The 72089-nt window shown below is 42.1% G+C and overlaps 1 protein-coding gene across 1 annotated transcript; it reads left to right on the forward strand.

The window, feature by feature from the left end:
• The first annotated feature begins 14776 nt into the window (after positions 1-14776).
• On the forward strand, positions 14777-50583 carry nudcd3 (NudC domain containing 3). The gene is made up of 6 exons (XM_063055293.1): positions 14777-15031; positions 23310-23629; positions 26582-26705; positions 29725-29868; positions 44042-44230; positions 50110-50583. Exons 1-6 carry the CDS (start codon positions 14834-14836, stop codon positions 50218-50220), a joined length of 1086 nt encoding a protein of 361 aa, XP_062911363.1. The 5' UTR covers positions 14777-14833; the 3' UTR covers positions 50221-50583.
• Positions 50584-72089: the final 21506 nt, after the last annotated feature.

Consider the following 72089-nt stretch of genomic DNA (forward strand, 5'->3'; position numbering starts at 1 on the left):
ATTGGCTGAGATCATTTGCAGGGAAAGGAGTGTCAGCAAAGTGCAATGCCAAGCATTCAGGACCTGCATGTTCCTGTTAGGGTGAAACAGAAGGCTGGCAGGTTTTAGGACACTTGGTTGATGACAGAGATTGAGGCTCTGGTGAAGAAAAAGAGAGAGTCATACACTGTGCATAACCCATTGGCAACCCGTGAATCTCTTGTTGACTGCAAGAAGTATCGTGACACACTTAAGAGAGAAGTTGAGAGAGCTAAAAGAGGATGTGAGAAGGATTTGGCAGGCAAGGTGAGGTAAAATCCCAAGAGATTCTAGAGAAACATTAAGAGTAAAAGAGTGGCTATGCTGAGAATAGAAATGGTGAGAATTTTAATTAATTAAGGGAATGAGTGGTGTTGTCTTGGAACCTATATGGAGTAGCAGGGAGGTACTGGAGGCCTTCAGGTGAATCAATCCCCAGGGTCTGACCTAGTGCATCCCCTGTGGGAAGCTAGAGGAAAAAAAATATGAAGCACCTTGAAGAGATTCTTGTGGTTTGAACGTGGAGAAGACCAAGGAAGTTATTGTGGATTTCAGGAAGGTGCAGATGAACCATCCCCCTCTGTGAATACATGGCTCCTCCGCAGACAGTTAAGTGCACCAAATCCCTGGGAGTTCACGTCACTGATGACCTCACCTTATCCCTTAATATCATCTCCCCGAACAAGAAGGCACAGCAGCACCTCCACTTCCTCAGATGATTGAGGCAAGCGAGGCTCTCCCTTCCCCATCTTAACTGCGTTTTACAGGAGCACCCCTGAGAATGTCCTAACAAGCTGCATCTCCATCTGATCTGGGAGCAGTCAAGCATTGGACAGAAATTCCTACAAAGGACTGTGGGAATGGCTAAGAGGACCATAAAGGTCACCTTACCATCTATTGGGGACATTTATCAGGAGTGCTGTGAAAGCAGGGCCCTTAGCATTATCAAGGATCCCTCCCATCCACCCACCATCCTCCTCCACTTTCTCCCGTCAGGGAGGAGACTTCAATCCATAAAAACAAGAACGGTCAGGATGGGAAATTGTTTTTCCCCTCAGGCCATTAGGCTTCTGAACTCCCTGCCACATTGCAATCAAAGTGTCACTGGTTAATCTGTTCTATACATTACCATATTTAATTTATGCACTTTATTTATGTGTAATCCATCTAGATTTTATCCTTACTTTCATAAGTTATTGTGTGTTATGTATACTACAGTACTTTACACCCTGGTTTGGAGAAACATTGTCTCATTTGAGGGAATACGTGTATATAGTTAAATGACAATAAGCTTGACTTGACTTATCTCTGACTGACTTATCTCTGACTGACTACATATGAGGTTCTCGATGACTGGAGAGTGACTAATATGATGCACTGTTTACCTTTGTTTGTAATTTAAATAGGTGACTTGGATGTGAAAGTCCAGTACAAATCATCTTCAGTAATTTAGCGGATGATACTAAAACAGGTGGTGGTGTAGAGTAGAAGATTATGAAATTTTACAGGGGGATCTGATCAACAGGGAATGTGGGCTGAGGATTAGGAAACACCTTTCAGTCCAGATAAATGTGGAGATCAAATCAGGGTAGGACCACTGTTAATGGTCATGCTCTGGGGAGTATTGTGGAACAGGGGGACTGAGGAATGCAAGGGCATAGTTCTCTGAAAGTAGCATCACAGGTTGATGAAGGGTTTTGGCACACTGGCCCCCATCAGTTAATGGGCATTGGGAAGTTGATTTGAAGGCACTGGTGAGGCTGCACTGAAATGTTGTGGACAGTCTTGGTCACCTTGTTATAGGGTAGATGAGAAAAGAGTGCAGAGAAGATTTACCAGGATGTTGCCTAGACTCAAGGGCCTAAGTTACGAGGAGAGGTCACATAGACTAGGACTTTATTTCCAGCTACATAGGAGATTGAGGGGTGACCTGACAGAACTATACAAAATCATGAGGGGTATAGATGGGGTGTAACCTTTTTACTTGGGAAGGGGCAAATAAAAATAGAGGTCATGGGTTTATTTCCTTTAATATCCCAGTGAGCAGTCCAACAGATCCTATCAATTTATCTGCCTTAAGCCCCCTGAGTTTCTCCAATAGTAAATCTCCTGCATTTGGGATTTTTGTAATTCTACCATGTTATTTGAAATTAGCCTGAATTAAGAATATTGGCAATGTCTTTCACAGTGAAATCTGATGCAAAAAAAAGTATTCAAAGGTTCATTTTATTATCAAAGATGTATGTAGAATACAACTCTGAAACTTGTCTTCTCCAGATAGCCATAGAATACAGAAAACCATAGAAGTATTTAAAAGAATGACATCAATTCCCCCCCGCATGAAAAGAAAAAGAAACAAAAACTTGCAAACTCCAAACACCACCTGCCCCCCCGAACAAAAACTAACAGATCACCCAAAGCCCCCAGCCCGCCAATTGGCAACAAGAAAGAATGGGCGAGAACATTAAAAAGAACACAGAGCTGAAAGAGGCCAATGTGAACTACAGTCTATTTTGTTGTTTGCTGTGATTATTTTACCAGTCTTGTTTTTTAGTGGCCCCACCTTTACTTCAGCTACCCCCTTCATCCTTCAGCATTCTTCGAAACCTTTATTGTCTGTTTTTATACCACGTGCAAGTTTTCCCACTATTCATTTTTCTTCCTTTTTAATGTGCCCTTTAGTTGTCTCCTGTCACAATCCCCTGGCCTGCCAACAACTCTAGCCATTTTGCATGTACAATTTTTCACTATTACATGTACAATTTTTCACATTTACATTATCCTTTATCTCCTTTAATAAGCACGGATTTTGCTTTTCTCACGGATTCCCACTTTTTAATTGGGATAAACTTTTGCTGTGCATTATAGACTAACTGTTTCAATACTTAATTATTTAGAGATGCAGTGCAGAAAAGGCCTTTATTCCCACTCTTTAACTCCTGCCAGTCAGCCAATCTTCTATCCAGGCTGGTATCCTTCCTGTAATGCCATGGGCTCTTATCTTGTTTAGTAGCTTCATACTATGCAGCACCTTGTCAGAGGTCTTATGAAAATCCAAGTAAATGACATTCGCTGACTCTCCTTTGTCTACCTTGCCTGTTATTTCCTCAAAGAATTCCAACACATTTGTCAAGCAAGATTTCACCTTAAGGAAACCAAACTGACTTTTATTTTATCATGTGTCTCCAAGTATCCCAGAACCTCATCCTTAGTAATGGACTCCAACATCTTCCCAACCACTGAAATCAGGCTAACCTCCCAATAATTTCCTTTCTTTTGCCTCCCTTCTTAAACAGTGGAGTGACATTTGCAATTTTCCAGTCCTCCAGAACGATTCCAGAATTTAGTGATTCTTGAAACATCATTAGTAATGCCTCTACAATCTCTTCAGCTATCTCCTTCAGAACCCTGGGGTGTAGTCTATCTGGTCCAGGTGACTTATCTACCTTCAGACATTTTAGCTCCCCAGGCACCATCTCCTTAGTAATAGCAACTACTCTCACTTTTGCCCCCTGACACTCTGATTATTGGCATACTGCTAGTGCCTTCTATGGTGAAGACTGCTGCAAAATACTTATTAGGTTTGTCCACTATTTCTTTGTCTTCCATTACTACGTCTCCAGCATCATTTTCCAGGGGTCCAATATCCACTCTCACCTCTCTTTTACTCGTCGTCTATCTGGAAAAAAATTGGTAGCTTCTTTTATGTTATTAGCTAGCTTACCTTCATATTTAATCTTTTCTCTCCTTATTGCCTTCTGGTGGTTTTTAGAAGCTTCTCAATCTTCTAACTTCCCACTAATTTTTGTGAATTTAAATGACCTCTCTTGTGCTTTTATGCTAACTTTTACTTCCCTTGTCAGCCTCAGTTGCCTCATCCTCCCTTTAGAATGCTTCTTCATCTTTGGGTTAGGTCTATCCCATGCCTTCTGAGTTGCCCCCAAAAACTCCAGCCATAGCTGTTCTGTTATCATCCCTGTTAGTGTCCCCTTAAAAAACAACTTTGGCCAGCTCCTCTGTCATAAGACCATAAGACAGGAGCAGAATTAGGCCATATGGCCCGTCTAGTCTGCTCCGCCATTCAATCATGGCTGATCCTTTTTTTTCTCCTTCTCAACCCCAGTTCCCAGCCTTCTCCCGGTAACCTTTGATGCCATGTCCAATCAAAAACCTATCAATCTCTGCCTTAAATACACCCAATGACCTGGCCTCCACAGCTGCATGTAGCAACAAATTCCACAAATTCACCACCCTTTGGCTAAAAAAATTTCTCCACATCTCTGTTTGGAAAGAGCGCCCCACTGTACTGAGGCCCCTCTTGTCCTAGACTCTCCCACCATGGGAAACATGGTTTCCACATCTCCTCTGTCCAGGCCTTTCAACATTCAAAAGGTTTCAATTAGATTCCCCCCTCATTCTTCTGAATTCCAGCAAGTACAGACCCAGAGCCATCAAACATTCCTCATATGATAACCCTTTCGTTCCTGGAATCACCCTTGTGAACTGCCTCTGGACCCTCTCCAATGTCAGCACATATCTTCTAAGATGAGGGGCCCAGACTGTTTATAATACTAATGGTGAGGCCTCACCAGTACCCTAAAAAGCCTCAGCATCACATCCTTGCTCTTGTATTCTAAATCTCTTGAAATTAATGCTAACATGGCATTTGCCTTGCTCACCACTGACTCAACCTGTAAGTTAATCTTTAGGTGTTCTGCACAAGGACTCCCAAGTCCTTTTGCATCTCAGCTTTTTGGATTTTCTCCACATTTAGAAAATAGTCCACACATTTACTTCTACTTCCGAAGTGCATAACCATGCATTTTCCAACATTGTATTTCATTTGCCACTTTCTTGCCCATTCTCCTCTCTGTCTAAGTCCTTGTGCATCCTACCTGTTTCCTCAAAACTACCTACCCCTCCACCAATCTTCATATCACCTGTAAACTTGGCAACAAAGCCATCTATTCCATCATTTAAATCATTGATATGCAGCATAAAAAGAAGCAGTCCCAACTCCGATCCCTGTGGAACACCACTAGTCACTGGCAGCCAACCAGAAAAGGATCCTTTTATTCCCACTCACTGCCTCCTACCAATCAGCCAATGCTCTAGCCATGTTAGTAACTCTCCTGTAATACCATGGGCTCTTAACTTGGTAAGCAGCCTCATGTGTGGCACCTTGTCAAAGGCCTTCTGAGAGTCCAAATATACAACATCCACTACATCCCCTTTATCTATCCTACTTGCAATCTCCTCAAAGAATTCCAACAGGTTCGTCAGGCAGGTTTTTCCCTGAAGGAAAATATGCTGACTTTGTCCTATCTTGTCCTGTGTCACCAAGTATTCCATCACCTCATCCTTAACAATTGACTCTAACATCTTCCCAACTACTCAGGTCAGGCTAACTGGTCTATAATTTCCTTTCTGCTGCCTTCCTCCTTTCTTAAAGAGTGCAGTGAGATTTGCAATTTTTCAGTCCACTGGCACCATGCTAGAGTCCAATGATTTTTGAAAGATCATTTCTAATGCCACCACAATCTCTAATGCTACCTGTTTCAGAACCCTAAAGTGCGGTTCTTCTGGTCTGAGTGTCTTATATACCTCTAGGTCTTTTAGCTTTTTGAGCACCTTCTGTCTTGTAATAGTAACTGCATCCACTTCTCTTCCTTCGCACACTAGAACATTAGGCATACTGCTCATGTCTTCCACGGTGAAGACTGATGCAAAATACTTTATTGTCGCCAAACAATTGATACTAGAGCGTACAATCATCACAGCGATATTTGATTCTGCGCTTCACACTCCCTGGAGTACAAATCGATAGTAAATAGTAAAAATTTAAATCATAGATCATAAATAGAAAATAGAAAAAGAAAAGTAAGGTAGTGCAAAAAAATCGAGAGGCAGGTCCCGCCCAGATCTGGGTCAGGGTCCATTCAGCGGTCTTATCACAGTTGGAAAGAAGCTGTTCCCAAATCTGGCCGTACGAGTCTTCAAGCTCCTGAACCTTCTCCTGGAGGGAAGAGGGACGAAAAGTGTGTTGGCTGGGTGGATCGTGTCCTTGATTATCCTGGGCAGCACTGCTCCGACAGCGTGCGGTATAAAGTGAGTCCAAGGACAGAAAATTGGCTGGTGTGATGTGCTGGGCTGTGTTCATGATCTTCTGCAGCTTCTTCCGGTCTTGGACAGGACAACTTCCATACCAGGTTGTGATGCACCCTAGAAGAATGCTTTCTACAGTGCATCTATAAAAATTAGTGAGGGTTTTAGGGGACAGGCCAAACTTCTTTAGCCTTCTCAGGAAGTAAAGGTGCTGGTGGGCCTTCTTGGCAGTGGACTCTGCTGGTTGGACCAAGTCAGGCCATTTGTGATATTAACCCTGAGGAACTTAAAGCTTTTGACCTGTTCCACTTGCGCACCACCGATGTAAATGGAGTCGTGCGGTCCGCTACTCCCTCTGAAGTCAACAACCAATTCCTTCGTCTTGCTGACGTTGAGGGATAGGTTATTGCTTTTGCACCACGCCACCAGGTTCTTAATTACCTCTCTTTCTTAAATACTCATTTAGTTCACCAGCCATCTCCTTGTCCCCCATTATTATTTCTGCAACCTAATTGTCTCATGGTCCTATATCCATTCTCATCCCTTTTTCATTTTGAACATACTTGAAAAAACTTTTACTATCCACTTTGATATTCTTTGCTAGCTTGCTTTCATATTTCACCTTTTCCCTTCTAATGATTTTTTAGTCGCTCTCTGTATTTTTTTTTAAATTTCCCAATCCCCTATCTTGCCACTAATTTTTGCTCTGTTGTATGCCCTTTCTTTTGCTTTTACAATAGCTTTGACTTCCCTTGTCAGCCATTTGTCTCTGTAATTTCCTTTACTCCACTGAAATGCTGATACACCTGCCTTGAGTTTCTCCCTCTCAAACTGCAGGGTGAATTATATCATATTATGATCACTGTTTTCCAAGAGTTTCATGATTTCAACCCACATTGACCCCATGTCATTATCAACTGCCTTTACATCGCTGCTCTATTACCTTCCCTGATTCATAACACCAACTTCCCCCTTTTGCCTATTCAAAGGGTACAGTGTACCACCTGAAATATTGAGCTCTTGGCCCTGGTTACCCTACAACCACGTTTCTCTCACAGCTACAGCAGGTTGGCGAGGCTGTATTACGTACAGTTTTAGTCACCTTGTAATAGGAAAGATATTGTCAAGAGGAAGAGGGTGCAGAAGGGATTGACCAGACTGAGTTATAGGGAGAGATTGGTCACATTGGATCTTTATTCCTTGGCATGTAAGAGAAAGAGGGATGACCTCATAGAAGTTTATAAAATCACGAGGGATATGGATAAGGCAGATAGTTTTTGGAGTCCAAAGTTAGAGGCCACAGGTGCAAGATAAAAGTGGAGGGATTTAATAAGAGAACTGAGAGGTAACTTCTTTGAGGTTAGTGAGTCCCCTGCCAGAGGAAGTGGTCGAGGGAGTTACTCTTGGAACAGTTAAGCAGCCTTTGGTTTGGTACAAGGAGGAGAGGGGCTCGGTCCAAACGCGGTAACTGGGACTAGTAGGGAGGAAGCTGTGGTTGACATGGACCAGTTGACCCAAGCAGCCTGTTTTCATGCTGTATTACTCTGTAATTGAACTGCATCATACTTATCAACTCCTTTGTCTTGTGGCAAATACTTTAGCCTCCTGAGGAAGCAGAGGCGATGATGAGTTTTCTCAGCCTGGATATCAACATGGTTGATCCAGGACAGATTATCAATGAAGTTCAAATAAAGACCATCATGCTTTGATTTTTACAGCTCTGTTATGCAAATTTTCATTTCATCTCTTGTCTTCTCCCATTATACAGTGATGTTGAGTTTCCCTTCACTATCCTATGCCACTGCTCTCTCAATTCCTAAACACAAAATACTCTGCAGATGCTGGGGTCAAAGCAACACTCACAACATGCTGGAGGAACTCAGCAGGTCGGGCAGCGTCCGTGGAAACGTCAACTCATCGTTTCCATGGATGCTGCCTGACCTGCTGAGTTTCTCCAGCGTGTTGCGAGTGTTGCTCTCTCAATTCCTGCTGACTAATTAAATCTTTCATTCTTGGAGGCTTCTCTTCTCCCAGTTAGTTTATGACCTTGTCTAAACTTCCAGTTATGATTCACCAAGACACTGGTCCCAGCATGGACCATGTGAAGCCCCTGCCAATGGAACAACTTTCCTTCCTTGGTACTGCTGAATACTTTCAACCAGTCAATTTACCTTCCTCATCTTCTCTAGCTATTGGCTATTTGATCATGATTCAGATAATAATCTGGAGTTACAGAGGAGATGTCAGGGGTAAGTTTTTTACGCAGAGAGTGGTGAGTGCATGAAATGGTCTGCTGGCGACGGTAGTGGAGGTGGAAACGCTAGGGTCTTTTAAGAGACTCCTGGATGGGTACATGGACCTTAGAAAAATAGAGGACTATGGGTAAGCCTAGGTAGTTCTAAGGTAAGGACATGTTCGGCACAGCTTTGTGGGCCGAATAGCCTGTATTGTGCTGTAGGTTTTCTATATTTCTACGTTTCTATCACCGTTTTGATTTTTCTAAGTTTTGTCCTTATCCTTCAGTAGAGTATATTGCCGTTCATAGTTCAAAGCATTCCATTTGTCTGCTGGGTGTGAACTTCGTCCATAGCCTGACCTGGTCCAATCATGGCCAAGGAAGCTCACCAACACCTCTACTTCCTCTGGAGGCCTAAAGAAATTCAGCACGTCCCCTCTGACTTTCACCACATTTTATTCATGCACCCGAGAAAGCGTCCTATCTGGATGCTTTCTCTCTTCTCCCCCTCTCCCATCAGCCAGAAGATACAAAAGCCTGAAAGCACATACCACCAGGCTCTGGTACAGCTTCTATCCCACTCTTATCAGACTCCAGAAGAGACTTCCTGTGCAATAAGATGAACTCTTGACCTCACAGTCTAATCGTTATGATCTTACACTTTATTATTAACTTGCACTGTACTTTTGGTAACTTTTACACTTTATTCTGCACTCTTACAACTTGATCTTATTCTCACTGTCCATTGTGTAATGATCTGATCTGTACGAACAGTATATAAGACAAGCTTTTCACTGTATCTCAGTACATGGGACAATAATAAACCAACACCAATACTAATTTCATGTACCAGAACATCCATATCTGGGCAATTCAAACATCAGCCCAGATAGTCTGGGGGCTCCTCTCTCCACGACGCCGAGGCTGTCAGACCGCCTCTGGCTGCTGTGCTTCGTGTCTGCAAACTTAGCGGTGATTTGCCCCGCTAATATGATGGATTGAATACCAAGGTTTTGGGCCTACTCTAGGCTGCTATGGGGATCTGGATCTAAGAACCCGATTTGGTTCGGAATGCTCTTTTTGACCGCTTCTATTGGTTATATGATTCGTTTTGGGGTTTTTTTCTCTCTTTCTCTGTGGGCAATTGGGGAGGGGAGGTTGGTCTTATTTTTTTTAAGTTGGGTTATTTCGGGTTCCTTGAGAATTTCAACATCTCAAATGGCGTGAAGCAAGGGTGCATTCTCGCACCAGTGCTCTTCAACCTCTTCTTCACCCAAGTGCTGAAGCATGCTGTTAAGGACCTAGACCTGGGTATTTACATAAGATATCGCTGAGATAGATCGATGTTTGACCTGAGACGCCTTGCTGCAAAGAGCAAAACGTCGAGGAGGCTCATCACTGAAGCTCTGTTTGCAGATGACTGTGCCCTCGTGGCCCACCAGGAGAACCACCTGCAGATGGTTGTCGACAAGTTCTCCGCAGCTTCAAAGCTGTTCGGCCTGACAATCAGCCTCGGTAAGGCAGAAGTTCTCCTACAACCTGCACCAAACAGTCACCCTCCTCAGCCATGCATCACCATTGACGGCCCTGGCATGAAGAATGTGGAGAGCTTCAAGTATCTCAGAGGCACCATCTCCAGTGATAGATCCCTTGACAAAGAGATCATAACAAGGATCCAAAAAGCCAGCCAGGCACTCGGGAAACTCTGTGTCAAAGTTCTGGAGCACAAGGACATTCAGCTTTGAACCAAGCTCAAGGTGTACAAGGCTGTGGTCCTCACCTCTCTCCTGAACGGCTGCGAAACCTGGACCCTGTACCGCAGGCACATCAAACAGCTGGAGCAGTTTCACATGCGCTGTCTGCGGTCGATCATGAGGATTCAATGGCAGGACCGAATCACCAACCAGGAAGTCCTTGACAGAGCCAACAGGTCGTTGGACTGGCCATGTATTCCGCATGGGTGAAACAAGAGTCCCCAGGCAGCTGCTCTACAGTGAGCTGAGCATGGCAGTCGCAATCAGGGCTGCCCCAAAAAAAGATTCAAAGACAATCTGAAATCATACATCAAAATGGGCAGACCTCCAGCCTTGACAACTTGAGGAGTCCACAGCCGACAGGGCTGTGTGGCGCGCCCTGACCGGAAGAGCTGCATCTGACTTTGAGGATGACCGAAATCAGCGCCTTGCAGCAGCACAAGGCCAACGCCCCAAAGCCGTGTATGCACCCGTTCTAACAACCGCCATTCCATGTCCAACCTGCAACCGCACGTGTGTTTCGGCCTTCGGCCCCCGAAGCCACGGGCGTATCCACAGATGACTGCACAATATTTAGTCTTCCTCGGACCCCGAGAGACAACCACCACGCTTTGTGACTGCCTGTAAACAAACTAATCTCAAGGCTGTATAATTCAGGGGTCCCCAACCTTTTTTGCACCACGGACCAGTTTAATATTGACAATATTCTTGCAGATGGCCCACCAGGGGTGGGGGTGTTCAAGTAGGGTTAAACTCACCTCAACATGTCTTTTACAGTTAGGGTTGCCAGCTTTCTCACTCCCAAATAAGGGACAAAAGTAGCAGTCAAATCCCGGGACACTTGTGTTTACCCCAGGAAAGACTACCATGACCATGAAACCTTGCACGGGCACCTGTGTGCGCATGTGTGACGTGCGCATGTGTGATTCCACAAATCGGTTTTGGTTTAATCTTCCCGACTACACTGTACATACATTATTTCTACTTTATATAGGCTGTGTATTATATCATATAATTCCTGCTTTTACTATATGTTATGTTATTTTCAGTTTTATGTGTTATTTGGTATGATTTGATAGGTTATTTTTTGGGTCTGGGCACGCTCAAAAATGTTTCCCATATAAATTAATAGTAATTGCTTCTTCGCTTTACGCCATTTCGGCACGAAAGGTTTCATAGGAACGCTCTCCCTTAGCGGGGGGAATACGGGACAAGGGTGGTCCTGTATGGGACAAACCAATTTAGCCCAATATAGGGGATGTCCCGGCAAATACGAGACAGTTGGCAACCCTATGTCAAAGTTCAACAGTGCATGACAGGGAATGAGGAAAGGTGCAGCTGACTCTTATCGTTTCCTTGCGGCCCGGTAGCACATGCTTTATGGCCCGGTGGTTGGGGACCGCTGGTATAATTTATACATTCTTTGATAATAGATGCACTTTGAAACTTTGAACTTAAATGAGTGTTACTTCACATGGATCTTACATGGTGTTCACAGCCTCCTCCAGTTAGTGATGGTGGGACAGCCTTAAACTGAACCCTTTACCCTCCCGAGCCTTTGCTTCGGTGTGCCCTCAGTGCATTGGAATGTATCGATCTGCAGCTTCAGGGTTGGGGGGAGGGTTACCAGCAGATTTTTGGCAGACCAAGATGTGATTCTTCACCAGGTTAATCTTCCAGTAGTGTCTGAGTCTCTGTTGTTGGTCCCAGTGTGGGTTCCCGGAAGCATCTGACAAGGTGCAAAATGGTGGGTCAGGCAGGGCTCCCTTCTGCATAAACCTTTCTGTGAGAGACAGGTACCACTGGATAGAGTGCAGCAACATGTCCACGTCCATTGCTTACAATGTTGGGGACAGATACATGGTGACATGGTGTGTGCATATCTGGGATCTTTTGATTTGTTATTGCCCCATCTGCTTAAATACAGTGAACAGCTTGTCTTGCACACTGTTCATACAGATCAGAGCATTACACAGTGCATTGAGCTAGAATGATAGGCTGCATCACTGTCTGGTATGGGGGGAAGGGGGCCACTGCACAGGACCGAAAGAAGCTGCAGAGGGCTGTAAATTTAGTCAGCTCCATCTTAGGCACTAGCCTACAAAGTACCCAGGGCATTCTCAGGGAGTGGTGTCTCAGAAAGGCAGCGTCCATTATTAAGGACCTCCAGTACCCAGGGCATGCCCTTTTCTCACTGTTACCATCAGGTAGGAGATACAGAAGCCTGAAGGCACACACTCAGCGATTCAGGAACAGCTTCTTCCCCTCTGCCATCCGATTGCTAAATGGACATTGAATCTTTGGACTTTTTTAATATATAGTATTTCTGTTTTGCACATTTTTAAAAAATCTATTCAATATACATAATTGATTTACTTGTTTATTTATTATTACTATTATTTTTATTTTATTTGTTTTTTTCTCTGCTAGATTATGTATTGCATTGACTGCTGCTGCTAAGTTCACAAATTTCACGTCACATGCTGGTGATAATAAACTTGATTCTGATTCTGATAGAGTAAACCAGTAACAATGCAGAATAAAATGCAACAACTACACAGAGAGTGCAGTGCAGGGCAACGATAAAGTGCACAAGACCATAGCAAGGTAGATTATAAGGGATAAGATTTCATCTTATTGTACAAGAGATTGATTCAAACATTTGATAACAGGATTAATGCTGAGTCTGGTGGTACGTTATTTCAGGCTTTTTCTAATCCTCTGTCTAATGGGAGAGGGGAGAATAGATAGCCACCGGGGTGGGTGAGGTTCTTTAATTATGCTAGCCGCACTCCCAAGGCAGTGAGAAGTATAGGCAGAGTCCATAGAGGGGAGGCTGGTTCCGGGCTGTGCCCACCACTCTCTACATTTCTTGCAGTTGCCATGCCGATCCTGCCCTTGTGTGCAGACCCTCATGAGGTAGCCATCAGGATAAAGCACAACAGGCCTCCCACTTTCTTCTGAGTGCTCCTGCCAGCCTTGTCCCTGTGTGATCACCAGGCTGTGGCTTGGTGGAAGGCCCCAGAGGGAGGTACTTGTGGGCGGGGGGGGGTGCTGGTCGTCAGATTGCAGGTCCAACACCAGTGGTCCTCCCCAGGATAGTCGCTGGGTCTGTCACACAGCATTAATAATTTGGGTGACAATGTAGCTAGCATGATCAGTATGTTTACAGATGATCAGTGAAGAAGGTTGTCTGAGCTTACAACAAGATCTAGATCAACTGGGAAAGTGGGCCAAGGAATGGCTGACGCCAGTTAACTTGAGACAAGTGCAAAATGTTGCATTTTTGTTTGGTTAAACCAGGGCAAGACATACACAGTAAATGGCAGGACCTTGGCAAAAGCTGTTGAAGAAAGAGCCAAAGGATTATGAAGAAATTAGTCCCTTTAAAGGGGAGGCAGAGACTAGACAGGGCAGTGGAGGAAGTGTCGGCAGGCTTTGCCTCCGTTGGTCAAGGCATTCACTACAGGAGCTGCAATGTTAAGTTGCGGATTTACAAGACATTGGCAAACTCACATTTATGAGCATCGTGTGCAGTTTTGATCAGCAAGCTACAGGAAGGATGTATTAATACGGAAAGGATTCAGAGAAGATTCATAAGGATGTTATCAAGGATGGTTTGAGTTTCTAAGGTGAGGCTGGATCGGCCAGAGATGTTCTTCTTTTTCTCGAGGATAAGAGGCTGAGGGGTATAAAATCAAGATGGGCAGAATATTACTGTACAGTAAGTCAGGGTCTTTATATATGCAGGTACAGCACTAAGGAGAAAGATGCAGTGTTGTCTCTAATTGCAAAATGAAGTTATATTACTACTGTACATTAATGAGACCACACTGAAGTACTGTATATAGCTTTGATCCTACTTAAGAAAAATTATACTTGCATTGGAACTTATTCAGATAACTTTTACTTATTAATTAGAATGATTTCTGAGATAAAGACATTGAACAATGAAAGAAGTTGAGCTTGTTGGCCTTTCACATACTATGTATTTCAGCTCTCCTTTCCCACTGTCAGAGGAAGTAAACGTATACTAGATCTCAGATGCACTGCCGAACCTCTCACTGGGGGTTAGGTTACTTCCCGTACAGTATAAGGTCCAGGTGATGAGAGGGATCTCATTGTTACACATGACACTTTGAGTAGACTTGAGTAAGTCTCCTTTCATGGGAAAATCTAAAACAACGTGTGATATTTTCAAATAAGATGGAGATGGGGATCTTCTCCTCTGAGTACCAAACCTATAGGATTCATTGAATATATTCAAAATTGTGAGACATTACTGGGCTTTGGCGGGGGTCAAACGTTCTGAAAAAGAGGCAGGAAAGTGGAGCCATGGTCAAAATCAGTTGGTCAGCATGGTGAACGTGGTCTTGAGGTTTTATGGTCTTTTATACTCCTGTTTCTTAAGTTCATTTTTTATAAAACAGACCGATATTAGATTTCCCTTGGTGATTTCTTATTGACAAGCACAATCACTTTTATCTTACCCCCTGTATTCATCTCTTCTCATCAGTCTCAGTACTCAGAACGGGGATGGGGTGAGTCATCTGGGAGCCGGCATGGACAGGACGGGCTGAATGGCCTACCCTTGCAGTAAACATTCCCGTCGGCGTGTGATCCAGGAACGTTTGTTGGGGCCGTGGCAGCCGGGGGAAGCGGCTGCGGCGGAGTGTTGGTGCCGGAAGTGTACGTGAGGTTGCGGACGGCTCGGGCAGCGATGGACGGGGCTCCGGAGATGACTGAGATGTACGACCAGGCGCTGCTCGGTATCCTGCAGCACGTCGGCAAGATCGAGAACTTTCTGGAAGTCTTCTTCGGGTTCCTGTACAGGAAAACCGACTTCTTCCGCCTGATGGTGCTGAAGGAAGATCGGCTGGGCTTCCCGCCCGGGGTGGCCGAGCGGCTGGCGCTGAGGGTGAGGGGTGAGGGGTGAGGGGGAGGGTGGCGGGCTAGCGGTTAATAGGAGAGGTGAGGAGATAGGGAGGTGGGGCAGGGAAGGGTGAGGGGGAAGTGGTAAAGTTGGAGTGCTGGAGGGGGCAAGACGGTGAGAGAGTGAGGGAGGGGGTGGCAAAAACCGGGGGGGGTGGAAATGGGGAAGAGAGTGAGGGGTAGTGGTAGGGGAAGTGGGACAGAATGAGTTGGGAGCTAGGAGGGGAGCGGAGATGAGACAGGAGGAGGGCTGAGGAAAGGTAGGGAGGGGTAGGTGGTGAAGTGTGATCCGGTGGAGGGAAGGGGGTTGGGGGGGAGGGGAGAGTATTGAGGTGGGAAGAGGTGTATTGTTTGTGACAGGATGGGGAGGGGAGCAGAGGGAGGGAAAGGGGAGGATAAAGGAGGTGGGTAGTGAGTAGTGGTGAGATGGAAGGAGTGGGCAAAGGGGTGCAAGGGAGATGGTGACGTGGTCAGGGGGGGTTGAGGGTTAAGAAAAAGGAATGTAGGGAAATGGAGTCACAAGAGAATGGGGCAGGGTGGGAGTGGGAGGGAGGGGCTCAGTTGCTCTGGTCAAACCTGAACCAGTGTCTGCTCCCAAAATCCAAATACACATCTTACCCCCAATACCTGAACAGCTCCATCAGTCCGAATCCTTCCTTCACAAGAATGTTTGGCAGGATCAAGCGGCCAGTTATAGGGAGAGGTTGGCTAGACTCAGTCTATTTCCGTGGAATATGGGGAAATGAAGGGTGACATTATAGAAATATTTAAAATTATGGAGGGGGGAGACAGAAGGTAAACAGTAACACAGTCTTTTCCCCAGGGTAGGGGAGTTCTAAACTAGGAGACTTTGGTTTTGGTTGGGAGGGGAAAGTTCTAAAACTCTTTCACACAGCGGGTGGGGAGTATATGAAATAAGCTGCTAGAAGAAGTGGTTGAGACAGATACAATGGTATCAGTTAAGAAGCATTTGGATGGGGTGGGCTTAGAGCATGTGGACCAAATGGATGGGATGGGCTTAGAGCATGTGGACCAATTGCAGGAAATTGGGTGGACACAGTGGTCAGCATGGACTTGTTTCGCTAAAGGGCCTGTACCCATGTGAAGTTGCTCTACGAATCTCCCGACCAAATCTACCACCCCACCTCTCTTGGGCCTGTGGATTGGAGGACAACCTTTTACACTTGCATTATGTGTAAAACTAGCGTTAACCAAATTTCAGGTAGCCTCTTTTTTTTCCACATAGTATGCACCAATACACAGTTTGAATAGTTTTCTCCAACATCCCCCCCTTCCCCCCCACTCAATCTCTGTCCTTGTATCCCTCATATTGTAGACCACATTCCCAGTTCTGGATTGCTGATCCATTTGCTTCATCAGAGGGACTTTCACAAACAAAGATCTGTTGCATTCTGTTGGAAACATTGCTGTCTCCCTGTGACTCCAGAATAGAATCGCACACCATTTTAGAGGACGTGGTAATACTAGCAGTATATATGAAAGTGCACTGTAATGAGGTTCCATTGCAATTACAGCAGCATGGAAATACCCCTCTGCCCCAATATCTAAATTTTTAAACACTCCACCATTAAAGAATGGCCTGGTGCAGCTCTCGCAAATTGCATTCTGATTTGCCCTTTATGTGTTCTGATTCCTAGGATCGAGGAAGGTCCAGAGGAGATTTATATAGAATAATCCCAGTCATGATACGTTTAACCTATGAGGAGTGTTTGATGTCTCTGGGTCTATACTTGCTGGAATTTAGAAGAATGAGAGGGATCTCATTGAAACTGACCAAATATTGAAAGGCCTAGATAGACTGAATGTGGAGAGGATGTTTACGATAGTGGGAGAATCTAGGACCAGATGGCACAGCCTCAGAATAGAAGGAAATCCATATAGAACAGAGTTGAGGGTAAATTTCCTTAGCCAGGGGGTAGTGAATCTGTGGAGTTAATAGTCGCAGATGGTTGTGGAGGCCAAGTTGTTGGGTATATTTAAAGCAGAGGTTCTTGATTAGTAAGGGCATCACAGGTTACAGGGAGAATGGAGTTGAGGGAAAACAAATCAGCCATGATCGAATGGCGGAGCAATTTCAATGGACCGAATTGCCTAATTCTGGTCCTATGTCTTACTGACTTATTCTGCAATCCAAAGGTTTGCATGAGGGTAGATGAACTAGGCACTGCAAATTATGCATAAGGTATGTGGATGGTGGGCGAGTGGGGGAGTATTTGACAGGCATATGAGAGAGAGAAGTTCAAAGTAAATTTATCAATACCTATATCTGTCACCATACACAACCCTGAGATTCATTTTCTTGCGGGCATACACAGTAAATCGAAGAAACACAATAGAATCAATGAAAGACCACACCCAACAGGATGGGCAAATAACCAATGTGCAAAAGACAACAAACTGCAAATACAAAAAAAAATAATAATAAATAAATGAGCAATAAATATCAAGAGCATGAGATGAAGAGTCCTTGAAAGTGAGCCCATAGGTTGTGGGAACAATTCAGTGATGGGGTGAAATTATCCCTTCTGGTTCAAGAACCTGATGGTTGAGGGGTAATAACTGTCCCTGAACCTGGTGGTTTGTGTTCTGAAGCTCCTGTCCCACCTTCCTGATGGCAGCAGCGAGAAGAGAGCATGGTCCAGATGATGGGGTTCCTGGTTGGTGGATGCTGCTTTCCTGCAATAGTGCTCTGTGTAGATGTGCTCAACAGTGGGGAGGGCTTTACCTGTGATGGACTGGGCCATATTGATTATTTTTGTAGGATTTTCAGTTCGGGAGATAGGCAGAAAATGGGATTGATGAATTTGTGAGCTTGCATTGGCTCAGTGGGCTGAATGGCCTCCTGTGTCATAAGGAATATGGAATATATGATCCAGAGGCAATTGCTGTTAGTGGAAGAGAGTTCTGTAGCCATGCATCTTGAAATTTAAACTTAATTCATGAAAGATTTCTTGATGTTTTTTCAAACTCTGCCTTTTTTTAATTTCCCAACTGTAGAAGTACTTTTACTGTCTCTTCTCAGTTCATCTTAGTTGCTTGAACTTTAAACCAAACCTTCCTAAACTTGTTGACTCTGTAAGAACAAAATCCCAGTTTGAGTAATCGTCCTGTGTAATTTAACCCGTGTATCATTCTGGTGAGGATATTCTGCACTCCCTTTTACCTATCCTTCCTAAAGTGTGGTGTTCAGAGCTGCTCGCAGCACTTCAGATGTGATGTTGCCGAGGTTTTGAGAAGCTGTACACCTTGTACTGCAAATCCTTGACATTTGAAAGGCCACCAGTCTATTAGTGTTTATGATTATGTTTTTGAACATGACTGTGACATTTCATTCATCTTGGATGCACCTCCTGGTGGTATCAAGAAACATGGAGAACTAGTCACAGCTAGTTCTTGGTCGTCATAAATAATTGCATCTCTACCCAAGCTGTTCTAGTGCAGTACTGTACTATATATGTCATCATATACAACCTGATGAAGGGTCTTGGGCTGAAATGTCAGCTGTTCACCCTTTTCCATAGGTGCTGCTGGCCTGCTGAGTTCCTCCAGCATTTTGTGTGTATTACTTTGATTTCCAGCATCTGCAGATCTTTTTTAGTACAATACTGGCCTCTACCAGGCAACGTGAAAAATAATTTTGGTATGTCTCGTTCACAAAGCCTGAACCAATTCAATCTAGCAAGTTACTGTCCAATCAGTATACTCTCAATCATCAGCAAAGTGATGGAAGCTGTCATCAAAAGAATCCTTACTGATCAATAACCTTCTTGCCTGTGCACAGTGTATCTTTCACTCGCACCACACTGAAATGGGCCAAGAGCTGAATTCTAGAAGTAAGGTGAGAATGACCGGCCATTATGTCAGATTAGAATTTGACCCAGAGTAGAATTGGGATATCATGGTAAAGATCAATGGGAGTGAAAGGAAAAACAGCCCAGTGGCTGGAGTCATACTAAAAGGAAGGTGGTCATGTTTGTTGGGGATAAGCATTTTAGTTCCAGGACATCACCAGAATTCCTTGGGGGCAGTCTTCTTTGCTCAACCATCTTCAGCTGCTTCATCAATGACCTCCTTCCAACATAAGGTCAAATGGAGGTGTTTGCTGATGATTTCTCAATTCAGTTTAATTTGTACCCACTGCTGAATGCAGCAAGACCAAGAAAATTCTCAGGTATGGGTTGATAACTGGCAAGTAAAACTTGTGGCTTTCAAGGGTCAGGCCATTTCTGACAAAGGAAAATCTAACTCTCTGCCCCGATTCAGTGACTTTACTATTGTTGAGTAGCTCCATCGTCAGCATCCCAAGGGTCACTGTTGACCAGTGATATGAATACCAGGGCTGTAAGAACGGGGTCAGAGCCTGGGTATCCTGCAGTAAGGACTCACCCCCGATACCCCAAAGGCAAAAGTCAGAGCAGAGCAGAAGAATAATACTAGCCTTTATTGTGAGGGTAGGGATGTTTTGTTAATTGGTATATAAAGAAGAGGCCATTAGAGGCTGTGCAGAGAACCTTCACTAGATTGATTTCTTGAAGATAGCTACAGATGGATATAGAAATGTTATGATGTGGAAGAAGATGTGATGATTTTATTGAAACAGGATTTGGTGGCGGATTGAGGAGTCATTGAGTAATATACAGCGTGGAAACAGACCTTTTGGCCCAGGGTCGGCAACCTTTTCGCCTCTGTGGGCCGGATCACGTATTAATGAGCGGACGGTGAGCCAGAATAATGCCATAAAAAACTTGAAATACAGTATGGGAATTATCCATTTAAATACATCTAGTTATGTTTTGCCTCAAGTTAATGAATAACGCATGCTAGAAAATCATTTGTGCTTAAGGTTGCCTACCCCTGCTGTGGCCCAACTTGTCTATGCTGATTAAGGGGCCTTTCTAAGCTCATACCTTTTGACTCATTATCTGCCTAAGCATCTCCCATACACATTTATCCAATTGTCTCTTAGATGTCTTTGTTGTTCTTGCCTCTCTGTCATCCGTGGTCATTGCTAACTTATTCTTGCCGTAGGACTCTTGTCTTTACAGAGTGTAAACTGATAAATGCTTCAAGCACCTCCCCCCATACCCCTGATTTCCATTTGATATTACATTCACATTATTAAACTGTTGACTAACTCATTAAATCCAGCACAACTTTCTCCCTTAATGCTTCTCGGGCATTGTTGCTGAAAACTATCTTGTGCATGTTCCAGAAATGTAAAATCTTGCAGTGAAGAATAAAGGCATTGTTTGTGGGATTTTCTCAAGTTTATTTGGAAGCCATCAGCTTCATCCCTCTGCTTGGCATCCGTTGAAATCAGGTTGTTCACGGTCTTGGAGCTGTAGTTCTCCTTACGAGCTTGCAACTACATATCTGTGCCACCACTTAAAATCTCTTATTTTCACCTCAATAATTTTAACCAAATCTGTTCCATTTTTGGCTCATGATCTGTTGAATGCCTTTGTTACCTCTAGATGTGGTAATTGTAACACTCTGTAGGCCAGGCCCTCATCTTTCACCCTTTCATGACTTGGAAGTCATTCAAAACTCTGCTGGTATCAAGACTCACAGAGTCCCTTTGATCTACTACTGTTCTGCTTTCTGACCCATCTTGGCCAGTCCAGTGTCATTTCTTTCCTTCAATTCTCATTCTTTATAAATCCTTTTGTTGTTTTGTCCCAATTCTGCTGTTTTGTGACTGTCCAAAATCTCAGTGCTGGTTTAATTCTTGCTCTGCACATCCCTGATTTTAAACACGCTGTTTCAGTTGAACTGGAATCTGAATCCTTGACTGATTTTATGCTTCTCCTCATTTCTCGTCTACAAGATTCTTGAAGCCTTCCTACCTCTCCATCATGCTTGCTTATGCTGGAAAGGTGAAATGAGAACAGAAAATTCTGGCAACAATCAGAGGTCAGACAGCACCAGTGGAAAGAGGAGCAGATTGAGCATGGCAGGGCAAAGACATTTGGTATTGAACTGAATTGACTTTATTTCTTACATCCTTCACGTATGTGAGGAGTAAAAATCTTTACGTTACATCTCCATCGTCACCATTAGAACTAGCAAAGAAAAAATTAAGTTAGTATTAATTTTCAGTTCTAATCGGTGGCCTTTTTCCTGAAATATTAACTCTTGCTTCTCTTTCTACAGACCTGCTGACTTTTTCCAGCATTTTGTTATTTTTATTTAAATACATGCTTGTATGGCTAAATCTCAGTTATTGTCCACGGCAGTACGAGATCCTTAAAGCATTTTGAGTTAGAACATAAATTCAGGTTGCTGTGACCTTGATGCCGAATATATTACCTATGTTCTGCAACTAACTAGCTCAGCTAAGACTAGGAATCCAGTGGTCTTGGTGAGTGTGGTGCGGCTTGGTAACAAAATGTATTTCAACAAATTAAATGATCATCTCGTAGATTTCTCTGAAATGCTCATGCAGAATATAGTTTGAGTAGATTATTGACAACATATCCAAAGGCTGCAGAATTTACTTGTCAGACATTATAAGTGGAGACTATGATTTTAAAAAAATCCTACTCGGTCCATGGTAACTACATGGACCTCAAACAGCATCCCAGGCAAATCACTTACTGCCAGGATTCCTACTGTGTGTCATGGGTGCCAAAGATCTCTCAGGTATCCTCAGAATAGAGAGTGCCCAGAGGGCTATTGAGGTGGGCGACTGGAGCCTTGCATCTGTTCATTGAGCCATGACATGGATACAATATCCGCAAATATTTCCCCTTTTCAAAAAAACGTTTTGTCATCATTTTTCTGAGCTTCCATTCTACACAATTCTTAAAATTTGTCTTTGTAACGGCCCTGGCATGTGCTGCTTCCTGACGTTTCATTACCAGGCAGCCAGTTGAATGATGCACATTACTTGGTACTGAACCATCAGCAGCTCCTCAAGACAAACCCTGAAAGCTTGGCATTTTAGTTTATCATTATTAATGAAGTTGACCATTTTAGATCTCGTCATTGATATGAGGATCAGGCCCTCACCTTTCTTTAAAAAAAAAGTGAATGCAATTCACATCCCCTCCATCACCCTTTGAAAATTTAGGGGAAAAAATTAGAAATTGATATATTTAATTTGGTCTGCTATTATTGTTCTGTGTTTCATTGTAACATTTTATGATTTAGTTCAAATCCTTCTTGATGATTCTTTCCAGTTCCTATATAATCAGGAAATTTTGGTTTGGATATTGCCAATTTAACTCAGTTGAAAGTCATTAAGCTGAATGCAGACCATCTAGAATTTAGGTTGCAGCTGTTCCCACACACAGCCTCAAACAAGAGCAACTCAAATCATGTTTGAGGGTAGCTAGCACAATTTAACTAAGTAGTACATTCAGTTCTCATTCAGGCAGCCAGTATATAGTGGGTAAAATCAGCCTGGGATTGTTTTTTTTTGCACTTCTGGAAGTGACTGAAACTAAAATTGATTTCAATTTCCTCAGCACTCAGTCCCTGTGGTATTAGTCAGTGTTTCCTGATCTGACAATGCTTCAGTTGTAAAGTTCTTAGATTTGTTTTTAAATCCCTGCATGACTTCCCTTACCCACTTCTATAATCTTGATGACCATGGTCCCCTAGAATCTCCATGCCCCCAGTTTTGAGCAGTTGTACCTTCTGTGCTCTACTGCTGTGGGACATGCCTTGAGCTGCTTGGGTTTGAAGCTTTGCAGTTCCTGCCCTGAATTTCCATCTCACTGTTTTCTTGTAGGATAAGTTTTTGATCACCTATACTAATTTTTCCTTATCTGACTTGGTATCAAGTTATTTGGATAATTGCCCTAATGAAGCTCCATAGGCTATTAACTATGCCAAAGGTTCTCTATAATTGCAGTTTATTGTTGATTGTAATGGAAGGCAGTGTAATTATGTGGCTGACAGCACCTGAATGTAGGTTTTCTAAGCTCATTCTGTATTAGGGTTCAGCAATTTTCTTTCAGATGTTGACATTTTAGTAATCTCTGCAACACACAGAGTCCATGCTTATTAATTTGGATGGTATACCACAACAACAAGGAATAATTTGTGTTTAGTGGATGTTTTAAGGAAGGAACAGGAGAAGGCCATTCAACCCAATAGTTCAATGTGATCATGTACCTCATCTTCCTTTTCCTGGTTTTGCCCAGCAATCCATCACATCCTTGCCTAATGAAAATATCTTGTGGTCACAGCCTTTGCAATCAAAGTGCAACTAATGTTACAACTCTTTTTTTTTAAAGGCTTTTAAGAAGTTTGAACACTACTCTATTCAAGACAATGAGAGACGGGTGAAAGAGATAGAAGAAAAACTTAAGAATAGGAAAATGGAGGAAGAGCAGTCCTGCGTTCCACCTCCTAGTCAGGAGGTGGAGGTTGATTCAACACCTGAGGAGCAGCCTCAAGCAGTGGAGATGGCTGATCAGAGCACAGAGAAGACTGATCAGGAGATTGCAGCAGATGCAGATGCACAGCACCCGGCCAATGTTGCTGCAGCTTCTGGACCCTTAGAGGGCGCCACCGCTGCACCAGATTCGAAAGAGGAGCCCAACCAGCCTTCCAAGTATGTGTGCACCACTTAAAACACAATAAGAAATAAGGTTCAATGTACAGATCTCGTGTATTCTGAGGAGATAGTTGGTGTATCCCCTTCTGCAGGCCCAAGGCAGGAGGTCTCAGCTTCTCTTTTGGGCATTTGGGCTCCATTTCACAATATAAGATAATGCAGATAGTCTGCTGCATTGCAGCTGTGTACCTGCAGACACACTGGGTTTTTTCTTTCTCTCGGTTTGATTGCTCCCTGATTAACATCATACCTGACTGAACCTTGCTCTTGCAGCTTGAAAGACACCGACTGAGATGGATAAAAAGGTTTAAAATGTCAAGTGCATGCATGTTGGAAGAACAAAGTGGAATGATGTAAGCTAACTAAAACAAAACGATGAGAAGCAACAAAGAAGCCTGAAGATTCTATACATAAATCTTTCAAGATGACAACCTAGATGATGAGATTGTTTCCTTTATAAGAATATTTATAATGAGAAGAATAAGAACACAAGAGAAATGAAGTCAAACTAAGTCTCCCTAAGTAACACTTGAAGCTTCAAATGGAGTGCTCTGACTATATCTAGGAACTACACTTTGAGAAAAATGTCAAGGCTTTAAGAGGGTAAGAGATTCACTGGAACGATAGCTCAGAGAAACTAAAATTGTTCCCTTTCAAGAGTATGGCTATGAAAAGCATTCCAGTCATAGTTTTGGTAGAGTAAATAAGGGAAAGTACTATGGCAGTGCTGATGTCCAGAATGTGTTTATTTAAAATAATTAAGAAAAGGTCTGAGGTGGTGATTTTTCTTAATGCAGCTGTGATCCAAACTGCACTGCCCTAAAATGGTGATGGAAGTAGATTCAGTTGTACTTTCCAAGAGAATTGTAAATATACTAACCACTGGCAGGTTAAAAGCAAGAGCAGGGTTGTAGAATTAAATGGGCACTATAATTAAGAGCTTACAAAGGGGTGATAGTCCTTTTGTATTTTTTTTATGTATAGAGTGGAGAGATAATATCAATATAATGATGTAATTTGCTCCAGTTTTTTCATCATAATTGGCTTCCTGTTCCTTCGTGCTGGCTGTATGTTTGAATCTGGTAAGGTTTTGCTCTAGTTAGGCTTGTTTTAACACTGGGCTGTTGTGGGGTGCTCCCTATGATGGAGCTGGTGAAGAAACTTTCACTACGGATGATGTAGCTTTATGGAGTAGCTCTCCACAGACTGCTTGCCTTTCTCCTCTCCTGCCAGCCTCTGTCCCACCCTCTAAAACACTGCTATACATTAGCGATCTTTCTTATTCCCTCCCAGTCCTGATGCAGGGTCTTGACCCGAAATGATGGCTTACCTTCCCTCTTTTTTCTACACAGATACTGCCTGACCTGCTGTTCTTCCAGCATCCTGCATTTTGTTTCAGCACAGTTCGTTTTTTTAAAAGAAATTGATCTGTACTTTGTCCACTTTGTTTCTTGTGGGTGTTTCAAATTTCATCCAGTGAGATCAAGTGGAAGTGTCTTAAAGTGCAAGAAGCCATTTATTCCCGTTGAGTATGAGTCGGACTGAGTGTACATAGATGTCGTGTATGGAGAATACAGAAGAACAATGGAAATCAGAATCAGGGTTACTATCACTGGCATGTGACATGAAATTTGTTAACTTAGCAGCAGCAGTTCAATGTAATACATAATCTAGCAGAGAAAAAAATAAATAAAATTAAAAAAAAATAAATAAGTTAATTACATATATTGAATAGATTTTTTAAAAATGTGCAAAAACAGCAATACTGTATATTTTTTTAAAAAGTAAGGTAGTGTCCAAAGATTCAATGTCCATTTAGGAATCAGATGGCAGAGGGGAAGAAGCTGTTCCTGAATCACTGAGTGTGTGCCTTCAGGCTTCTGTACCTCCTACCTGATGGTAACAGTGAGAAAAGGGCATGCCCTGGGTGCTGGAGGTCCTTAATTATGGACGCTGCCTTTCTGAGACACCCCAGAAGGAAGTAGCAGAAATCAGAAAATTCTTAAACGCCTAACAGTTTTCAAAGTCTATGTTGAAAATTTAATGATTAATAGTGTGTCAGATATTTGACTATTCACAGCTAAAGACACCAAAATACAGAATTAGAACAGAACTTGACCTTTTAATCTCTTTAGAAGCCAACAGCGACTCTTTTATGGGCGCTCATGGGTTAACAAAGACGTAAGTTCAGTCCCATACATAACTGCAACTGAACATCACATCTGCTGGATTAAGTAGGTTTCTCTGTGTAACAACGGACATATCCATTGTCCTTCTTTTTCCCCATCCATGATAACCCTTCCAGGCTGTACCAGTATCACATTGAAGCTCTTCAGGTAGGCATGCTTGTGAATGGGGTGAGGGGGAAGGATGGTCTATATGCTTTTCCTTTTAGAGTGATGTTACTTGGATTTTTCTGTAAATAAGTATACCAGTTTGGTCCTAATGAGTCTACATTTCCTTTATTTGCTAGCTATTGGAACGACCTAGTTTGGGCAACACCAATAGAATTCTAATATGCTGTGTGTGCACAATACAAAATCAGCTCTTTTTTTAGCATCATTTAAGAATCATACTTTAAAGGTTCAAATGAGATATCACACTAGTGTAGTGTTTCTCTTCAGTGTGCTGCTATTGATGGCGTTGTTAACCTAAGAATACTCACTGACAAAGGGCTTGAAACAGGAAAAACAAAATATACTGTACTATTAATATCTTGTCAGTGTTGTGGATGTGTTACATAAGTTCCACGCACTTACCAGTCTGTGTTTTTTTTAAAAAAAAAGCTGCATCTGACATTCTCTGTATACTTTCCTCCAATCATCTAATAAAATTATGCTCTCTCATGTTAGCCTTTTCCGTCCTGGGAACAAGGTGCTGACTGTCCACTTATGTATGCCTCTTATCATCTTATACACTTCATGATTTTATCTGTTGGTTTGCCTACAGAAAATGTGAAGAAAATTTTGACAGCTATAATGGGGCAGTGAGAGACAACTACGTTTGGTCCCAGGATTACTCAGACCTGGAAGTGAAAGTGCCAGTTTCCAAGCAGATTGTTAAAGGAAAACAGGTAATAGCTAATCACCAGAATCCACCCATCTCAAATTTTAATTTTGGGCTGGTATAATGTTCATTGCTGATGACTTCCACACCCCTGGGCCAGGAAGGACAAATCATCACCCAGGCTTTCTGTTCCTGTTGCCGTCTGTTGGAAAGCGTGCTTGTGTGTGTGGATAGATCTGTTGGATATAATTGGAATTGTGCTTGGCTGTGATGTTTTCACTGGTCCAGTATCTTGCTGTTAGTCAATATATGGACTACAGAGGAATTATTTCTTGAGTGGGGAGCTACCAGTTGGCCGAAGTCTATGAAACCAAACCCAAGAGAAGTAGATGCTTTGCAGAATAATAAGACTAGAGCAAATTGGTGCTAAAAACTGATTAAATTAGAATTGGATGAATCTCAACACTAGAGGGCATAGGGCATAGAACACTACAGAACAGCACAGTACACCACTACGTTGTGCCAACCTTTTAGCATACTCCCTAATGAATCTCCGCTCTCCTTGGAGGGGCCACTGGGTCTTAGTGCTCTCGGAGATGTTATCAAAACTCTTAAGATTTATGGAATGGCCTGTAATTCATATTGGCCTCTTTCAGTTGTGTTTTTTTTCTTGTTCTAGCCGGTTCTTTCTTTTTGCAGATTGGTGGTTTGGAGGTTTGGGTGATCTGGTAGTTTTTGCATGAGGGGAGCATCAGGGATATTTGGGTTTGTGAGTTTTTGTTTCATTTTCTTTTTGTGCAGGGAGCGTTTGTTGTCTTCCTTTCAATTTTCTGTATTCCATGGCTATCTGGAGAAGATAAGTTTCAGAATTGTATTCTGTATACATATTTTGATAATAAAATGAACCTTTGCCTTTACCACTATCTCCGTTTAAAAAATCCTACATCTGACATTCTTCCTATACTTTCCTCCAATTATTGAATAAGATTATGCTCTCTTGTATTAGCCTTATCTGTCTTGGGATAAGGTGCTGGCTGTCCACTCTATGCCTCTTATCATCTTATACACCTCAGTCTCCTTTGCACCAAAGAGAAAAGCCCTAGATTGCCCAAACTTCCCTCATAGGACATGCTCTTCAATCCAAGCAGCATCCCAGTAAATCTCTGCACCTAGGTATAAGGTGAGAATGGGAAGTTGAAAGGAACTGTGCGAGGCAAGTTGTTTTTTTGTTAACACTGTAGTACTTATCCAGAACGTGGCGCCAGGGCAGTGCTAACAGATACAGCAGCAAGGTTTCAGCGGTATTTAGATGATACATGAGCTGTCTGGGAGTAGAGGGATACGGGTCCTGTGCAGGAAGATTGCATTAGTTAGATTGGCATCATGGTCAGCACAGACGTGGAGGGCTGAAGGGCTTGTTCTTGTACTATACTTCTGAAGAAGGAATTGATTAAGTTGAGGTGCAGCAGTGTGTTGATGGTGCAATAGTTTGTTAGTCACACACTAACCTGCAGAGTGCATCAGTGTTTGAAACCCCTCCTTCATCCTCATAAATATTTTATATCAGTGGTGTTTTTCACTCAGTCGCAGTATATGTCACTGAAGCCTTGATTCAGTCTGTACCTGCGCAGTACAATATAGATTCTGGCAAACTGACTTGTCAGGATTCGACCACAATTTGTCACCTCAGTAGGGTTCTTTCAATTGGACATTTCTGATTTTTATTTACTTATTTATTTTATTTTAGAGATACAATGCAGAACAGGCCCTTCTATCCCAAGGAGCCATGCTGCCCAGCAGCCCATCTACTTAACCCTAAGGCTAATCACAGAACAATTTACAATCATCAATTAACCTACTAACCGGTACCTCTTTGGACTGTGGGAGGAAACCGGAGCACCGGGAAGAAACGCACACAATCACAGGGAGAACATACAAACTCCTCACAGGCGGCGCCGGAATTCAACTCCAAACTCTGATGCCCTGAGCTGTAATGGGGTTGCGCTAACCATTATACTACCATGGCACCTGTATTTTGTGGCTCAGTACATGGATATCTGGATCACTGTGGGATTAGACTGCATGCAAACAGCCCATAAATTGCTGCAACTCAGGAAGCTGAATGTTCACTGTCGTGCAATGTTTCCCAAGTTAATCCTGCATTTTTGAATTAATGCTGAGTTGAAGGAGGCGGTTTGTATATTTAAAAGAAAATGTGTAAACCCCAAAGCCATGGTGCTCCCAGTGTTATTGCCTGAGTGACCCACAAAGATGATGAGAAGCTTTTAGTAATGTGTCAAAATTTCACAAAATACTGGCTGGTGTTTTAAACTGAGTTTGGCAGCTGGAACTCTGGCATATAAATTATAAGTCAGAGTGTGATGTAAAATTTTGCTATTAATCCGGGTTGATGCTACACTTCTGTTCTTGGGACACATCGCACTGTTGAAGGTGCTGCCATTTGGTCACCATGTCTACTCAGATACAGTATCCAATCTCTCTTTGGGTTTGAAACTCTGTTGGCTTTCTCATTCTGATCAAGTGTCAGCTCTGAATGGTGACCTCAAAATTACGCTCCTGCTCTCTCAAGACCATTGATTCCCAGGAGGAAGGCTGGGTTGCAGACTACCTGTGACACAATAGCAGTAAAAAAAATTGGAGATTCTTTGGCCCATCAAGACTACCTGAGCTCTTTTGAAGAGCAGTCTAGTGATTACACCCTCTTTCCTCACATCAGTAGAATTTTTGTTTCTGTTAATTATTTATCCAGTTTTCTTTTTAATTTTGCTGTTGAATTCGTTCCCGTCATCCAGTTAAGCATAACATTGCAAAACTAATCACTCATTGACTGATGTCTTTTGGACACTAAATCTTCCATTTCAATTGAATGAAGAAATGCTTCACGGTATCACCCAAAAGTATGGATTAGTTTGTCAATTATCAGGTCTCAGAAAACTGAAGATTAGCACCAGATTGCAGCACTGCATGTAAAATGATTTGAATCTTTTCAGACAGATGTAAAATGTACTTCGAATATACCAGTAATGTGTTAAAAGTATGAAAGATAATTCGAATTTATCTTGTAGGTGTCGGTCGACATACAAAGCAACTGGCTGCGTGTGGCTGTGTTTGAAGGAGGGAATGAGAGAGTCATTGTGGATGGAAAGCTGACACACAAAATCAACACTGAAAACTCCATGTGGAGCTTAGAGCCAGGGCACTGTATTTTGGTAAGTCTGCTAGCACATGATATACTGTAGATGTCCTCAGAAGCGTGCCATTTGGCCCAGTCGCTCCAAGTTGGTGTTTATATCCCATGCAAGCTGCCTGCTGGACATCTTACTTTGTATGCCTTTCTGTGTCCCCAGCTTCCTCTTAAATCCACCATGAAATCAAACGCGGAAAGTAATCGGCACACAATTTAAAAATGCAAATTCTCAACCTAAATCATGGTAGAAGTTGTGTTAAATTTGTTTTGTGCTATATGAACGTGCATCATCCTTTTTTGTTTTACCTTCACCGCCTTTATGTCAAAGCCAAAACACAGGGCTTTAGCCTGAAGGCTATGGAGGAATAGCATAACTAAGTCAATTATTCCCATCAGTCACTGGCTACTGATTTGGCAACGGCAACATAGGCTGACACTGCTCTGTTCCTATCTTAGGCCGGCAGTTAAGTTGTAGCATCAGTATTGAAGCTAAATTAGCACAAACCAGGAATCAAGCCAATATCTTTCCATCTGAACCTAGGGTATTTATTCACTGGAGCAGCAAAACAGATTTTACCTTATTGAAGTTAAAAGTCCAAGTTGAATTTATTGTCAAATGCACAAGTACACATATTGCACAAATGAAATGTAAAGACTCTTCATTTATTATGTATGTATGCAGAATACAACTCTGAGATTACTTGCAGCCACATCACAGGCTCATGACGTCATTTAATTAAGTTACTTAAACAACACCATTCAAAAATTTTCAACTATGCAAGTCTGGTTTTGTTTGAATCAATGAACATTAGGCAAAATTGAGGGGACTGGCACAAAAGAAGGATTGAGGCCAGCATAGACAAGCCATGATCATATTGGGTGGCAGGTTAGGTTTGAGGGGTGTGTGTGCCTACTCCTCCTCATTATTGTGTAATGTATTCTTTATTCACAAGTGGATGCTGGAATGAATTGGGCCTGTGTTTTGCAATGAGTTCTCTTTTCAGCAAGTAGTTTTCTGTACCAGAACAATTAAACTTCACTTGTTGGGGAGAGTCTGGGGATGTGCTGGAGATTGTGGACTAGAAATTTATCCTCTGTGTGCATGGAAGCCCAATATTGTAACAGGTGCATGTAAACTCTGTGTATGATACTCATTTCTATTGAGGTTCACTGAAGTGGAATTAAGCAAGCAACTGCCCACGTAATTCAGAAACAAGTTTCCACCCATGTAATTCTGAAAGTAATTATTGGGTTTCAGGTTTCAGCCATGATAGGCTTTTCTTAATGAGTATGTGCTTGGTTCACATACTTTCTGTTATTAGACTGTCCCAGAGAGCCTACTTTAACTAAACTTGGGCTTTCTGTGGGCCTCCATCTTTATGCTGGAATCCTTGCTGGAAAGTGCATACGTACTTAATGATAGGTATTGATGATCCATTTTTGCATATTGGTTCATTTCAGTTTGGTCAAAATACACTTTGTCAGATATACTGTACCTTGATCTGTGAAATGGCCATTGAGACTATGATGCTCAAACCTCTAAATAGTAAAGTAGCACACAGAAAATGCTGGAGGAACTCACTCCTCTGGCATTTTGTGTGTGTTGCTTAGATTTCTAGCATCCGCACGTTTTCTGTTGTGTGAAATAGTGAAGTATTTGGTTCTGTTGGAATTTAATTTCAAGTCAACTTACACCAAGGTGTCTACAAAAGTAATATTTGCATATTGTGAAGTGGTTTTTGTGTTTCTGTTTTTGTAGTTATTTTGCCTCCTGTTTCCTGACTCTTTCTGGAATTTACAGCTCACTGGCGCTTTTTAACGACTTGAATCTTCTAATCACTGGGGAAAAACTCACTTGCAGAATCAAAAAAAAAATGCACAGTGGTAGTTTAGTATTGATCCTTTGATAGCTCGGAGGTCCCAAAACAGTTAGGCTGCCCATTGTATTTGCTGGATATATTTTAACACTGCACTTGCGCACATCTTCGTGGCAGCTCCCACTCTACTTGATTAGTTTGAATCTATTGACTCATCAGGTTCTGCTACTGTTGGTGAAATGTGCAAATGTATCTTGGGGGGTGGGGGGATTGTTTAAAGGGAACCTAGGTGAGGCCATGTTTTGTTGCTCTTTTCATTTCAAACATGAATCTAGATCTATGTTTGGATATGTGCAATCCTTTGCTAATTTGTCACAGTTACATAAGAATGCTTCACATATTTCCGAAATAGAATTATCTCATCAGAGTAACAATATTAATCATGTCTTGTGTCATTGCTTTAAAGCCATAAGAATTGGCAGCAGTGGATGTATATTTGACTATGTTGTGGGCCCGAATTTACCTCCATATTGACTGTCTTCCATTAGGCATAGAGAAAACAAAGGCACCTTGACAAAATGTATTACAAAGGAATTTTCAAGTTTTGTCCCTATATTCTGGTTTCCCTGTGCATCAAATCAAGTTGAGTTTATTGTATAGTGAGGTTCAGGTACTTGTATGCATCAGCATCACAGGCATGTAGGAATGCACTTTTTGTGTGGCAGAACACAGTAAATGTTTTCATTATCAGAACATTCAGGTTAAGCACCTCATTTATAATGGAAGCCTGCAAAAACACAATATTGAGGCAAACAGGCCAAGTAGTTATCTCCACCAAGGCAGCAATAGTGAGCTGAATTTAATCTTCAGTTCCCAAATCCTTTGAAGGAAAGGAAGATATTTGCTTAATTTTCTTGCCTAATAATTGTTTTAGTCTTAAAAGAGTCAACTGAGCACAGGTTGTTAATGGATCCTTGATCTTTTTGCTGTCAAATAATCATGAAAAAGCTTAGATGTCGTTACACTATTTGAAAGATTTATGAAATTGGTAGTGGTTCCTGTCAACCCCTAAGTAGGTACTTGTCTTGAGGGAAAATTAAATAAGCATTTATCCCAATAAGAAAGAGGAATTCCTTGGGAAATGCACAGCATTTATGGTTAAGGGTAATGTTAAATCAAAAAGTAGGGCACTCAAACTACTGACAGGTTAATGGTAGACAGAAGGACTAGAAATTTTTCAGGAATCAACAGCAAAAAATCAATCAGGTTTACGATCCCCTTGCATTTTCTGAGTGTTACTTTGGATCTCCAGCATCTGCAGAATCTCTTGTGTTGTGAATTTTGTTGTTTTGTGGCATTACAATACAAAATAGTAAAAACTATAAACAACAATAAGTGTATAAAAAAAAAAGAAACAAGTAGTGTAAAAAGAGAGAGAAAATGTAGTAAGGTAGTGTTCATGGGTTCATTGTCCACTCCGAAGATAGAGGGAAAGAAGCTGTTCTTGAAATGTTGAGTGTGCCTCTTCAGGCTCCTGTCTCCCTCCTTGATGGTAACAATGAGCAGAGGGCATATCCTGAGTGATGGGGATCCTTAGTGATGGATGCTGCCTGTTTGAGGCATCGCCTTTTAAAGATATCTCGATGCTGGGGAGGCTAGTGCCCACGATGACGCTGGCTGAGCTTACAACTTCCTGCAGCTTTTTCCGATCTTGTATAATGGCCCCAACCATACCAGACAGTGATGCAACCAACTAGAACACTCTCCACAGTCTGTCTGAGGAACTTTGTATTTTTGGTGGCATACCAAGGCTCCTCAAACTCCTAATGAAATATAGCCGTTGTTGTGCCGCCTTTATAATTGATCTTCAGTGATGTTGACATCCAGCACCTTTCCACTGCTGATCTCTCGATGATTAACCTCGACTTCCCCTTCCTGAAGTCCACAGTCAATTCCTTTGCCTTACTGACGTTGAGTGCAAGGTTATTGTTGTGAAACCACTCAACCAGCTAATCTATCTTGCTCCTGTACACCTTCTCGTCACCATCTTAAATTCTGCCAACAATAGTTGTGTCATCAGCAAACTTACAGATGGCATTTGAGCTGTGCCTAGCCACACAGTCATGGGTGTAGAGAGTGGCGCATTAGGCCAAGGACGTATCCTTGAGGTGCACCAGTGTTGATTGTCTGCAGGGAGGAAATGTTATTTCCATTCCACACAGACTGTGGCCTCAGTGAGGAAGTCAAGGATTCAGTTGCAGAGGGAGGGAGGAGCTTGATGGTCAGAACTGAGAGTATGATTGTGTTGAATGCTGAGCTGTAAACAGCAGCTTGACGTAGGTACTACTATTGCCCCGGTGATCCATTGCTGAGCAGAGAGCAGGTGAGATTGCATCTGCTGTAGACCTATTGTGGTGATAGGCGGGTTCAGGTCCTTGCGTGGGCAGGAGTCGATTCTAGCCATGACCAACCTCTCAAAGCATTTCATCACTGTAGATGTGAGTGCCACTGGGTGATAGTCATTGAGGCTGCTTTTTTTTGGGTACTAGTATGATTGTTGCCCTTTTGAATCAGGAGAAAATTTCTGATTGCAGTAGTGAGAGATAGAAGATGTCCTTGAACAGTTGGCTAGCAAGGGGTTTCATTGCCCTACCAGGTACACCATCAGTGCCTGATGTCTTACAAGGATTCACTCTTGAGCGATGTTCTGACGTCAGCATCCAAGACAGAGATCACAGGGTCACCAGATGCTGCAGGGATTTGTACAGGTATATTTTAAAATCTTACAGGAAAGAAGAACTTTGATTTTGAGAACAAATTGATTATAATATAGAACAGTCAAGGTTTCTATAGATGTGTAAATGGAAGAGGGTCGGAGTTTTGTGTGGGACTTACAGTGAATGAGACTAAGGAATTAATATAAGGAAACAAGGAAATGGCAGATACCTTAAACTGATTTTTAGCATCAGTCTTCACTGTATAAGTAACTGATGGTAATGGTAACAGATGGACTACTTCAAAGACTAATCACAAAGGATGAAGTCTTAAGAGAAATTCACAGGAATAAATGTGGCTACAAAGATAGGAAACCTATAGGTTACGGTTTTTCAAAATTCACCAGGAAACAGCAAATGTCGCCCTGTTCAGGAACAGAGAAAGATAAAGGTGGGAAGCTGTAGGCCTGTTAGTTTAACATCTGTTGTTGGCAAAATGCTACAGCTAATAATCAATAAAGAAATGACAGTTGGATATAATAAAACCAAGTTGTGAAGCTTTCATCAAAAACAAATCAAGTTTGAAAAATTTGTTTACGTTCTTTCGGATGTACCAAGCAAAATAATAGTGAGAGATCTATAGATGTAGTGTATATGGACTTCCAAAAGGCGTTTGACAAGATACCACGTAAGAATTCATGGACTAGATGAAGGATTGAAAACCTGGTTATCTGATGGAAAACAGAATTCATATGAATTGGATCTTTTTCAGAATGGTAGCTCTAATAACCCAAGTACCCCAATCATTTTAGCCATCAATCATTTTCCATTTATATTAGTATGCCAGAGGAGACAATAAGACATAATAAGTCCATACGACGTAGGAGCGGAATTAGGCCATTTGGCCCTTTGGGTCTGCTCCACCATTCAATCATTGCTGATCCTTTTGTCTCCTCCTCAGCTCACTCCCTGGCCTTCTCCCGTAACTTTTGATGCCATGTCCAATCAGGAACCTATCAATTTCTGTCTTAAATACACCCAACAACCTGGCCTCCACAGCTGCCTGTGGTAACAAATTCCACAAATTTACCACTCTGGCTAAAGAAATGTCTCCGCATTTTTGTTTTCAATGGGCACCCCTCTATCCTGAGTATGCTGTCTTGTCCTAGACTCCCCCCACCAAGGAAAACATCCTTTCCACATCTACCCTGTCTAGGCCTTTCAATGTTATAAAGATTTCAATGAGATCCCTCCTCATACTTCTAAATTCCCACGAGTACAGACCCAGAGCCATCAAACATTCCTCGTATGTAGCCCTTTCATTTCCAGAATTATCCTTGTGAACTTCCTCTGAACCCTCTCCAATGCCAGCACACCTTTTCTTTAAATAAGGAGCCCAAAACTGTTCACATTACTCAAAGTGAGGCCTCACCAGTGCTTTATAAAGCCTCAGTGTCACATCCCTGCTCTTATATTCAAGACCTCTAGAAATGAATGCTAACATTGCATTTGCCTTCCTCAACACTGACTCAACTTGCAGGTTAACCTTTGGGGTGTTCTGCACAAGGTTTCTCAAGTCCCTTTGCATCGCAGATTTTTGGATTTTCTCCCCATTTAGAAAATAGTCTGCACATTTATTTCTACTACCAAAGTGGATGACCGTGCATTTTCCAACATTCATTTGCCACTTTCTTGCCCATTCTCCTTCTGCAGCCTTCCTGTTTCCTCAACAGTACTTGACCCTCCACCATAGGGTGACATTGGAGCAGAATTAAGCTATTTGTGCCACCTAGCCTGTTGTACATTCGAACATGGCTGATTTATTTTTCCTTTCAACCTTATCCTCCTGTCTTCTCCCCATACCATTTCACACCCTTACTAATTAAGAACCTTTCAACCTTTGCTTTAAATATACCCAATAAGGGGAGGGCGGGATGTCATTGAAACCTATCGAATGTTGAAAGGGCTAAATAGAGTGAATGTGGAGAGGATGTTCCCTCTAGTGGGAGAGTCTAGGACTAGAGGACACAGCCTCAAAATAGAATGGAGATGAGGAATTTCTTTAGCCAGAAGATGGTGAATCTGGAAGTTGTTACCACAGGCGGCAGTGTATTTAAGGTGGAGGTTGATAGATTCTTGATTAGGGCATGAAAGGTTTTACATTAATCACAACAAACTGCACATGCAGGCAAGTGCAGTATGTAGTTAAGAAGCTCAACAGCATATTGGTTTTTAGTATAGGAAGGTTGGAAATTAAAAATGGGAAAGTTTTGCTTTACTTAAGGTAAGGTGCCGCATAAAAGACTGCATAAGGATGCACAGAGTTAGGGGTGATCTATTAGCATGGATAGAGGATTGTTTAACCAACAGAAAGCAGTGAGTTGGATATATGGGTGTTACTCTGGTTGCCAATCAGTTGAGTAGAACTAGGGGACGAGTGGATTTAGGACAGAGATGAGGAGGAACTGCTTTTCCCAGAGAGTAGTACATCTGAGGAATTCTCTGCCTAGTGAATCAGTGGAGGCTACCTCAGTAAATATGTTTAAGACAAGGTTGGATAGATTTTTGCATAGTAGGGGAATTAAGGGTTATGGTGAAAAGGCAGGTAGGTGGAGATGAGTCCATGGTCAGATCAGCCATGATCTTATTGAATGGCGGAGCAGGCTCAACGGGCCAGATGGCCGACTCCTGCTCCTATTTCTTATGTTCTTAATTTTATAGCGTGTTTGTGGTCACAACTGGCTTACTGTGGGGATTTTCGGTCCCCTTGCCCAAGGCAAGACATTGTACCATTGGAGATAGTCCAAAGAAGATTCACCAGGCTAATTCCTGGGATGAAGGGATTGTCCTATCAAGGGAGGCTGGAAATTTCAAGGGTACATAGTTTCAAGAAAAGAGGCCAGTCATTTAAAACTGAAGTACTTAGGAATGTCATCTCACAGGTATAACGAATCTCTGGAATTCTCTACACTTGAGTTATGGAGACTACGTCATTAAGTAGTTAAAGTGGAGATAGTTATCTTTTTGAAAGTTTGGGGAATCGAAGCTATGTGGATCTAGCATAGAGAAGGAACTGAGGACTGGCATAGATCAACCATGTTCGTATTGAATGGTAGCAGGCTTGAGGGAATGAATGACTTACTGCTCATATTTGTTCATATCCTTGTATATCTTGGGCTTTTTGCTGATAATCAAGACTTAGAAGACCTTACTTGCGAGCTTAACTGATCCAAGTAATCTGCTTCATCTGTTTCATCTAATTCTAGATAAAATGAGATAGAGATATATGAGAGCATGGTTGACCTTTTTTCTAAATATTATCTTCTTCCAGGTAAGTAGTAGTGTCCTTTGCCAGTTTTGTTGAAATTTAGAATGTTAGTCTGGTATAAAGGGCTTGTAGTAATAGGATAAGCAATAATGCACTAATAATAGATAATGCAGGCAACCCCACCCCACCCACCACCATCTTATGGAGGAATTGTGTTTCTAGAAAACTGGGTTGTGGTTTTCTGTAAGGCACACCACCTTTTCCAATTGAATCTTCTGTTAAAATCGGAGATGTGTTCTAGCTGGATGTTTTTTTCTCATGTTAAGCCATTTCATGGCAAAGTGATAGAGTGCCATTATTTAACAGCCAAAGCAAATATTAGACTTAGATGGACAAAGCTTGTGGATTAGGAATAGGCTCAGGAAGTGGAATATCAGGGGAAAAGGGTGGAAGTCATGGAATAGGGATCATGGGAGTAAGGTGGTGGAGTTGGAATTCAGGGTTGAAGCACGGTGATTTAGTGGAAGTGGACTAATTCTGGGGATTAGTTTAAGGAGCTGATTACGGCCGCTGTGGCTCCCCTCAGTGCAGCACAAACAGGAAGTACTTAGCAGATGAAGAATGCGGCAGTGTTGCTATCTGAGATGTCCATTCAGGTATCCTCAGACTGGAGAGGTTGTGGCAAAGGAGGGACTCAGCTGTGACTGCCAACCCAATCGATGTGATGATAACACATCCAAATGCTATTGCCCTACAGTACTGAGTGATTACAAATAAAAATGAGACAAGTTATCTCTCTCACTTTATATTTAATTCCCACACATCATGGCTGATCTGGGGTGGCAGTGTAGCGTAGTGGTTAGCACAGTGCTTTACAGTACCAGCAAATGTCTGTAAGGAGATTGTACGTTCTCCTCATGACTGCATGGGTTTCCTCTGGGTGCTCTGGTTTCCTCACCACAGTCCAAAGGCGTACCATTTGGTAGGTTAATTGGTGATTGTAAATTGAGCTGTGAATAGACTAGGGTTAAATCGAGGGTTGCTGGGCGTTATGTCTCGAAGGCCATAAGGGCCTGTATCTGTATCTCAGTAAATGAATCAATCATTTTCAGTCCTCAATTCCTCCTCTGCTAGATCCACATAGCTTCATTGCCCCATCTTTCAAAAAGATAGCCATCTTCTCTTTAATTACTTAATAAGCTAGTCTCCATAGCTATCTGTAGAGAATTCCAGATATTTGTTACACCTAGCAAGATAATATTTATAAGTGCTTCAGTTTTAAATGTGCATATTGTTCCATATCTCAAATTTTTGAGTAGTGATTTGTGAATTTTATTACCCAGACAGCCTTAACGCAAGAGCCTCTCATACTGAATGTTGCACTTCTCAGTTTGCAATTTATACTTCACCTGACAGGATGGTGATGATTGATAATTAAACATGTCAGGCTTCTTTCAAATAGAATGGATTTGGTTTCATTTACCTTGACTTGAAAGAATTTACTAATAGAATTCTAAGCAAAATGTATTTGAAATGCATGAAACTTTTGAAGATACCAAATGGAGGTAGAACCAGCCAGATGCAGCAGGGAGTTTGTTAGCTTTACAGTTCCTTGGTCTCAGCAGATAATGACACATTCTTGTATGCTTAGCAGCAGCTGGAAGTTTGTAACACTAGCTCAAAGGCATCTGAATGGGAAAATAGTGTCACTAGCTATCACTTTTCTGGTTACTTTTTTCCCTATGTGCTTTAATGTCTTTAATAATTATTTTTATTATATAGTATTGTTCATGTCATGTTCCACTATATACACTGCCCAGTGAAAAAATAATATTTGTAGCTTGCCATGAGATACTTTTATTACAAACAGCAGTGTATTCTATAAGCCACCTGCATGGAAAATGTATTAATCTTCTTTCAAAAGCCACAAAACCTCAAGCATAACAGATTTCCCACTTACTGATATTTTGCAATATTTAGACATATCTGGCAGACACATAATCAGTTTCATGAATTTGTTGAAATTGTATTAGTTCTTTTAAGTTTAGAGAGAATGATCAGTAATTACATCTTTTCCCTTTCCTGTCTTATTTTCTGTTGATGAGACCGAGTTCTGAGGCCATCCTCATTGAATAAAACCATATTAAGCAACATGCCCATTCCATTTTGATGTTCAGTTAATTAGCTCGTTGTTCCCATCATTTCCCAAAACATTGATGTCAACGTGCATGTAAGATTGATTACTTCTTAATTCTGTCTAATTTTTGCCCAGAGGTGGTAAAAAAAAAAGTGAAAACCCTCTTGCTGTCACTTTTACACAGATCCTCATCCAGCTATAAAGCCCTACCCATGATCCTATAGTTCATGGCTAGCCTCAGGATGCAATCCTTAAAATCACCCATCCTGTGATGAGCTTCACGGATTGTTCCCAGCGTGTGAAGAAAATTCTCCACAGTCACTTGATAAAAACCACCAACCCAAGTTTGTGCAAGTGAAATTTGGAGCGCCATTTCCATTTTATCAAAACAAACTAACAGTAAATTTACACTGCAATTCCAGAATTAGGTTAGCATTTTGAAACTGCAAGTGGTATTTTTGTAAATATGAGGCAGCTCATTATTGGGGTCAACTACCTGCAGTTTTAAATAGCAAAGTAGCCTGGGCTGTACATGAACAATTGGTTTACCTTGTTTGGAATAAGTAGGCAGTGCAATATAAAGGCTCTCTAGACTTGCAGTATGAATGTGCCAGAAGGTGCATTGGGATAAGGACTTGCTCTCGAACCATATACGATCAAAGTACGAGTTTGGAGCAATCTTCTCTAGCAACATCATTTGAAATTTCCATCTCATATCCCAATCTGAATTCGGCCACTTAGTCTACTTGAAGTAAGCTTGATGGCTTACGCTCAGTGCTTTTGTGAATGCCTTGAATTCTGGAGATGATTTTTTGGGTTGTTTTCACTCTCAACATGCCCAAACCTTCTAAAATGTATTACATTAATGTTGGTTATGGCAAAGCTGTAAAATTGGAAGATCTGATTGAACATTGCACCCAAACATTGTCAGTCACACCAAGAAATGTAGCACGATTTTGTACAAACCCCTTGACAGAAGTTATCTATGGAAGAAATGCACAGAGATGAGAAATAACTTATAGATAGTCTTGCAACACACATCAAAGTTGCCGGTGAACGCAGCAGGCCAGGCAGCATCTCCAGGAAGAGGTACAGTCGACATTTCAGGCCGAGACCCTTCGTCAGGACTAACTGAAGGAAGAGTTAGTAAGAGGTTTGAAAGTGGGAGGGGAAGGGGGAGATCCAAAATGATAGGAAAAGACAGGAGGGGGAGGGATGGAGCCAAGAGCTGGACAGGTGATTGGCAAAGGGGATATGAGAGGATCATGGGACAGGAGGCCCAGGGAGAAAGACGGGGGGGGGGGGGTGCCAGAGGATGGGCAAGGGGTATATTCAGAGGGACAGAGGGAGAAAAAGGAGAGTGAGAGAAAGAATGTGTGTGTAAAAATAAATAACGGATGGGGTATGAGGGGGAGGTGGGGCATTAGCGGAAGTTAGAGAAGTCAGTGTTCATGCCATCAGGTTGGAGGCTACCCAGACGGAATATAAGGTGTTGTTCCTCCATCCTGAGTGTGGCTTCATCTTTACAGTAGAGGAGGCCGTGGATAGACATGTCAGAATGGGAATAGGATGTGGAATTAAAATGTGTGGCCACTGGGAGATCCTGCTTTCTCTGGCGGACAGAGCGTAGGTGTTCAGCAAAACAGTCTCCCAGTCTGCGTCGGGTCTCGCCAATATATAAAAGGCCACATCGGGAGCACCGGACACAGTATATCACCCCAGCCGACTCACAGGTGAAGTGTCTGTTGTTTGCGTTTATAGATAGTATTTTTCACTTGCACTAGAAAAAAACTTGGTCAATTGTGGATTCATTGCTTATGGTCTTATCTCTTTGAGTCAAAAGGTTTTGTAGTCAAATTCCATTGCAAAGACTGGAACACAAAAATCTAGACTAACATTTCAGTGCTGCAATGTTTAAAAAAAACCCTTGGCACTATTCTAACTAGAGATTTATTTCTCCCTCGGCTAACAATACAAAATATTAAGCAAATTGGCTAGCCTCACGTTACCACAGACCTTGGGTCATCTATGTGTGGTGTTTTCCTGTGGCCACGTGGAGAACTGCAGCTTACTCCCACATCCCAAGTACCTGCGGGTTTCCCCTAGTGCGTAGGTGCATGGTAGAACTGGGTTGGAGTTCATAAGAATGTGGAGAGAATAAAACAAAAGCAATTAATGTAGAATTAGTGTAATGGGTGGCTGAAGGTTAGCATAGACTTGATGGGCTGAAGGACCATTTCCCACACTGAATGTACCACGGCTCTGCTTGTTAATTTTCCCACATTACAACAGTGGCAATGCTTCAAAAGTAACTTGAAGTACCTGTTTAGAAAAAATAACTGTTCTGAAAGGAATTTGAAAGATACATAAAAGCAGAGCTTTTATTCCATTTACCTTCAGTACTTTAGAGTCGCAATTATTGAGATATGTTATTAATGAGAACTTATATTTTTGCTTGTAACAGTAACAGAACTGCAAATACGGCAATCTGTACAACAGTCAACAAGATTAATTTTTAAGGAAATGTTAGAGAATCCATACACTGCTCAGTGTTCAGCCTGGGCATGTTGATAATGTATTTGTTAATGGCATTATTCTTACAATGCCTAGTGTATGGAGCTAGTAAATGCATTTAAACCTCTGGATTGTGAATTGCTGTTGCTTCTGTCCAACAAAGAAGATTTATTCATTGGAGTAACAGTCAGCATGGCTTTGTCAAAGGCAGGTCGTACCTTATGAGGCTGATTGAATTTTTTGAGGATGTGACTAAACACGTTGATGAAGGTAGAGCAGTAGATGTAGTGTATATGGATTTCAGCAAGAGAAGGCATTTGGTAAGGTACCCTATGCAAGGCTTAATTGAGAAAGTAAGGAGGTATGGGATCCAAGGGGACCTTGCTTTGTGGATCCAGAACTGGCTTGCCCACAGATGGCAAAGAGTGGTTGTAGACAGGTCATATTCTGCATTGAGGTTAGTGACCAGTGGTGTGCCTCAGGGATCTTTTATGGGACCCTTTCTCTTCATGATTTTTGTAAATGACCCGGATGAGGAAGTGGAGGGATGGGTTAGTAAATTTGCTGATGACACAAAGATTGGGAGTGTTGTGGATAGTGTGGAGAGCTGTCAGAGGTTACAGTGGGGCAGCAATAGAATGCAAAACTGGGTAAGAAGTGGCAGGTAGAGTTCAACCCAGGTAAGTGTGAGGTGGTTTGTTTTGGTAAGTCAAATATGATGGCAGAATATAGTATTAATGGTAAGACTCTTGGCAGTGTGGAGGATCAGAGGGATCTTGGGGTCCGAGTCCATAGGACACTCAAAGCTGCTGTGCAGATTGAGTGTGTGGTTAAGAAGGCATACAACGTTTTGGCCTTCATCAACAATGGGATTGTGTTCAAGAGCCGAGAGGTAATGTTACAGCGATATAGGACCCTGGTCAAACCAGACTCCACTTGGAGTACTGTGCTCAGTTCTGGTCACCTCACTACAGGAAGCATGTGGAAACTATAGAAAGGGTGCAGAGGAGATTTACAAGGATGTTGCCTGGATTGGGGAGTATGCCTTATGAGAATAGCTTGAGGGAACTTGGCCTTCTCTCCTTGGAGCGACGGAGGATGAGAGCTGACCTGATAGAGATGATGAGAGGCATTCATCATGTGGATAATCAGAGACTTTTTCCCAGTACTGAAATAGTTAACACAAGAGGGCACAGTTTTAAGGTGCTTAGAAGCAGGTACACAGGAGATGTCAGGGGTAAGCTTTTTACGCAGAGTGACAAGTGCATGCAATGGGCTGCCGGTGACGGTGGTGGAGGCAGATACAGTAGGGTCTTTTAAGAGACTCTTGGATAGGTAGATGGAGCATAGAAAAATAGAGGACTATGGGTAACCCTACGTAATTTCTAAAGTAAATGTATGTTTGGCATTGTGGGCCGAAGGGCCTGTATTGTGCTGTAGGTTTTCTAAAGGACTCTAAAATGATTTCAGTTGTCTTTTTTTTACCCATCGCTGTATTTAATTGAAGGTGAAATTCAAAAGAGATACAGTGATGTTTATTAGATGGCTTCAAATAAATATGCTCCCAAGTGGAGGAAATCTGAAACTATCCATTGCTACATTGCACGAAACACTGCTTTGCAAGTTTGTTTGCCGACTTGAGTCCATCATTGTTGGCCACACACACCAAGTACTCTGTGATGCATTTGCAAGTGTTGAGTTTTGCAAAGGAAATAATTTCTTTTTACTGCTTATTCTGCTCACAGATTAACCTGAATAAAAATGGAGAATATTGGTGGAATGCTATTCTGGAAGGTGAGGAAACTATTGATATCGACCAGATAAACAAAGAACGGTCGATGGCAACAGTGGATGAGGAGGAGCATGCAGTTCTAGACAGACTGACCTTTGACTATCATCAGAAAATGCAGGGCAAGCCACAGAGTCATGAAAAGGTAAGTAAGTGGCTAATCACAGAACAGGCAACTATGTCGATAATTTTCAGAAATATCTCTGTTCCTTTCCATTACTTAGAATTCATGTTGGAATCAGAAAGGTACTGCAGGCCTACCATTAACCGCCCACTTCCATATCCAACAAGAATCTCATCTTTTCCCCACAGTCTCATCCGCTCCCAGCAAATTCTACCATGCACTCATGCACTAGGGGCAATTCACAGCCAGCTAACCTGCCTGCTCCCTGATCAGACCATGATTCTCTAAATGCCCATAGATCCTATCTCTAAGAATCCTTTCCAACAGCTTTCCCACCACAGATGTAAGGTTCACTGGTCTATAATTACCCGGACTATCCCTACTACCTGTTTTGAACAAGGGGACAACATTCGCCTCCCTCCAATCCTTCAGTACCATTCCCGTAGACAACTAGGACATAAAGATTCTAGCCAGAGGCTCAACAATCTCTTCCCTTGCCTCGTGGAGCAGCCTGGGGAATATTCCATCAGGCCCCGGGGACTTATCCATCCTAATGTATTTTAATAACTCCAACACCTCCTCTCCCTCAATATCAACATGCTCCAGAACATCAGCCTCACTCATATTGTCCTCGTCATCAAGTTCCCTCTCATTGGTGAATACTGAAGAGAAGTATTCATTGAGGACCTCACTCACTTCCACAGCGTCCAGGCACATCTTCCCACCTTTATCTCTAATCGGTCCTACCTTCACTCTTGTCATCCTTTTGTTCTTCACATAATTGAAGAATGCCTTGGGGTTTTCCTTTACCCTGCTCGCTAAGGCCTTCTCATGCCCCCTTCTTGCTCTTCTCAGCCCCTTCTTAAGGTCCTTTCTTGCTACCCTATATTCTTCAATAGACCCATCTGATCCTTGCTTCCTAAACCTCATGTATGCTGCCTTCTTCCACCTGACTGGATTTTCCACCTCACTTGTCACCCTCGGTTCCTTCACCCTACCATTATTTATCTTCCTCACCGGGACAAATTTATCCCTAACATCCTACAAGAGATCCCTAAACATCGACCACATGTCCATAGTACATTTCCCTGCAAAAACATCATCCCAATTCACGCCCGCAAGTTCTAGGCTTATAGCCTCATAATTTGCCCTTCCCCAATTAAGAATTTTCCTGTCCTCTCTGATTCTGTCCTTTTCCATGATAATGCTAAAGGCCAGAGAGCAGTGGTCACTGTCCCCCAGATGCTCACCCACTGAGAGATCTGTGACCTGACCCGGTTCGTTACCCAATACTAGATCTAGTATGGCATTCCCCCAGTCGGCCTGTCAACATACAGGCCTTATCCCAAACATATTTTTTACTTGGCGTTCTGTATGCATATGCTGTTATTCCCTTTCTCAATTCATGGATTAATTATCTATCTAGATAAATTGAGTCCTGTACTGTGCCTTTAATATGGCTAAGCTCATCCATTTGATAAAGGGAATCCTGAAACGTTGCCAGACTCCAGAATTCCATTGGAGTTGTCAGACAATCCTATAGCACCCCTGCTGATTTGTAGGAAGACAGTATCAGAGTGATCATTTTGCTGTGTGAAACAAGAATGGGCAAGTACAAGGCATATGGAGCATAAATATAGGAATGTTTTCAAAACCAAGCCCCGGAAAGCCTTGATGTAGTTTTCCAAGGTGCAGATAAAACTGCGCTTGGGACAAAGTACACGGTTTTAGTGTCCATGTTTCAGGATTGGTACATTTGCATTGGAGACAGTGCAGAGAAAGTTCACTGGATTGATTACTGGGATGAAGGGGAGAATGTATGAGGAAAGACTGAGTAAGTTTGACCTATACTAATTAGAATTTAGAAGATTTAATTGAAACCAATATGATTCTGAGGATGAAGATTATTCCCTTCGAGAGGTTATCTGATACTGAGAGGCGTTACTTCAGAATAAAAGCGTCCCTGTTTCAGACAGAAGAGGAGGAATTTCTTCTCATAGGGCGTTGTGATTTTTTTGGGATTGTGTTGCTGTGGAGGTTGAGTCATTGAATATGTTCAGTGCAGAGACTGACAGCCAGTTGAACAAAGTGGTGTTGAGACAGGTCTGGATTAACCACGAGCTTACTGAATGGTGGGCCGGACTCAATGGCCTCCTGCTTCTGGTTCTTATGTTCTCACCTGAACATGCCTTCTTCACACACTCACCGAGAACATTTCCTTCATGTCTGTAGTACACAAGGTCAAACCACTGAAAATGGAATGGGGCAGAATGAAAAGGTGAAAGCTAATCCATAATTGAGCACCTTTGAGGTATATTTAAAAACTGACAATAAGTTATAATGAAGGTTCAATTAAACATTTGTTTCTGAATTTTTCATAAACTTGAGTTGGAGGTATAAAGTGCATTATATTACAGTACTGTGCAAATCTAATATATAACTTCATTGTTTTTGTACCATTGCACACAAAACAAGCTAGCTTTAATTTTACAATCTCCCAGTCTTGAGGTGCAGCTCACAAGAACTGAAATTGTGTGTAATTTTAAAATGGGTGATAGAGGAATCACTGTAGCGATGTGCTGCAGAAGTTGGATGATCCACTGGAGAAATGTCTCAGGCATGATTGTAACTTGAGCTTCACATTACGATAACCTTGGCAGGAACTTATGAAAATACAGTTTTTAAATGTTTTTATTTACTTAAGTGAGTACTTGTATTATGACATCCTGTTCCTCAGGGGCTGCCTCATATCATGTATCAGCATCTGTTTGGGAAAGTAACCAGTGTTTCGGCTTGTTCGAGGGTCACATTTCAGTCTATATGAGTAGTTCTATTTCCTATAACGTTATATCATTCATTTCATTTCATTTTCCCAATGTCTTGGGCTTGGTGCCAGCCTTTGTCAGTTAATGCCTTTGAGCATCTTACCACATTAAAAGTGGTAAATGAATCCAGGCTGTTGATAACTTCTGCGCTAAATTACAACATTTGTTCATGCCCTTGTTTCTTCGTCAAGGGATTGTGGATGCAAGCGTGGCTGCAATCTAAGCATTAAGCTGACATTCCAGTGCAGTAACAAGGGAGTGCTGCACAGTCAGCAACATTGCAAAAGGCCCATTTCCTTTTTCCTGTGACTCATTTATGCGCTGGATATTTTATAGCATCATTTCAATTACTGTTGGACTTTCTCACCAACATCAGCAGCAGATAATGCTGTTGTACAAAAGGATTGCTGCATATACTTGTGGAACAAAACATACTATAACGAATTTTGAAACTTTAAAATTAATTTTGTCTGAATCAATTGTACGATATTTGAGAGATCTGACTTCTTTTGTAATCAAGCAATGATTTCAGATTTTTCTCGTTTCTCTGTTGTGCTCTTGCCGTTGTGTTAATTCATTTTAATTCCTCAGCAGCTGTGGAAGGAGTCTGGTGGGGAGCATTCAAAGATCGTTCGGGTACTTTTTGTGCTATAGATTCTACCTGTCCCAGGCTGATCTCTCCAGACAATTTGCTAGTTCTACTTCCTTCTTTCAGTTGTTAATAATTGTCTCACTATTGTTGCATTTTGTTGCACAGCGAGTGGCAAGGCTCCTGAAGTAGAATATTGTTACTCCTATATAACTATGATACTATTGGCAAAGTATTTGACTGTAGGTAAATGTTCAGTGAGGAGCAATATCTTAATTACATCTAAATATAGATTTGTGCTGATGACTGAATGGAATGGCAGCCAAACCGGTTGGATCATTAGAATCTGTTTTAAGGAATGCTTAACTTGCACTTTCATCTGCTGAATGCTCCAGGCAAAAGTAGATAACTTTGCCGCCTTTGCCTTCCATTTCTAAAAACTGCCTTGAAGACACTAAGATTTTGCTTTGGTTTCACTTATTGTTTAAGTCCAGTGGCTAGATGTTGCTCACCTCAATTCACATTCTTAATTAAAAATGTTTTAAAATAAATAAATAAATCTGGAAATGCATGGCATGCCAAGCAGCGTCATTGGAGAGAGGAAAGAGTCAGCAATTCAGTCCCATGAACTTTCATTAGAACTAGGAAAGTTGTGGGGGGAAAATGTTTTGCACGGTGCCTCAAAATAAAAGGAATTCCCTTTAAAATTGAGATGAGCTAGACGGTGGTGAATCTGTGGAATTTGGCTGGAGAGGCCAAGTCATTGGGTGTATTTAAGGCAGAGATTGATAACAGGATTAAGGGTTATAGACAGCAAGTGGGAGAATGAAGTTGAAAAATCCAGCCATGCTGGAATGGCAGAACAGACTTGATGGGCTGAATGGAAGGGAACGGTGTGGAAAGAGGAAATGAGATTTCTGTGATGGGTGGAGATCAAGAGAGACGACAGGGGTCAGGAAAATCTATGGAGGCAAATGAACAGTCAATGTTTTGGGCTAAAGTCCTTCATCAGGCGGTCTCGGCTCAAAGTATCGACTTCATTTCCCTCCATAGATGCCAACTGACCTGCTGAATTCCTCCAGCACATTGTGCGTGTTGCTCAAAATTTCCAGCTTCTGCAGAACCTTGTGTGTGATACAAGGGATGAAGGAAATTTGCTAAATGCAGCTGTTGCAGGTGTCAATAGAAGGAATGAAAATGACATGCTAGAACCTTGATTTTATAGAGTATTTGCAGTGGCTGGAAAGCCTGAAACAGGAAAGAATTCTGGAAACGTGGAGAGAGCAGCAGGGTTAATGACCTTTTATCAAATATGGCAAATGGAAGATCTGATGTTAATACGCAAACGTTGGGTTTAGTTGGAACATTGTAATTCAGAGCATTCATCTGAACTGCTGTGAGGTTTAGAGTTGTCACTTGCACATTAGAAACTCAACAAAAGGCAGATTATGATGGAAGGAAATGGTAGCCTGGGGAACTCATTCTAAAATGAGAACCCGACTTGACCCACCTCTATTTCTCCTGGAACATTGCAATTCACCAGGAAGCGTGCTAGTGAGTGAATTTGTTGTGTAGGTGTTAATAACGTGGTCGTTAATATGCTATGTTGATCAGTATGTACACTGACCTTAGTATATGATATAAGCTCTGGTAGTTTCATAGAGTCCTTTGATGTTTGACAGCTAGTGCAATGTAAGATACAGCACGAGATTAATGTTTTGCTGCAATAATATGATTTTAGTTCACGCAGCTCCACCCAGCAAGGTTTCTTTTTCCTAAACCACCTGATCTTAAAACCTCTACAAATTTAGCAGCAAGAAATATGGGTGGTTTCATATCATCCATGTGCTGAAAATGAGCTGGATCATTCATTCTCAAACCAAACGTACCATCATTATAAGAGTAATGTTATCTTAGTTTTTCCAGCAGGCTGCACTGGAACCGAGGTGCGGTGGTCTCTTTCAATCTACTTCTCTATCTTATCACAGCCCTTTCTACTCCCTTTTACTCGTTCATTGAGTTGTTCCAGTTCCCTGTTTTAAATTGTGGTTATGAATACAAATCCAAGCAAGAACAAACAGAAAAGTGCAAGAGGTGGCTACTCGGTCTTTCAGGGGTATCCCATACTTCAATATGGTCATGGCTGATCTCTTCTCTGCCAGATCCCATGACCCTCACTTCCTCTATCTGTCAAATATTTATCTGTCTTCATGTTAAGTATATCAAATGATCTGGTCTTCACCACCCTATGGGACACTGCCCTCTGAGAGAACAACATTTTCACATATCTCCGTTTTAAATGGTTGACCCCATGCTTTGCAGCTATGTCTGCTTGTTCCTGACCCTTCCCCCCCCCCAGTGGAAAGCAGGGACTTGTGTGTGGTTTATTCTATCACAACCTGAAAAAAGGGGTAGGTTCTATCTTTTATTTCCTCCCACCCCTTACCTAGACATCTTCCTGATGTGTTGATTTTTTTTTTCTCTAGAAAGTGCACGAAATGTTGAAGAAAGGCTGGGATGCTGAAGGCTCGCCATTTAAAGGACAGGAGTTTGATCCGTCTATGTTTAATATATCTCCTGGAGCAGTGCAGTTCTAATTCCTCCTGCCAGTGCCTCTAGAGTGCAGAAGACACAGACCTGACCCCATCAGCACAAACCGTGGATTGCAGTCTGCTCTTCAGCAACATGAGACTTTCTCTGTGCTTTGAGTAAGGTCGTTGCAAACCATCAGTTGCCAAGTCTTTGTCGCGGACAAATGTATTTATTTCTGTTAATTTTGCATATTTTATGGTTTTCCTGAGACTTCATTTGCTGTCTCATTAATTGGGAGAGATGTTCAAATTTCCGGTTTAGGTTGCTTCCCTGTGAATAGTGAAAATAGTGTTTGATATTCTTCATTTTCTTGACCTGATATTTATATCCTCACAGTTTTGAAAATAAACAATAAAGCATTTATGAGTGAACATTATAATAATGTGGTCTAACTTAATTTAAGCTTAATGTAAATTTAAAATGTGTTTATCTGAAAGGAAGTTGAGATAAGAAGGACTTCTGTCCAGTTTTAGCTTACTGGAAGTTAACTTAATCCAATCACATTATAGAAGTCCAGATGCATGAAAACCACATCCCCAAACTACTCTGATCTAAATGGTATCAACTTGTTCTGTTATCTCTGGGCAAAGTTACTTGAACATAGAATAGTACAGCACAGTACAGGCCTTTCGGCCCACAATGTTGCGCCAACCCTCAAACCCTGCCTCCCATATAAGCCCCCACCTTAAATTCCTCCATATACCTGTCTAGTAATCTCTGAAACTTCACTAGTGTATCACTAGTGTAATGAGGGAGGGGTCAGGCAACAAAATTTCACAAATAAACTAAATCACACAATTATGTATTTAAAATGCAAGCTAACTCATAAAATTGTTAATACATATAACTATGAAGTTCTTTTCTCTTGTTGGTTTAATTGCTGTTAATAACAGTGTTACAACAACCAGTCATAGTGGAGATGATTGGGTTATTTCCATGACAGTCAAACTTGGGGATCTGGAATCACTGTTATTGATTGAGATGAGATGAATCTTCTTAGCTGCAACCGGTAACTCCAAAGGGGTACTTCAGTACTTAGGAAGCATTAAATACCGGACTTTTGTGAAGCCATTGTAGGTTCAGGATTTGTTAAATATCAGATGCCCCAGCGTCTGTCTCTCTGTTGTCTCAATGGATTCACTGTGGCTCTATCAGCAAAGCCAGCCTTGAGCTTTGGAATCGCCTGTCAGATCCATAGCATTAGACCTGCTGAAAGGTGAAGGCAATTTTTTTTAAAGTATATATCAGTGTTTTTTTAATGTTTTCAGTGATTTGTGTTTTGAAGAACATTTTTAAGATTTTTAAAAAAATTCTTGACATGTATTTTAATTATTTTAAATGTCTCAATACCTGCAAAATTTAAAAGCAGCAAAGATGTCTCTCGGGTTCGACACAATTGAGAATCTGTACAGATGTTCCAGGATGTGGACCATTGAGCCGAAGTCACCACCTGACCCAGAACACCCAGTTAGTTCCATGTTGTAAAGGGCTTGCAAGGCTGGAAGCAGATTCATGAATATTCTCCATTCACTGCATTTGTCCAGAGAAGTTGTGCTGTTATAATGACAAGTTTGATGTTGTTTCTTTTATTTTCATTTTTTTAAATAATTGTTTTGAGTAAGCCGTTTTTGCTTGCAATGTATTATAAGCCTTACCACACCTCCAGCTAATGCTGTGGTGTCCATAGAACTTCAGACAGAATCTACAAGTTAGTTGCAAATTAAGAACCATTCATTTGAAACACAAGAGAAAATCTATAGATGCTGGAAACCCAAAGCAACACACACAAAATGCTGGAAGAACTCAGCAGGCCAGGCAGCATCTATGGAAAAGAGTAAAGCCTCATTTATACTTCTGCGTTAACTCGATGCCTTAACCTTTGCAAGTGACTTACGCGCGTTGTGAGCATTTATACTTGTACGTTGGTGTGTCTGTGTGGCTGTGCAATTCGCGCAGGTCACTCACACATGTGCACACACCTGCCCGCGCAAGGCTTCATGGTCATGGTAGTGTTTCTCAGGGTAAACAAGAAGCGAGCATCTTTTTTTTGTAAATGCGAAATGTGTCCTCTATAATTTCAGAGAATGGTAAAGCTTTATGGAAAGCATTGCAGCCAGAGTTCCTTCCCTGCCCTTCAGTCTCCCAATGGGAAGCTATTGCAGCATAGGAGGAAATGCAATGCTACCAAGTGGACCAATCACAGTTCTCATGGTCTGCGTTGCTGCGACACGCGGTCACATTTTGGGAGAGGCGCGCGTCGCAGCAACGCAAGCTCTGGCATAGGGATCCGCGTCGGGTTTGTGGCGACACAGTACTTACGGCATCGCATTGACGCAGAAGTATAAATCAGGCTTAAACAGTCAACGTTTCGAGCTTATGGTTTTCATTTTCATTTGAAAGACGTTTTTGAAGATATTGTTTCATTTTCCTTTGTGCCTAAAGCCTGAAATATGTTAACAATTATTTCAAAATTGGGTAGAGATATACTTGAGGATCATGTGACATTTACTCTGCTTATGTTTATATTAATTTTAATTCACTAATTATGTGAATTAAGGGCAGTCTGAAGTAATGTTCTGTAGTTTTAACACAAGCAGGAGGTTCCAGCAGAGGTGCCAGGATTGATCCATTGTCCAACACACATTCCAGTATTTTTGTCTTGGAAGCTTCCTGTCAGAAATTTAACCTAATTTCAACAATATGTGAAAACATTCTGGATACTATAATAAGGTAAGTTTTTTTTTAATGCTCATTTTAGTACCTAGAACCCAAAGTGATGGCACCATTCTGTTATTGTTTGTCCCTTGTTCACAAGAATGGCCATAACATTGTGACATAGCAAGATGGCCAATTAGACCAATCTGGCCCTGGAAGTTCCTTTCATACAGGTGATGGAGGTGTCGAGGTGCTAGAACATTAACAGTTCTTCATTTTCGAGATTCTGTTTCCCTCTTTGTTTCCTCTGTTCTAGCTTCCATTGACTACCCAAAACCTATGTACCATGCCCAAAATACACTGTGATTACTGACAAAGACTGCTTGTCAGCACCTCCACATCCAAAGGTATGGACGTAATTGCTGAATAATTCCCCACAGTGATGGCTCCTGTAACCTGTAGCCTTTCCTGCCAAGAAAGGTTAACCTCCAGGTTGAGTCGGTGGTGAAGAATAATGCAATGTTGGCATTCATTTCTAGAGGTATTGAATATAAGGGCAGGGATCTGATGTTGAGGTTCTATAAGGCACCTGTGAGACCACACTTAGAGTATTGTGTGCAGTTTTGGCCTCCTTATTTTAGAAAGGATATACTGACATTAGAGAGGGTTCAGCGAAGATTCACTAGAATGATTCCAGGAATGAATGGGTTGCCGTATGAAGAATGTCTGGCAGCTCTTGGGCTGTATTCCCTGGGGTTCGGGAGAATGAGGGGGGATCTCAGAGAAACATTCCGAATCTTAAAAGGACTGAACAGATGAGATATGGCAAAGTTATTTCCCATGGTAGGCAAGTCCAGGACAAGAAGGCACGATTTCAGGATTGAAGGTTGTGCACTTAGAACAGAGATGCAGAGAAATTACTTTAGTCAGAGGGTGGTAAATCTGTGGAATTTGTTGCCGTGAGCAGCTGCGGAGGCCAAGTCACTGGGTGCCTTTAAGGTAGAAATAGATAGGTTATTGATTAGCCAGGGCATCACAGGGTATGGGAGAAGGCAGGGGAGTGGGGATGACTGGAAGAATTGGATCAGCCCATGATTGAATGGCAAAGCAGACTCAATGGGCCAAATGGCCTACTTCTGCTCTTATATCTTATGGTCTGAAGAAATACAAGGGCTGTTGGTGTATGGTAACACTACCCCTTGTAGTTTCTGTTGAAGTCATATACCAGGTATGTTGCCATCTCTTCATTGTTACGGAATCTAAATCCTGGAATGTCCTACTCAATAGTAATGTGGAAGTATCTGAACCAGAAATTCAAGGCTCTGGCACACCACCATTTTCGCAAAGACAGTACATAAATACCAGGCTCCAGGCTCTTTCAGCCCAGTGAACCACCCGATGGCACGCATGTGAGCAATTAACCTATAACTTGTACGTGTTTGGAATTTGGGAAGAAACCAGGGTAGACGAAGGAAGCTGCACATGGTGACAGGGAGAATGAGCAAATTCTCTATGGACAGTGGTAGAATTGAGCCTGGGTTGCTAGCGCTGTAATAGTGTTACATTAACCACTACGCTGTTGTGCCAATGGTTCAAGTTAAACAGATGAAAAAAGTCGAGAAGTAATATGTGATATAAGTTAGCGCATGGCAAGATCACGTGAGAGTGTTTTGTAGAGTTCTGCAGAAGAATGTAAGAATATCAACAGAACAAAATTATTTTAGTATCTATTAATAAGAGTGATCTTCATTATATTAGAGTCTATTGGGATACTGCCAGAAGTAGCTGCAGCAAAATGAGTAATTATTGTACACTTAACAGCTCCACTGAAATTGTCTGCAAATACCCATTGTCCAGGTGCAGTTGCATTTGTGCTTGTTTTTAGATGCCCTCAATGGCAACTCTATTAGGTACACCTGTACACCTTGTTAATGCAAATATCTAATCAGCCAATCATGTGGCAGCAACTCAATGCAAAAAAGCATGCAAGCATGGTCAAGAGGTTCGGTAATTGCTTAGGGCAAACATCAGAATGGGGAAGAAATGAGTGACTTTGACCGTGGAATGATTGTTGGTGCCAGACAAGATGGTTTGAGTACTTCAGAAACTGTTGATATCCTTGGATTTTCACGCACCAACCTCTAGAATTTACAGAGAATGGTGCATAAGAGATCAAAAAAAAAATCAGTGAGCACAGTTCTGTGAGCGAAATTACCTCGTTAATGAGAGAGGTCAGAGGAGAAATTCCTCACAAAATCATTCAGTCTTCCCCAGTCAGAAACCCTGGATCCAAAACCAGGCATTCAAGTCTGATGACCAAGAAGGTTACAAGAAGTCCAGGTATGATTTGCGGAATTATGGTCCAGTCATCTCACGGGCGAAGTGACAATTTCAGACCAAACTTGAATCAATGAAGGATGTTCAATAGTTGTGGCACATCTTATAAAGTTAAATCAAACTACTTAGGAGACAGCAGGGTTTCACTTCCAGATGAGCTCAATGCCCTCGATGCTCACTTTGACAGTCCCCATCCTTCACATCTCCCGATAATCCTATGATTTCAGTCTCTGAAGTCGCTATGCGAGCAGCCTTCAGGAGGTGAACCCACAGAAGCATCCGGCCCTGTTGGGGTACCTGGGCAAGTACTAAAGGCCTGTACTAATCAACTGGCTGCTGTGTTCACTGAGATCCTTAACCTCTCGCTTCAACAGTCTGAGGTACCCATTTGCTTCAAGCAGGCTTCAATTATACCAGTGTCTAAGAAGAACATAGTGACCTGCCACAATAACTATTTCCCAGAAGCGCTTACATCCACAGTGATGAAGTGTTTTGAGAGGTTGGTGATAGAAATATATCAACTCCTACTTGAGAAGTGACTTGGATCCACTACATTTTGCCTATTGGAGCAACAGGTCCACAGCAGATGCAGTCTCATTCGTTCTTCACTCAAGACTGGAACATCTGAGCAGCAAAGATGAATACATCAGGATGTTCTTTATCGACTACAGCTCAGCGTTCAATACCATCATCCCCTCAAAACTAATCAATAAGCTCCAAGACCTTGGCCTCAGTCCCTCCTTGTGTTGAGGTATTGGATCCTGGATTTCCTCACTTGTAAACCCCAGTCAGTTTGGATTGGCAACAACATCTCCTCCACGATCTCCATCAGCACAGGTGCACCACAAGGCCGTGTGCTTAAGGCTGATTTATACTTGTGCATTGGTGTGTCTGCGTCGCTCTGCAATTCACCGCCAAAACGCTAGTTGGCGGGGTTTCTATGCCACTGTTGAGTTTCTTCATGTTGAAAATCAACACGAAGAATCTCAAACTTCAAACAATGGCGACTGAAACTGAAGGAGGGTGAATTTTCTGTGCTTGTCCGGCCACTGAGAGACATGGACGAGGAAATGCATTTCAAATATATCAGCAGGTAGATTTGATGATTTGGTTCATCGTCTCCAACCATTTATTTCGTGTCAGTGTACACACAGTATACTCAGAGACTGGCCATCACCATTCGAGTTTTAGCTTCAGGTGGAAGTCAACAGGCTGTAGCAACTAGCTACAAACTGGTGTCAAGTACAGAGTCCTCCATAATTTCAGAGGTCTGTAAAGCTTTATGGAAAGCATTGCAGCCAGATTTCCTTCCCTGCCCTTCAGTTGCCCAATGGGAAGCTATTGCAGCATAGGAGGAAATGCGATGCTACCAAGTGGACCAATCACAGTTGTTTCGGTCTGCATTGCCGTGACACGTAGTTACATTTTGGGAGAGGTGCACGTTAGGCTACAGCGTAGGGTACGCAGCTCCACCGCACCTACAGCGTACATTTGACGCACAAGTATATATCAGCCAAGCTCCCTGCTCTACTCACATTACACTTATGACTGTGTGGCTAAGCACAGCTCCAATACCATATTCAAGTTTGCTGATGACCCCACTGTCACAGGCTGAATCAAAGGTGGTGATGAATCAGCATACAGGAGGGAGGTTGTAAATCTGGCTCAGTGGTGTCATAACAACAACCTCTTACTCAATGTCAGCAAGACCAAGGAGCTGATTATAGACTTAAAGAGAAGGAAACCAGAAGTTCATGAAGCCAGTCCTCGTCGGAGGATCAGAAGTGGAGAGGGTCAGCAACTTTAAATTTCTTGGTGTTGCTATTTTGGAGGACCTGTCCTGGGACCAGGATGTAAATGCAGCATCACAATTTCCTTAGGATTTTGCATACATTCGGTATGACGTCTAAAGCTTTGATAAAATTCTATAGGTATATAGTGGAGAGTATATTGACTGGCTGCGTCACAGCCTGGTATGGAAACACTAATGCCCTTGGATGGAAATTCCTGCAAAAAGTAGTGGATATGGCCCAGTCTATCAGTGGTAAAGCCCTTACAACCATTGAGCACATCTACATGAAAACTGTCGCAGGAAAGTAGCATCCATCATCAGATGCTCTCTTCTCGCTTCTGCCATCAGGAAGAAGGTACAAGAGTCTCAGGGCTCACACTACCAGCTTCAGGAACAATTACTAACCCTCAACCATCAGGCTCTTGAACCAAAGGGGATAACTTCTCTTGCCCCTTCATTGAAATGTTCCACCAATGGACTCATTTTCAAGGACTCTTCATCTCATGTTCTCAATTTTTATTGCTTATTTAATTATTATTATTTCCTCTATGTATTTGCACAGTTTGTTGTCTTCTGCGTTCTAGTTGAAAGCCCTCGTTGAGCGATCTTTCATGGATTCTGGTATTATTATTCTATAGCTTTATTGAGTATGCCCACGCGGAAATGAATCTCAGGGTTGTATATGGTGACATATATGTACTTTGATAATAAAATTTACTTTGAGTTTACATTGAAAATTGAGGAATGTGACTAGAATATTGCTGCCTGATTACCAGCCAGGCTTGCACAATACCCTTTTCCTATTGAGTACTTTACACACAGACTAACTTAGTTGACAGGCTGTTGTAAATGTAATCACAACTTTAAAATAAGGTATTGACTTTGCTAATATTTGACAGATAATTTAAAGTTAGAGGAGTGTAATTACAGACAATATCTTTGAACAGTACACTAGATGGCTGTGTGCTTCATTTGACTCTGTTCTGGGAACTTGGCAGCATTCCACAAGGTAAAATTTGATCTGACTTACAGATCAAACAGTGCAGGTTCTGTATCTATTCTGCTGCAGATTCTGCCCTGATATGGAGTCATTGAAACACAATGTATTGTGGTTGATAATTATGCAGTGAACACCCACATAAATTGTTCTTGGACCTAATGCATCACATAAATTCCTTTCTCTCATTTCTCTCCTGTTTCCTCAGCCTGTACATCTTTGCCAGGTGGTTAAGTGAACATTGTTCTTTTGGGGATTTGCCAGCAGTGTACTCCCACAGTGCATCTTGAACAACCAGAGAACTGAGAATGAAATGGTTTGCATTCAACTTCTTTGCCTGATCACTGAGTTTACTACTTGGAGTCTGTAGTTTTGCTGTACAGAGGCTTTTGTGAAGATTTCTACATAGTTTCTTTTGCCACCTTGGGCTTCATCAGTGACATTAAATCTGTGATCAGGAGAAGGGGAAGAAATAAAAAATTATGTGGAGACATCAAGTTATAAGCAACTGAGTTAACTTCCATCGGGGTACAAGTCTCAGGTATGTAGAAGCAAGGAAAAAATCCTCAGTTGTGTTCATTTAAACTTAGATGCAGCCCAAATGGATATTGAAGTTCAAGAAGGAGTAGGGAACTGGTTCTGAGTTTCATAGTGTAAACTGTCTTTATTTTGCATTACTCACTGTATATTGCACCAGGCTATGGTTTCAAAATAATGACACGGGGCAGCTTTGTTTTTATTTTTAATAAACCTATTATTCTTATTCAAAGGTTCATTTTATTCTCAAAGTATACAACTCTGAAATTCTTCAATTCTCCGGGTAGCCATGAAACCAAAAAAGAAAAGAAAGGCAGCACGATCACCAACTCCAAATCATATCTCCCCGTAAAAAAATAAATAAATAAAAACAAATCAGGCACATCGACCCCCAAATCTCTCCTCCCACACAAAAACCAAGCGAAAACGATCAGGCACATCAACCCCCAGATCCCTCCTCCTGCATTAAAAAAATGAGCAAAATGGATCAGGTGCATCGACCCCCAAATCTCTCCAGCACAAAACCCGAACAAAAACGGATCAGGCACATTGACCCCCAAATCCCTCCTCCCACACAAAAACGGAGCAAAAACAATCAGGCACATCAACCCCTAACTCTCTTCTCCCACACAAAATCCAAGCAAAACCAGATCAGGCACATTGAACCCCAAATCCCTCCACCTGCAAAAAAAAAAATGAGCAAAATGGATCAGGTGCATTGACCCCCAAATCCCCCTCCCCGCACAAAAAAAGTACTGTGATTAGGTGAAAAAACACAATATAAAAACTATAAGACTGGGAAAAAAAAGATTTTATAGTCCAAGTCCACAACCAAAACTCAGAAAAATCCTGGGCAACACTCTGCATGGCAGTCTCTTTCCTCTCTGGTTGTGTAAAAGAGTGATCAAAAGACAGGAGGATTGGCTCACTTCTGCACTCGCTTCAATGCTTCAATCGCCCTCGTCACTTTAGTCGGCGAACAATGGAAACATTGGAGCAAAACATCAGTTTGCGCCCCATCCTGCAGCCTGCCCGTTGTGAGGTTTGCACACGCTGCCTCTGCCTCCTGGAAATCTGCTCGGAAACTGCAAAGCACTGGAACACCCAAACAATCTCTGCACTTGCCTTGATGTTTCAATCTGCCTCCACTTTAATTGGTGAACAATGGAAGCTGTAATTGGTGAAATGGGGTCAAATATAGGCTCATGCGCTGTCCTGCAGACTTCTCGCCACTAGTTTTGCTCACACTGCCTCTGCCTACTGGAATCTTGGAGTCTGCAAAGCGCTGAAGCACCCAGACAGCCAAACACAGGCCCCAGTAGTTCCAGAATCACATTCAAGACGAGAAGCAAACATTAAAAAAATGAAAAAGATGGTTCCACGACCTGTCCAGAAGATGTCAACCAAATGTGTGTTGCACACAGGCCAGAACTGTTAGTAATAATAGATAAATATATATCTATTTGAGCCAATTGTGTAATAATTTTAACCTGCTTTTACTATAAAATCTGTTCCTTGTTGGTTGTTGAACCAATGTGCAATCCAGAAAACTTCCTGGGTTATCTCTGTTTTTGTTGAGAATGGCTGGCGTTTGGTCTGGAAATTTGATATCTCTATTGAAACATTGAACAGATTGGTATGAAGCCTGGAACATCACTACTTTGATCTGTTTACAAATGATCAATCTCTTGCTGAAGGCAGCAGACAGGACTTCATATACAGTAGATTCCAGTTAGTTGGGACACATTGGGACTAAAGCATTTTGGCCCAATTAGCTGAAGTTTCATGGAAATAATTTAAAAAGGTATAAAAGACTAAGTAACAAATTATGTATGTAAATAAAATACAGAACAAATTATAACACTAGCAATGATATAAAACTATATATTCGTTCCTGGTAGTTATCAAAAGTTAATTTATCAGGTGTACGCTGCCATGTTCTTTTGATTAACTGTGAATGAACAAGATCAGTGCAGATAATGGATTGCCTTCATACAATGCTGTCAACAATTGATTCCTCCAAGTCTTCATTTTCATCGTAACATTCAAGATGATTGTTGATGCCTTCAGATTCTTCATAGTTCTTAACTTGTTGAAGTAGTGAAATAGTTTCATTTTCACTCCTGGCTGTCTCTGGCATCTCCAAGCCTGAATGCTTGAACCTGCAGTGAGCAAACCATCTTTGATTCTCCTACTAATTTTGTTTTCATCAGTAACATAAATCACTGCTTGTTGAACACAAACACAAGCAACTGATGCTAATTAAAAACCATTTGTTCTAAGCATGGTGTATTTAATGGTCACACAACTGCACGCAACTGACGCTAATTAGAAACTGTTCGGCACCAGTCCTGTCCCAAATAAGCTGCCTTGATTCACCGATAGCCCAATTAACTGGAATCCACTGTATTTGAAGATGAAAGCAATACGAAATGTATTTTATAAAAGTACAAAGCTGCAGATGCTGATAGCTTTTCTGATAGAGTCAATTGAGTGAAAATGTCTTTCATCACAGCAGCTTTCTGACCTGCTAAATATTTCTAGCTTTTTATGTTGTGTGTAAAATGTTTTTTGAGCCTGTTGGCTGAAGAGCAGGACTCAAGTTTAATACAGTGAAATGGGATGCCTTGGGGGTGGCTGTAATTGAGTTAGAAATGGGAAAAGTGATCAAGATTTCCTTTCTTAGTAACTGTGAAGAGAAACCCAAAGCAAGATTCCAAGCAGAGGAGGAGGAACTAGGTACAGGTCAACCTTCGCTAATCCGGCTACATGTAATCCAGATCCTTCGATAATCCGGCACTGAATATGGTTTAATGTGATCCTTCTGTAATTCGGCAATGTCACTAATCCGGCACTCCTCAGGTCCCAATGGTGCTGGATTTGTGAAGGTCGACCTGTATTAGGTCATAGCCTTCTCCCCTGTTTGAGAATTTACCACCACAGAATAGAGTACTGTAATTTCACCTATCAACCATTTTAGATAAGAAATTGTGCTTTCCCTCTCATCTTCCTTGCCACTGCTTTTCCTCTCCTGAATGTGTTCGTTTCCTATCACGACAGAATATGTTTCTCAGACTTTGTTCCTTTGTTCCACAGTTGATTCATCTGTCCCACTGACAGAACTTTGGCTGCAGTTTATCTTTTTGCTTTGTCAAGCAGATGTGCTAGCAAATCATAAACACAAAAGATTTTGCAGGTGCTGGAAATACACAGCAACACCCACAAAATACGGGAGGAACTCAGCAGGTCGGGCAGCATCTATGGAGAGGAATAAACAGTACAAGTTTCGGGCTGAGACCCTTCATCTTATTTACCATCTCTGTAGATGCTGCCTGACCTGCTGAGTTCCTCCTGCATTTTACATGTGGCCTAGGAACTCCTAAGGTGCTTTTCGGAATTCTTATTTGATTGTTACATTGATTGTCCTCTTTGTACTGAACTGACTTTGGAAGCTGGACTGTTGGCATGATGCAGAATGTTTTCTTTATGTAAGGCGAAAAGATATACAGCTGGCAGTGACGAGGAAGAGTAAATTGAAAGGTAGCACTAGAGGAACGCTATGTTCTCCCAGCTTGCTCCTCGTGACTGCCGCATGTCATGAATCAGCTGAAAAAGGGAAGAACAAATATTATGCAACATTTAAAGAAGGGAGCAGGTACCTGGAAAAAATTGAAATGTATTTTTTTCTCTGTAAATCAAATGCAAGTGCTTCAACAGTCTCTTCAAAGGGAGGGAGCCCTGTTGGATGACACAGTTAACTAAGTAAATGAATGCATACTGTTGTTGCATTAATTTCTAACCAATATAGAACAATAAAGGTGTAATACTGTGGAGTTTCGCTGGAACAATTGAAAGTCTTCACTGGACATTTAGCAAGCTAAGGGGCTGCATACGGCTGGAACAACAAATTACAGGAGGATGAGAGTCCTGAATCCCTGGACACATTGTGGTGGTGATGTATAACTGCAATCAGAATATTGTTATAATTCCAGCTAGGTCACAAATGTGCGCCGCAGAGTTACTGATGCAATAAAACCTCTGTGCGACTGTTATAGCGCGTATGATAGTTACTGTTATGAATGATAAGAGTTATAAAGAACCTCTCATGGCTCAGCAAGATGGCACTGCTATAAGATGTATCATGGTTTGGAAGTTCTTCTCTTCCCCTGTTATTAAAGGGGCTCCTTTACCTCTTATTGTTGGTCAGCTTCTGATAATTAGCATTCTTGTTTGTCTGGAGCAAACTAAATTCTCGAGAAGTTAACGGTATAATTTGCATTTCTAACAGCCGTTGTAGTGAGCAAGAGCAGAAACCTCAGCTGATTTCCCCCATATGCTCAGGCTGAACATATCTCTAAGTGAAAATAAAATGGCAGACGCTGGAAATCTAAGCTGAATGCTGGAAATATCCAGCAAATGAGGCAGGCTCTGTGGGAGGGGAAACAGTGTTAAAGCTTCAGGTCAAAGACCCTCCTGTAGATGCTACCTGACCTGCAGAATGTTACCAGTGTTCTTTGTAATAATGATATGAAAACATTTGCATTTTATCTGCTTCAGCATCATTGCTTGCACTACCGGTTAGAAATTTATAAATATCAAATATGTTAAATATAGTCAGGGTCTTTACTAAAACAACACAAATGCAGATACAAAACACAGAGATTGGCTGCTTCAGTGAAGCCTCAGAGGATAGACCTCAGCCTAAATATCTGGAACATGCAAGTCTTGTGTCAACACTGTCCTCTGACAGTTGAGATCCACGACGAGTCCCTGGAAAACATGGTCCGTTTTCCCTATCTAGGGAGCCATCACTTGGCAAAGGCAGTGGTTAGTGACGATTAAGATGAGCAGCCCAGGCACAGCCGGACATTTATGTTGGGAGATTGACAGAGGAGCATCTCCAGGTGCCAGCATGTCACGTACACAGAATGGACGGACTGTTGCTGGCAATTCTGTGTATGTGACATGGGGGCACCTGGAGATGGCTGCACATTAAACGACCGAGTGAAATTCCTTGTTGAAAATTCTTCAAATCTTCTTTTAAGACTTGTTGCACATGAAGCAAGAAGGCTTAAGTGAAGATTTAAAGCATTAATCTGCACTTGAGTGACAACTTCAGGTATTATTACTTTATTACTTCACTTTATACTTTATTGTCGCCAAACAATTGATACTAGAGCATACAATCATCACAGCGATATTTGATTCTGTGCTTCACTGAAGCCTGATGGGAACTGTACTTAAGTTTGTCTTCTCTGGTTATCGTTCCATGTGGCATTAGAATAGTTCGTCTTCATTTACTACGGTATATCAAATTTCTTAATGCATTTTAACATTTATGTTAAATCTCCCTATTCCTTTTCACTGCTTGGAAACCAGTCAGCTTCCTTGAGCATTTTTGATTCAAAGTTTATTCAATGATTACACTGTCACAATAAAAACCAACGTAAAATACTCGAGACCACATAAAACATCTGGACAGTGAAGCAAGCACTTCCAGCAGGCCTCCCTCGAAGCTAGCCAATCAGAATCTTTACTGCTAAACTGCTCACAGTGTTTTTGAACCAACCAACCAGAACATGACGTCTGAACAACATCCATTCGGACCCCGGGGGAGTATATAAGCCAACATTCTGAGGAGACAACACCCTCAACTGCGCACTGATGATGGCTTCTTGACTGGAGCTGAAACGTCTACAAACATTTTACCAAGCTCGGCGATCAACCAAGCTTACATAAAACACAGTATTTATGGTTTCAAATTAAAACACCATCATTACTATCTCCAACGCACTCGAGTAGCCATACAGCCCTGGTACCATTCTAGTAAATCTCCCAAGCCTCGATGCCCTTCCTAGTCCTCAATTCTGATGAAAAGTCACCAGCCTGAAATGCTAACTATTTCTGTCTTCACAGATAATGCATTTCCTTCTGAGTTTTTTCAACTTTTTAATGCTAAAGATGTTAAATAGAATTGATAGAATAGGTTAAAAATAATGGGAGAATCAAGAAGGAGGATTCTTTACTTTATTGTCGCCAAACAATTGATACTAGAGCGTACAATCATCAGAGTGATATTTGATTCTGCGCTTCACACTCCAATTTCCAAATTTCATCATTAAATTGGAACGGAGCTCTTCAGGAACACAATCAGGAACTTTTTCAACTTGCAGTGATAGAAATCCAAAATTCTTTAACCTCAGGAACCTGTAGATGGTGATCGAACTTTTCAAGATTCTGATCTTTCAGGGCAGATTTCTGAGGCGTTGAAGGGCATAGAACATACAATAGAACAGTAGATGAACATGCTCTAAAATCCTCAATGTTGTTCTGAACTCATTAAATTAGTAATCAAGTACTATGTTCTGCCTACACAACCTCATAACCCTCTATTAGTTGTGTATTCATGGGCCTATCTAAGAGCTGCTATCATGAATAAACTATGCTCGGGCTTCCGGCCAGGTACAGGTATCGATTTTAACCCATGTTTCGATGACAAACTCTCTAAAGGTCATTTAAAATCTATTCCTGTGCCCAGATGGAAGCCCAAGAAGAGTTTATTCATCATTTTGCACTAAGAAAGCACGAGATCCTTTGGCCTCCATTAAACTCCTTGGCCGTGTATTCCATGCATCCATCACTCAACGTAAATCTACGCAAGTCTCCTTTGAACTTACATGACTACTAGTATTAGACATTTCAACTCTGGGGTGGGGAGGGGGGGTGTTGGATTCTGGCTGTCTACTTTTATCTATGTTCCTCAGAATCTTGATCTTCTATCAGGCCAGCAGTCAACCTCTGCTGCTTCAGAGAATACAAACCAAGTTTGTTGGACCTCTCTTCATAGCATGTGCCCATTAATCCAGGCAGCATCCTGATAATCCTTTTCTGCACCCTCTCCAAAGCCTCCACATTCCTCCTGTAATGGGGTGCTCAGACTGAATGCAATAATCAATCCTGGATAAACGGAGTTGAGGTAGAGATGGTTGTGATTGAGATGAATGGTGGGAGGGACTGGCTCATGACCGGTTCTTTGTGAGATTGTTTTTAAATGCTGGTAAAAGATCAATGTGTGAACTACACATTGCCAGTTTAAACTGCACTAGGGGTTAGCAAAATAAAAGGGCTTAGCAAAACTCTCTGGTGCTAACCGGTGACTTGTCGCACAAAGGCAGTTTCTGCTGAATTAGCAGAACTGACGTGATCTATAATTGCCCTCAGTACCACTGATCCCCAGTGGACAGAGCTGACAAGAAAATGGTGGCTGAGATGTGAAGACAATAAAGCCGTCAGGCAGAGGCAGAATGCCCTAAGCCACAAATGAAGTGATGAATAATTTAATTCTTGTAAAAGCACAGAAAGATTGCTCAAATCGAAATGGATCACTAATTCATGGGGGATAGATGATGTGATAACCTCCCCTCTTGTTTTATGGCATTAATTTTCTAACCCTCAGCTAATGTCTCTAAAGGGGTTCAGCAGATTGTATAATGGCAACAGGATATGATAAAAACAACACTCAAGCTTACATCGAAGACCAAAGAACAAAATAAAGCATCTGCTCTCAATGCAGTCTGCAAATATGGGCGGGATTAAACCAACCCCAACAGAATTTGACAGTGTTGTTTATTCAGTGCTGAAGTTAACTTTGCAGCATTTTTAACTATTCCTGTACCTTTTTTTGTCTAACATCTAACCAAATGGCTCTTAATTTTATTATCCGATCAGATTATAGAAATGCAGATGTTCTAAAGGATAAGCCAGTCGGGACCATGCACTCTTAGCTGTTTCCCCCCAGCTACGCCTTCTCCCTGGGACAGTGTGGGTTTCCCCTAGATATGTGAAAACTTCACAGGGTACAGGAACTTAAGGGGAGGGGTACCACTGAGAGTATTGTGAGCCGGCATTTGCCCTTTGGGCTGAATGGTCTTCTATAGCATTAATAAATAAACAAGCACGCTCAAGTCAATCAAATCGGGTAACTGGTCTGGATTCTCAAGAGCTCTGATCTCCTTCTAGGACGGTGGTCCCAGATCCGGCAATAGTCCAGCAGGAGACTAAGCAGTGGTTTAAAAAACTGACAAGGGATCCATGCCATTATGGCACAGGCAAATCAATAGCTTTCATTTTATGCCCACGTTGTGTCCCCAAAGATCTTTCCTTGGCTCCTTGCAACCTTTTTACATCTCATTTGTGACATTATAGAAATTAAAGAAAATTATAATAATCATATGCATCGTCTTCCACTGCTACACTGGCGACTGTACCATTCCATGCATTGTCCAACTGCTTCTCCAAAATTCACTTCTGAGTGGAGTAGGAATTTCCTCCAACCAAATATTGGGAAGAGCATTGCCATTATCTTTGGTGTTTATTGCTGCTATTCACTGGAAGCGTCTCTTCCCCAGAACTCTCTGAGAGAAACCAAACTCTCTGCAATTTGAGCTTTGGGTTATGAGTTTCTGTCTGCTTCGACCCATCTGTACTGAAAATTATTTTTGTTATCCTCTGGGCAACTGTTCTAGTAGAACAAGAAAAGGATGTGCTGGGAGGACTCAGCATGTGCGGGGAGAGAAACGAAGTTAAAATTTTAGGTTAATGACCCTTCATCAGACCAGGTCATTGACTCTGTTGGACTCTTGATCTCACAATCTACCTCGTTATGATCTTCCAACTTATTGTTTATCTGCACTCCATTTTCTCTGTAGCTGTTAGACTTTATTCTGCATTGTTATTGTTTTACCTAGTCTACCTCACTGCAGTGTTATGATCTGATCTGCATGAACAGTATGCAAGAAAATCTGTCACTATATCTCAGTACATGTGATAATAATAAACCATTTCCAATTCCCATGCCACAGATGCTGCCTGACCTGCTAAGTGTTTCTAGCATTTTCTGTTTCATTTTAATTTCCAACATCTGCCTTTTTAAAATGTTCAGTAGCTGTTCCTGTGGACTTCCACGGTCCTCACCTGTGTTAACTTGATCACTCCCAGCTCTGTCTTTGCTCCAACTTGTATAATTCCTGCAGCGACTGAGCTGTACTGGACTCTGGTTAACCAGCAATATCATATTGCTGTGGCAGTTTCCATTCTGACCACACCCTCTCTGGCCCACTCCAGCCCCGGCAATAGTTCTGAAGATTCAGTCAGTCAAGCTCTTCCCACCTTGAGGAGCTGTCTCCGGATCTTGGGAAACTGCTGGATCAGCCAGGATTGTGATCTGCCTCGGATTATGTAACTTGCCAGCACCATGTCGTCAACCCTGACTAGGGAATGGCCAGTCAATTGAGGATGGCAGCTTCAGCGTTCGTCAGTAGTTTTTGGAGAAAAGGTATTTTTTAAAAATTGTGCTAGAACAGTACAACTGAGATGTTGCAGTCCATTGAAAATTCTTTTTTTCCGCCTTGTTTACAAAATGTTCACTTACTCTCACTGTCTTGATATGAATTATGTTGTTTGGCCACTGTAGTAAGTGCAATGACAAATTACTGTAAATTATAGAACAAGTAAGTGATGCAACAGAAAAGGAATAATGAGGTAGTGTTCATGGGTTCATCATTCTGATGACAGGAAAGGAAACTGCTCCTGAATTGTTGAGTATGGATCTCCAGGCTTCTGTACCTCCTCCCTGATGGTAGTAACCAAGAACAAGGCATGTCCCAGATGGTGATAGTCCTTAATAATAGATGCCACCTTCTTGATGGACCATCTCTTGAAGATATCCTCAGTGTGTGCCTGTGATGGACTAGCTGAGTCTACAGCCTTCTGTACCCTCTTGTATCCCATGCATTGGAGCCTCCATTCCAGGCTGTGATGCAACCAGTCTGAATACTTAGATTAGATTATGAGGACACTCAGTCCTCGTTTATTGTCATTTAGAAATGCATGCATTAAAAAATGATACAATATTCCTCCAGAAAGATATCACAGAAACACAGGACAAACCAAGACTAAACTGACAAAACCACATAATTATAACATAGTTACAACAGTGCAAAGCAATACTGTAATTTGATGAAGAGCAGACCATGGGCACGATAAAAAAAAGTCCCAAGTCCCGATAGCTCCATCATCTCACGCAGACGGTAGAAGGGAGAAACTCTCCCTGCCATGAACCTCCGACGCTGCAAACTTGCCGATGCAGCATCAGGAAGCAGCCGACTCCGAGTCTGTCCAAAAACTTCAAGCCTCCGACACTGGGCACCATCTCTGCCGAGCTCTTTGACCCCGCCCCGGCCGCCGAGCAACAAGCAAAGCCGAGGACTTGGGGCCTTCTCCTCTGGAGATTCTGGACCACACAGTAGCAGCAGCAGCGAAGCAGGCATTTCAGAAGTTTCACTAGATGTTCCTCCGTGCTCTCACGTCTGTCTCCATCAAATCAGGATCGTGCACGGCACCTACTTGACAGATAACAGATAGCACCACCGGAGTGGCCGCTGCAAGCTGCGTCATGTCGCCATCTTCTCCTCTCCGCCTCCAACTTTCCACTGTTTATCTACAGAAGGTTGCAAGAGTCTTAGGTGGCATACCAATTTTCCTTGAACTCCTAACATATTAGATTCACCGGCCTGCCTTAGCGGTGGCATTAATAGGTTGGGTCCAGGATAGATCCTCTGGGATGTTGACACTTAGGATCTTAAAGCTACTCATCCTTTCCACTGCTGACTCCTCAACGATGACTGATGTGTTTTCTACAACTTCCCCTTCCTGAAGTCCACATCAGACTATTTAATGTGGGAATGGAGGTCTCCTTGCAAGCTAGAGAAACATCACAGGAGCACATTCATTCGTAGCATGGCAGTAATCTATGAGTTAGAGCTTCAGAGAGTTTGCATAAATAGATGATTATTGAATTTATATTTTTGAACTGTTCTTCAGGTGACTAGAGGCCCTGGGTGTTGAATGTTGAAAGGCTTTCGCCTCTCCAATCTTGAGGCAACTCTCTTCCTTCCCAGCAGAGGTCAATGGGAATAGAATCAAAGCAGAAACCCGTGTTGAACTTCTCCCCCCTTTGCCCCAGACCCAAAGGCATTTGAAAGTCATCCTGCGACGTCTCAGCCCCATGCCTGCCGGAGCTGGCGTCCAATTGTCGTCTGGGTAAATGGCCCAAGCCCTTGAAATCATCTCCATCACGAACCTGCCCCAGCCATCACCAGGAGCAAGCACAGGCAGAGAAAGCAATCTGGTCTTCCCTCAGCTCAGCTGTGGGAATCTGACTCAGATCTGCAGTGAGATGCCTGGAAGGTGATATAGGAACGCATTTTGCATGTCCTGGATTTTAATGCTGCCAAACAGTTACTTGTTCTTTTTATAGTTTTCTATTCTCTTCAGATGATCTGTCAACTTCTGTTGCAAATGTTTCTTATCTGGCCCTTGTTTTTTCATCTTTGATATCTGCATTAGAATGCCATTAAAAAACTTGACCTGTCCCTTTAAGATGCCAGACTAATTATATACTTTAGCTTAAAATTGAACTCTGTGTCCTGCTGTGAAAGAGTGCTGACTGGCTAATTGCAATCCACTATCTTGGAGGTGAGGTGACAGGCGTGGGAAATAAAGGAGAAGCTTGCGAGCACAAAGCACCTTCCATGTTGAAATGAGTCAGCCATTAACCCGCTTTAAGCTGATCTGCTATTAGAATTGTGGAGAATTTATGGTCTTAAAGGTGGCCGATTGCTCATTGTGGAAGTTTTGCGTAACCAGAGCCCCCTTTCTTCACCTTTGGTCACTTTCATGTCTGCAGCCTTTGGTCACGGTCCCTGGACCCAGGCAAATGCCAAACCAAAGGATGCCCCTGCCAAATATAAGGAAAAGGCCCACTGAGGCTATAGCATGTGCAAAGTTTCCAGCTAAGGGCGGGAATAAACTGTTCATCCTGTTCCAGTACCAGCGTCTACCCCTGCTGAGGCTAGCAGAAGTGATAATGATGGGGGCAGGAGTCGGAAGCTTATGATGAGGGCATGCATTGAACATGGGGGGGGGGTAGGTGTTTTACTCAGAGTTGTGGATGCCTGGTCTGGTGGTAGAGGCAAATACATTAGAGGCTTTTAAGAGATGTTTGGAGAGGCACATGGATGTAAGGAAGATGGAGGGATATGGACGGTGTAGGTAGGAGGGATTAGTGTTTGGGTGTTTCGATTTGCTTTCTAGCTGGTTCAGCACAACATTGTGGGCCGAATGGCCTGTTCCTGTGCTCCACTGTTCTATGTTCGATGTTCTAAGGCGCTTTCTCCACAGTCCTGTCAAGCAGTGAGTCCCTTGTGGTGGAAAAGAAATCACTCCTAAATGTACAGGTGTGTCACTTTTTAAATGCTCTACACCCTTCCCATTTGTTCAGTCAAGGTCCCTCAGAATTTTATGCCTCTCAGTTAAGTCTTCCTCGGCCTCCTCTATTCTAAAGAAAGCATCCCCGTCTTATTCAATCTTTCCTCATTGGTAAAACATTACAGTCCTAGCAAAGCTAATCTTCTCTGCATCTTCTCTAGGGCAATCTAATTTTACCAGGTGAAGGATCATAACCAAGCTATCCATTTCCCATACCCAACCCCTGCACAGATTCTGCCTGACCCATTGAGTTCCTCCGGCATTTTGTTCGCCGTGGATGTCTGCAAAGATGAGTATTTCAGGTTGTATGCTGTGTACACTCTCCGATAATAAACAGAGCCATTTGAAATCATCTGCCATGCCGTCTCTGCCATCAACCTGCCCCACTTCTCCAATGACGTGAATGTACCTTTGTTTCTCCATATCTCTCATTATCTGCACAATCATTGTACATATCCCTCGGTCTTCCTGCACCTTCTCAAATGCAGAGGAATGAGACGTATTGCATTATATTTACTGCCATGTATCTGTGCATCTCAGCACATTTCATACACTAAAGCTTCCTTCCTCATTCTAGCCCACGCAGCCTTTTTTATTCATCTGGAAATTCATTTGTCAGGTTCCCCTGCATTTATTTCCAAACCATTACAACATATTGCAAAAAGTAATGAATCGGGTAGAGCCTTCTAATTACGAAAATATCTGTTCACTGTTTAATCTTTGCTTTCAGCCGCTGAGTCAACCTTGAGTCCCATTTCCCATTGTGCCCTGTGGGGTGCAGAAAGTTGTAAACTCGTCCACCTCCATCATGGGCTCTTGCTCCCCAGCATCCAGACACCTTCAAAAGGCAATAGCACAAAAAGGCAGCTTTCTTCATTATGGACCCCCATCACTCAGGACATGCCCCCTTCTCATTGCTACAATCAAGGAAGAGATACAGGAACCTGAAGACACACACTCAACATTTCAGGATTAATGGAAACAGAAGAGAGGCGACTGTGTGGACTAGGTTAAGGCTGGGGCATTGTGCATTAAACAAAACATTGAAAATGATAGGGAAACACCAGACAGGATTGTGTGAGGAATGTCAGGAAGAGGAGTCAGTAGAACATGTAGTTCTGAGTTGCAGGAAGTATGGGATACAGAGAGAGATGATGAGAATTAAATTAAGGGAGTTGGGGATGCAGGAATTCACATTAAAAGGGTTGCTGGGCATGGGTGAGAGAGCA

This window comes from Mobula hypostoma, chromosome 8 (assembly GCF_963921235.1).
Source record: "Mobula hypostoma chromosome 8, sMobHyp1.1, whole genome shotgun sequence".
Lineage (NCBI taxonomy): Eukaryota > Metazoa > Chordata > Chondrichthyes > Myliobatiformes > Myliobatidae > Mobula > Mobula hypostoma.

Excerpts from the sequence above, each read along its gene's own strand:
- nudcd3 (XM_063055293.1), top strand. The coding sequence starts at position 14,834 with ATGGACGGGGCTCCGGAGATGACTGAGATGTACGACCAGGCGCTGCTC. Across the intron at positions 23,630-26,581 it reads GAGCCCAACCAGCCTTCCAA|AAAATGTGAAGAAAATTTTG; the intron begins GTATGTGTGCAC and ends GTTTGCCTACAG. Across the intron at positions 29,869-44,041 it reads AGCCAGGGCACTGTATTTTG|ATTAACCTGAATAAAAATGG; the intron begins GTAAGTCTGCTA and ends TTCTGCTCACAG.